Source organism: Sabethes cyaneus, chromosome 1 (assembly GCF_943734655.1).
Source record: "Sabethes cyaneus chromosome 1, idSabCyanKW18_F2, whole genome shotgun sequence".
Classification (NCBI taxonomy): domain Eukaryota; kingdom Metazoa; phylum Arthropoda; class Insecta; order Diptera; family Culicidae; genus Sabethes; species Sabethes cyaneus.
Window position 1 is genome coordinate 106,858,204 of NC_071353.1, and position 72,089 is coordinate 106,930,292.

At 41.5% G+C, this 72,089-nt stretch overlaps 1 protein-coding gene across 1 annotated transcript; it reads right to left on the reverse strand.

Moving 5' to 3' along the window:
- Positions 1-29,171: 29,171 nt before the first annotated feature.
- Positions 29,172-55,806, reverse strand: LOC128740670 (uncharacterized). The gene is made up of 4 exons (XM_053836235.1): positions 54,948-55,806; positions 32,839-32,886; positions 30,355-30,810; positions 29,172-30,279 (listed from the first exon to the last, which is right to left on the reverse strand). The coding sequence occupies exons 1-4, from the start codon at positions 55,320-55,322 to the stop codon at positions 29,854-29,856; spliced, it is 1,305 nt and encodes a 434-aa protein (XP_053692210.1). The 5' UTR covers positions 55,323-55,806; the 3' UTR covers positions 29,172-29,853.
- Between the last annotated feature and the right edge of the window lie 16,283 nt (positions 55,807-72,089).

A 72,089-nucleotide genomic window follows, 5' to 3' on the forward strand; every position in this document is an offset into this window, starting at 1 on the left:
ACCGATGCGATGGTGGTGCTGCAACGAAACCACTTCACTTTGATGCGAATGGAATAAACACTTCGAATGTAGTTCCTTTGCAATGTTTCGCCAACTTGCTTCCATCTTTTTTGTTTTATTTGCGTTTTTTGTTTTTTGTTGCGCCTCGGAGTTTTGCTGGCTTGATGCATTCGATCTCGCTCCCTACCGATGCGCCTTGAGTGGAACCCCCTTTTTTGCATAAAATGACAATATAATTTGTGTTCGAAATTACGCTTTCAATTGAATGAGCCATGAATATTCCTCCAATAGGGACCATTCCTCCAGCCCTCGATTCCTTTCGCGCTGTGCGAGCGCGGCGCCGTAAGGAAGGGACGGATCCTTCAGCAAGGGGCAACAACGTGGCGAACAGCGTGTTCCCAAGTAGCCGAACGATTGGCGATGGAGTTCCTAGGGATGTTGCAATTCAGCTTCTAGAATATTTAAAAGTTTATTCAAATGGGACCAGGAAAGTTGAGCACTTGTCTGTACGAGTTAATTGTTTAGAATTGAATTTAGGAATTTAGGTGAATAGGTGAATTTAGGATACAGAACAACTACGGGAAAAGTGGAAAGATAGGGTTATCGCCCTTCAAGAAGGGCGACAAGTTGGACTGTGAGAACTATCGTGTGATCACCGTTCTCAATGCTGCCCATAAAGTGTTGCCTCTAACCATTTTCCGCCGACTATCGCCAATTTCGAACAGATTTGAGGGATTTTTATCAAGCTGGCTTCGATGACGGACGACCAGCAATGGATTCTCCAAAAAGCTTCAAACCTGCATATGATACCGTCGACCGATAAGAAATCATAGGCGAGAACGGCTTCCTCTGGAAGCGGATTCAATCTACGATGGGTGGTACACACTGCTCAGTGCATCACACAGAGGACTTCGTCAAAATGATAATCTCTCATACCTGCTGTTCAACATAGTTCTGCAAGGTGTTATGAACAGAGCGCATAACAACACGGCCAGTGCTTTCAAGTCCCCGTTCACGAGCATTGTCCACGTTTCGTGCCCGTAGAGGTTTACCGGTCCCGATTTGCAGGTGCCATTCGCCTATATACTTCACGACTGAGATCATTGTTACCAACCAGCCACAATGTCCTTCGTTTTATCAGAGTTGGTAAATGGTTGGATAATGCGTAAAACAGACCCCATTGTGTTCCCTAGCCTCTTATCTAGCAACTCCTACCCCTACCTCCACTTGGTACCAGCCGGAATACGAGCAACCATAGCGGAGATCGGGTAATCAACCCCGGTGGAAACTAAGGTCGTATACTAACAGGGGAGGAGGCACAGTGTTGTCTCGACACTGAAAGATGGCAGCCCCATCCCGAGATTTGGTAGCGTAAGCCCTAGTACGGCTACCTATCTAAACCCAAAAAACTAACAACAAAAGTCAAGAAATATCTTCTCGGAATATTCAGCATGGACCAAGGCGACGAAATAAGGACATGGAATAAAGATTTGGTACCTGGAACTGCAGATCGCTAAACTTCGTTAGTGGCGACAGGGTGCTGCTCGATCAGCTAGAACCCCGAAAGTTTGGTATCGTGGCACTGCAGGAGATCTGTCGCAAAGGCGAGAAGGTGTGGAGGATCCATGGCGGCAAAGCCCAATTTTTCCAGAGTGGTGGAGCGACCAACGAGCTGGGAACGGACTTCGTAGTGTTGGCCAAAATGCAGGATCGCGTAATGGACTGGAAAGCGATCAACGAGAGGATGTGCGTGTTGAGGATAAAAGGCTGTTTCTTCAACTATACCATCATAAACGTGCATTGTCCACACGAAGGTAGAACCGACGACGAGAAGGAAGCGTTCTATGCGCAGCTGGAGACAACGTACGACAGCTGCTCACGACGGGACATCAAGATCGTCATCGGGGATATGAACGCCCAGGTCGGCCGGGAAGCGATGTATAGACCGGTGATCGGGCCCCATAGCCAATGTACACCGACACGAACGATAACGGCCAGCGATGCATCAACTTTGCGGCTTCCCGAGGGTTGGTGATCAAAAGCACCTTCTTTCCTCACAAAGATATCCACAAGGCCACCTGGAGATCACCTGACCAACGAACCTCGAACCAAATCGACCATATTCTCATCGAGGGCCGGCTCGAGGCGAGGCTCGAACATTACCAACGTACGCTCCCTACGGAGTGCGGATATCGACTCGGACCACTACCTAGTAGCAGTACATGTGCGCTCAAAACTATCGACGGTTTATACCTCGTGAAAAAGTCGCCCTCCTCGGCTAAACATTCGGCAATTAGACAACCCGCAAACTGCCGAAAACTACGCGCGCGTACTGGATGAAGCTCTGCCTTCCTCTGTGGAGCTAGATGCTTCGGACCTCGAAAACCGCGGTGCTAGGTGTGAAAACCTCGAGTGTACGAAATGATTGGTTTGACGGGGAATGCTAAGAAGTGATAGAAAGGAAAACAAGAGCTTGGGAAAACTATTTGAGCATATCCACGAGAAAGAATTTGGCCAAGTATCGACGAGCGAGGAATGAGTTGACCACGATCCTGAGGAGGAAATAGCGCCAGAAGGAGGACAGAGATCGTGAGGAGCTAGAACAACTATTCCGGGCTAATGACACCCGCAAGTTTTACGAGAAGATAAACCAAACTCGCATAGCCCACACACCAAAACCTGACATGTGTAGGGACGAGGGAGGGGATCTAATCACAAACGAGCGCGACGAGGTCGACAGGTGGAAGCACCTCAACGGCGATATAGCAGCAGGAGACGCAATGGATGTTAACCTCGGAGTACCTACAAACGATAACAGCGTGCCGGCTCCCAATCTTGAAGAGATCTGGCGAGAAATCGGTCTGCTGAAGAATAATAGAGCCGCCGGAAAGGCCCGACTCCCGGCTGAACTCAAATAAAAATGGCCAAGAACCGCTAGCAACGGCACTTTACTGGCTGATTTCAAGGATTTGGGAAGAAGAGAAACTACCGGAGGAGTGGATGGAAACCGTAGTCTGTCCCATCTACAAAAAAGGCGACCGGCTAGACTGCTGTAACTACCGCGGCATTACGCTGATCAACGCCGCCTACAAGGTGCTCTCCCAGATTTTGTTACGTCGTCTATCCCCAATAGCAAGAGATTTCGTAGGTCAGTATCAGGCGGGCTCAATGGGGGCCCGTGCTACTACGGATCAAATTTTTACTCTCCGACAAATCCTTCAGAAATGTCGAGAGTACAACGTGCCCACGCATCATATTTTCGTGGATTTCAGAGCAGCATACGATACCGTTGAACGCGAACAGCTATGGCAGATAATGCACGAATACGGTTTTCCGGACAAATTGACGCAGCTGATCAAAGCTACTCTGGAACGAGTGATGTGCTACTTGCGCGTTTCGGGGACGCTCTCAAGCCCTTTCGAATCGCGCAGAGGGTTACGGCAAGGGGATGGACTGTCCTGTATGTTATTCAATATCGCTATTGAAGGTGTGATCCGGCGAGCGGGCATTGAAACGAGAGGAACTTCAGCAAGAGTAGCCAACTCCTAGCCTTTGCAGACGACCTCGACATCATTACTAGAAACCGTGGGACGGCGAAGGCAATCTACGCCAGACTAAAAATGGAGGCTAGGAGGATAGGGTTAAAAATTAATGCGTCGAAAACCAAATATATAGTAGGAAGAGGCTCCCGAGAAAGTAACGTTTGCCTCCCACGGACAGTGACTATTGACGGCGATGAACTGGAAGTGGTTGATGAGTTCGTATATTTGGGATCTCTGGTCACTGCCGACAATAATACAAGTAAGAAGCTCCAACGACGCATTCAAGCTGGAAATCGAGCCTACTTTTCCCTCCGCAGGACGTTTCGATCTAGCAGCATACGCCGCCGCACAAAGCTGACGATGTACAAAACGCTAACAAGACCGGTAGTCCTCTACGGACTTGAAACGGTAACTTTGCTTACGGAAGACATACGTGCACTTGCCGTTTTTGAACGAAAGGTGTTACGGACTATTTTTGGCGGAGTGCAAACAGAAAGCGGAGAGTAGCGGAGACGTATAAATCACGAGCTAAAGGCACTACTTGGAGAGATTCCCATCGTACACCTGGCGAAAGTTGGGAGACTGCGGTGGGCCGGCCACGTCGCAAGGATGAAATCCGTTCTCTTCAAGAACCCCACCGGCACCATGAATAGAGGGGTTCGACGTGCACGATGGCTCGACCAGGTTGAAGCCGACTTGCGTGTGTCGAGAGGCGCAACGAATTGGCGACGAGTAGCCCAGAACCGAGTACAATGGAGAGGAATTCTTGATATGGCAAGAGCCACCCCGGCTCCCGGCTGAATAAGTAAGTAAGTAGGTAAGTAAGTTTATCAGAGTTTATGACATGCAACTAGCGTTGCAAAGAGGCCTGGAAGCTCAGGAAGTTCACTTTCACAATATCGACTTCGTATGCAAAAACCTAGGAGCAAGTACAACTTCATAATGATAGCATCGCTACCCTACATGGCTTTCGAATAATTTCTTCCAAAGGGATCATTCAATAATGACGTCCATTGCTAATGGAGGGGAGGGGGTGTCAATTTTGTGACAGGTTGTGACATAGGGGGGAGGGGGTCTAGGAAAATGTGACATCCGTCGAAACGATTTTTATTTTCATCAAAAGGCTGCAAAAATATGTTTCTCAATCATTCATCACTCATCGATTTATTTCGATTTTCAAACTTATCTTACTTCAGAAGATCGCAGCAGGGCCCGACATCGTCGAAACAAATAAATAAAGCTGATTCTCTCCTACCTTCGCTTCACTCAAGAAGCGACTTGCTTCGTTTGTTGAACAGAATCTTTCAAGCAAGCTTTAATTGAAACTGGTAATTGTTCTAGCTGACGAAGCTTAAAAGTCAGGCACAATTTTATGATTTATGTAAATCAATTTCAGTTCATTTTCAATCAAAGTTTCTAGCTTTTTACTAAATATTAGATAGAAAAGTACAAGAACTATACAAGCTATCGTCACGATGTAGCGAAACCTGCTTCGCCAACGCAAATTGAAGCTTGTTTTGAAGCGGAGCCGTGCTACTTCAATTGAAACCAAAGCTTCATTTCTTCATCGATTTGTAACAATTTGCAATTGAATGTTGTTAGAGCCCTTGTTTGCAGTTATTATTTGTTATTAATTGTTAGTTGCTTTATTTTTTTAATCATACACTAACTCTTAAAAGGTTAAGCTATTTTTATACACCACTTTTTACTTTCAACACGCTTTTCATTTTTATTTTGGGTTTGTGTGACGTCCAAAGGGAGGGGGGGGGAGGTTGAATTTTATGACACTATCGGACAGAGGGGGGAGGGGGGTCTAAAAAAGCAGAAATTTGGTGGACGTCATATTTGAATCGTCCCAAAGCAATTTTAAAGAGAAGATTCTACGACGATATCTAACGTCAGAAGCGAGTTTGCTATTCTACTTTGACAATTATTATTCTGATTGGCAGTGTTATTATTTAATTTGCTGCAGCCACGGTGAAAAACGTCAAACAACTACGCTTGAAGCTTCGTTCGTACTGCCAACTCCATCACGGAGCGAAGAAGTTGAACATTGTCAGACACTTCGTGTCCGTTGAATATAACCGATCCGATTTACAACATCCTCTCCCTTTTGGAGGAAGGCGAGTGCGTCGAAAGGAAGTCTAGTTCTGGCTGCCCGACGGTACTGCACTGCCGTCAAGTACAACAGTAGCTGAAAAGAAAAACCAAAAGTAAGGTGACCTCATCGTTCAGGCCGGAAGTTCGGAGCAACCGCCCAAACGGTACAGAAATACCCAGCCAAAAACGACATTTTTATAAGGAAGCGTCAGTCGAAGCCTCCTTCGGCACAAAAACAACACCGTTGACTTCATACCACTGCATCACCAGCTTCACGTAATGGAACAATGCCAGATCCGGCCAACACAAAGCTCGTGGGACCCAGGAAGGGCAGCATACGCTTCTGGCAGCATTCTTCTTTATATATTTGGCTGTTGATGGTGCAAGTCATTACGTACGGTTTGCTGAATTTGTCGCACCCACAGAGGGCCTGCCACGCCAAGTACTTCTTGGTAAATTTGTCGACCTTCTTCTTCCGGAACATCCTAGTGGGACTTGCCGACGAAAAACTGCAGGCCGGTGCGTCTGCTCGGCGTCCACTTTAATGTACGTCTCGCCGTCCATTACGATGCATTTCGGCTGTACCAACCACTCTCGGTTCAGCTTCCTGGCGCGGGATTTGACTACCGTATTCTGTTTATCGGTTCGGTTAGGCACCTTCCATACCTTGAAGACCTGAAACCCGGGCCGTTTCATTGTCTACTGGACTAAGCAGACGGAAAAATTTATCTTCTTGGTTACGTCCCGAATGGAATGGTTCGGATTGTGTATGAAGTAATCCGTCACCTTCCTCGCCTTCACGGTGTCGGTCGTCTTCACCTATCTTCCGCTACCATCTCACCGCTGGGTCATCTAGGTCTCCTTAAACGATTTTACCAGACGGGATTAGGTTGAATGGTAGATTCCCAACTGTTTCGCGATCCACCTGTGGAACTGGCCTAGATTTTCCACGACCGCGCCCATAATTTTTTGTCGAAGCACTTCTTGCTTGGAGGCCATCTCGGTAACCACATGACACATTGTGACGAAATTTTACACATGTAAACATTACACTCTTAATTAGTTTTACCCAAAATTTCATCAATTTGTACCTGTAGGAGATATAGTAGGCATGGCGTAGAGTAGAAGTATATATAAGAGTGTCATTCACTGTAAAATGATTAGTAGTATTCGAGAAGCTCAATAAACGTGTTAATAAGAATTTCCTGGAATGTTTATCGTCTACATACCCATGCAATAAAAACATTAAAAAAGTATTGCACTTTTTTTTCGAGTGCAGTTTTTATCTATAGAAGGTCCTTCTGTGGTTGATTGAAAAGGAAATGTTCAAATCGCAGATCTTGCCTTCGGAACTTGCAGTAAACGAAGAGATATACAGTACGAAGTACCTGCCGGAATTGACGCCTTCATCAAGAAGTAACCAGCAAAGGAGGATGTCATCTTTTGGCCTATTATGCCAATAAAATGTACTTACTTCCTTAGGTGGCTTGCCGTCCTAAGACAAAGCCTGTTGAACAAAATTTCTCCATGTAACTCGGTTGAGGGCTACCGCTCTCCAATTCCTCGGACACCGAGTACTCTCCGCCAGATCTCGCTCCACCTGGTCTAACCATCTTGCTCGCCGCGCTCCTGGTCGTCTTGTTCCTACCGGATTTGAGGCGAACACCATCTTTGCAGGGTAGTTGTCCGGCATTCTTGCAACATGCCCTGCCCATCGCATCCGTCCAGCTTTAGCCACCTTCTGGATACTGGGTTCGCCATAGAGCTGTGCGAGTTCATGGTTCATCCTCCGCCTCCATACTCCGTTCTCCTGTACGCCGCCGAAGATCGTTCTTAGCACTCGTCGTTCGAAAACTCCGAGCACTCGCAGGTCCTCCTCGAGCATTGTCCATGTTTCATGCCCGTAGAGAACAACCGGTCTAATAAGCGTCTTGTACAGGGTGCACTTTGTACGGGGACTTAGTCTGCTCGACCGCAATTGCTTGTGGAGCCCATAGTAAGCACGACTTCCGCTGATAATACGCCTCCGAATCTCACGGCTGGTATCATTGTCCGCCGTTACCAGTGAGCCAAGGTAGACAAATTCATCGACTACCTCAAACTCATCGCCGTCGATCAATATACTACTGCCCAAGCGGTGTCGTTCGGCGTCGGTTCCGCTGGCCAGCATGTACTTTGTTTTAGACATATTTACCTTTAACCCAATCTTTTCTGCTTCGCGCTTTAGTCTGGTGTACTGTTCAGCCACCGCCACAGATGTTCTGCCGATAATATCCATGTCATCGGCAAAGCAGACGAATTGACTAGATTTGTTGAATATCGTGCCCCGCGTGTTGATATCCGCTCGGTTCATAACACCTTGTAGCGCTATGTTGAACAGCAGGCATGAAAGACCATCACCTTGACGAAGCCCTCTGTGTGATTCGAATGAACTTGACAATCCACCCGAAATCCGAACACAGCACTGCGTACCATCCATCGTAGATTTAATCAGTTTGATGAGCTTCCTGGGGAAGCTGTTCTCGTCCATGATTTTCCATAGCTCTTTCCGGTCGATGGTATCATATGCGGCTTTGAAGTCAACGAATAAATGATGCGTGGGAACTCTGTATTCACGGCCCTTTTGGAGGATTTGCCGCAGTGTAAATATTTGATGCGTTGTAGACCGACCTTCGACGAAGCCGGCTTGATAAGTTCCCACAAATCTATTCGCAATTGGTGATAGACGGCGGAAAATGATTTGGGACAGCACTTTATAAGCGGCATTGAGAACGGTGATCGCTCGATAGTTCTCACAGTCCAACTTGTCGTCCTTTTTGTAGATCGGGCAGATAACCCCATCTTTCCACTCCTCCGGTAACTGTTCCGTATCCCAAATTCTAACAATTAGTCGGTGTAGACAAACGGCCAGCTTTTCTGGTCCCATTTTAATAAGCTCCGCTCCGATGCCATCTTTTCCAGCTGACTTGTTGTTCTTTAGCTGCATGATGGCCTCCTTAACTTCGCCTATCGTTGGGGCTGGCACCTCTTCCCCGTTTGCTGCAACGTCGAAATCGCTTTCCCCGCCGCCATGGTTTTCCGCCTGGGCGCCATTCAGGTGTTCGTCGAAGTGCTGCTTCCACCTATCCGTCACCTCACGATCGTCCGTCAGAATACTGCCAGTTTTATCCCGACACATTTCGGCTCGCGGCACAAAGCCTTTGCGGGATCCGTTCAGTTTCTGGTAGAACTTCCGCGTTTCCTGAGAACGATGCAGCCGCTCCAACTCCGCATATTCCTGCTCTTCCAGGTTGCGCTTTTTCTCCCGAAAGATTTGGTTTCGCTGCATCTTCTTCTGTTTGTGTCTTTCCACGTTCTGACGTGTGGCACTGCGCATCTTGGCCGCCCGCGCAGCGTTCTCCTCATCCATCACCCTCCTACATTCATTGTCAAACCAATCGTTCCGCTGATTCCGGGCCACATGCCCGACGGAGCTCTCCGCTACACTGCTGTTTTGATAGTGTTCCAACAGTCCTCGAGAGGGGCTTCGTCCAGCTCGTCCTCTTCCGGCAGTGAATGCGCGTAGTTTGCGGCGACGTCTGGCTGCTTCAGCCGCGCGAGATCTAACCGAGGCTGGCGTCGGTACCGAATGTTGTTCACAACGGAGAGTCTTGGGCGCATCTTAACCATCACTAGGTAGTGGTCCGAGTCAACGTTAGCGCTTCGATAGGATCTGACGTCGATAATGTCTGAGAAGTGCCGACTGTCGATCAAAACGTGGTCGATCTGTGATTCTGTCTGATTTGGTGACCTCCAGGTGTACTTATGGTGGATTCTGTGCTGGAAAAAGGTACTACGTACGGCCATTCTTGGAGGCGGCAAAGTCGATAAGTCTGAGGCCCATTTCAATGGTTCGCTGGTGTGCACTGAACCTTCCAATCACTGGTTTGTATTCCTCCTCCTGGCCGACGAATAAAATGTATAAAATGAGGTATGAGTAATTACAATAAAATTGTAATGGTTTCTTTTTAATTTATCTGTAATATTTGAAAATAATTTTTTCAAGAGCAGTGCTGCGCTATATCTATTGAAAAAAATCAAAAAGACAGGGCCTAGTTTTAGGAAATTGAAATCTCAGGATACTCTAATTACCATTCCAAATCTTTCCAGAATCCACTAACCGCTCGTTCACTCGTTTGCCATTGAATTCTGGTGCCACGAAAAAAACATGGCAAAAGAAAAACCCTTTCGTTCGGAGGGATCATGCTACTTACGTACACACACCGCGGGAGGAAGAACCGTCTCCGCCTCCACCATTACGGGCAATGCGGGGCTCGCTTGTGACGCTATCCGTACACTGCGGGTTTCGCTTGCTATTGCTAGCATTCGAGCTGAATATATATTTGTACAATCGAGAACAATGAGTACACCATATCAAACAGCGCCTTCATTCGAATGGAATCGTTGTTTACTTTGCCTCTACCTCGTTAACCACCGGGCTGCCGCGCCGCGCCCTGCCGGTGGGTTAGCCAAGCCCACCGAGCCGCCGCCGGTCCGGAAATGGCAACGAAGGTACAAATCTACGAAATAATACAACCCATCCGTGTGGAGTCGAACCGGTGACAGCAGCGGAAAACTCATGTTATTTCCATTTTGCTGATTTTCCTGTCCTCCGCCTCATCGCAGTGGCAGCAGCCGATCGGAAAAGGTTAGGTCAAGCTGTTTACACGTAGTTAAGAGCCATTAAAAAGTATCATATTACAGGCAGGCGGTTCTCCTTCGGTAATAATGGCACATATCTGCATATACGTACGTATGTAGAACAATAAAAGCCCCCACTTGAACGCCCCTTCTCCCTTCCACGGGTGCAGTCGCCTGCGAAGATGCACTTTCCATCGTACCATCAGTAGTGCAGATGGATCCTTTTCCATACGGGTGTCTACCGAAGGAGCGTAATGGTCGATTGGCAATAAGACCAGGTAGGCCAGCAGCACCAGCAGTCTAATAGAGGGGGAAAGCGATAACGGTGTTCTCTGTTTGATTTCGAACAAAATGGCATCAGGTGAGCGTAGGGTTTCCCATCAAAGAGGCATCCATGATCGAGAAGTTTTATGCAAATTTCCGAACTTCCCAACTTCCTGTCCCGTCAGCAAGTCATCAAGTCGTCCAATAGGGGAATGAAACCTCGAAATGTTCGCTGCAAATAATAAAGAATCCAAAAAGGGGAAACTTTGCTAGCTACGCTATGCAACTGGGGATCGTCACTCCTTTTTGTTCCCATTTACATTTTTTTTTTTCAAACTTGTGACGAACGATGGGTAACGATGAGCAACCCGCTCGCTCTTCATACCGCCCCGAAACGACAGCTAATTATTTTGTACTTTTGCTCCGCCTCTTTGGCGTTAAACAAAAAAAAAGAACTGCAGAGGAGTCCGCATGTGTACCAAACAACCTACTCACGACGAGAGTCCGTTCGCATCCACGATGGCAAACGGGGAGGTGGCAGTGGTGCTAACGGCGGTGATACAAAGTGAGTGCGAAACTTCGCTTCATTATGCCCTTTGAAGAAAAGTTCTATCGCATTTGTGCGGGAGCCTCTCCACCAACCACCGTCTCCGGGCCAGGCAGTGCATTACTGAATAATGGCCAAGCTGGCTTTATTTCGATCGATCGATTCGTATTGGTTGGGTAATGTTAAAAATGATAAGTCTGCGATTGCATTTGTCTTCTTTTTGTTGTTGAGCATCGTTCTCTGAGTTTTTACAAAAATAACGAAACTACGACTTTTACGAAATGGCATGAAATTACCTATATTATCTAAGTTACAGTCGTCGAATGTTCGAATCCCGGCTGGGAGAGACTGTTAGAGTCAATAGGATCGTAGCAACTGGCCCTGCAATTGTCCCGTACTTTAACAGCTGGCTGCGAAGTCTGTCGTATCAAAACAGAAGGTCAAGTTTCGATAATGGAATGTAGCACCTAGGCTTTGCTTTGCTTATCTAAGTTACTAACGTGATAACAAATTTTACTACAAAGAAAAAATCGTGAGATACCAACTAAAATGTTCGAAAAAGTAATGCAAAATGAAGCATCATCGCGGCCAGCATTCGCATAAAATTATCTACATCATTCAAACATCAATAACTTTTTTATCACTGCATGGAATTTCAACGTAAATAAATCATTGGATAGAAAAACTGTCCAGCAATTTCGCAATAGCTAAACCATCAAAATTAATTAAAATATCAAGTTTTGAAGTTTTTATTTTTCAACCAATCACCATTTTTACTTCCATTGCCCAGGACGACGATATGATACACCTGAGATTTCGTTTACTTCGATCGCAGGAAAACGTCACCAAGTCATCTCGTCCCGATAATTTGTTTCTAATGTGCCTAGACGGCGTTGATGTCCTGCAAGTACACCGCATCGAACATATGCACAACCACACTTTCTGCTGGACTAATTTTATCGATCGGTCACCGAAATCCAATCAAAACTGAAGTCTCGTCCGAAAACCTAGGTAACAGATTGTTATATTATAGTGTATTAGTTGAGCCGGCATACTTCGTAGGGTACGTTTCTGCTTCGTCGTAATTACCTATTCCCGTCCTATCCATCACAAATTATTAAAAATATCAGCGATTTTTATGACACACAATGCAAAATTAGTTATTCCCTAATTCTTTAGTTCGTTGACTATCATACGCGATCAATCAAAGTGAGCTGAGATCTATTTAAATGCTTTGTTCCAATAAAGAATTCCTAGCAGCCAAATTTCCTACGTTTTTTCGTGTGGCGAAGAAGTAAACGTTTCAATTTCCGTCACTCATAAAATGAAAATAACTCGCGCAACGCATTGTCGTTGTTCTGCAGCCGGGAAAACTTGCACGACCTGCAGAAATTTTGCAGAATAACATTTGTCGTCCCATCCTACACAAATACATGCACGCTAGCTTCGTAAACAATATTGTGCTTTTTAGTTCGGACGATGAAAAATGTTGATGAACGGATTTTAAAACGTACGACGAATTTAAGATATAAAGACAGTTGCGTAATTTCAATAAAATGCTTTAATAATCGCTTTTTAGCGAATACAAGGGGCACGGATCGGAAGATAAAGGTGTTTGAGTTAAATCAGCAGCAGAACTTTTAGAGTATTCATTAAATCCACCTAAGAAATGATGAAAATTAGAGTGGCTTTCCTTACTTCGACGGGAATTAGAAATTAACCCTACTGCTACAAATTAGGCTAAATGACGCAAATTATAAAATTCGTATGTACTCAAAGCAAAAGTTAAGTTTTGCACTTTTGTTGAGAAGTTTATACTTTGATGAAATGGTAGGCTGACCACCGGATTTTCGCAGAACGCACAGTTTGTTACTACTGTGCTAAACCGTTAGTTAGAAATGGCAAACTTTTTAAAGTTGGCTAATAACCGTTGGAAACATGACGATTTTTCAATTTCCAGTATCCAACAGTTGTGCTGGTGTTAATTTATTGTTTCTAACATGTAAACAAAATAAATGTTAACTTAAACTTGATGGCTTTAGAAACATATCGTGAAAACTGCCATAAATTTTGACAGGTTTTATTTTCTAATGCAATGTTTACTAGTGATAATCGTAGAAGAATTAAACGAAATTCTCTGCAAAAAAACTGCAAAAGTATGTGTTTTGTGTGTTTAAACCGTCGGCTGAGTACCATGGTTCTACAATGGTTCTTTCTTTTTGTGTAGAAGCATTTCATGGACAAAAATTTTATCTTCAAACTATGCCATATCGTGTCAGTTTGCTGAGAGTAGCTCAAGCATCCCCCTTTCTTGACTAAGGAGGAGCTCAAACTTCTATCAGAACCAGGGATTGAAGATCAGTGATTTTGATAAAATCGGTGAGTTATCGCCACACGCACAGATCATGGTCAGTACAAATCATGACAAACAGTGAATATTTAGCGTTGATCACAAGATTTTGTTCTCTAAACAGTCTCAGCAGTCGATCATAATGTTACATCTTACCTAGCTGCGAGAAAAAAGGTCACACATGTTGTTTGTATTGCGATTCATACGATGCACACAACCAATCGTCTGTAACTGTTATATTTCTCAACGCAATCATGCAATGAACATGGTCTAACATGAGGTTTGTCATAATCTGAACGGATCGCGACAAAGTGTTTGTCGCTTACAAGTCACTGAATCTGATTCTGATCGCTCCTATGATCTTGATCGTTAGAAGCAATTTTTTCTATCCCTGATCAGAACATACTTCTTACCCGAAAAATACACATTTTGTGCTTTAGTTACCTGAATAATTCTCGTGTTTGGTTGAAATCCCAAGTAACACAGTTCGTTTTAAATAAGAATTGACAACAGATGCTGACCTTTCGTTTACCCATACTTAGTTACGACCTGATTAAGACTGAAACAGCGCAAGAAACGAGCTAAAATGTAACATGTTTGTGAAATATTTCAAAGTGACGCCTATGCGTTGCATGGTTTTCGTACTACCAACAGAAAAGCGCTGTTGACAGGAATTTTTTTTTTCTGAGATTTTCCTGAAGTTATGCATTTACAAGCAAAATAATGACAGACATTTTTCGCAAGATAAAATGGCTAAAGTATATTTCAGTAATTCATCAATCACTCAAAGTAACATTGTAGCCTTCAAATAACCCAAACTAAAGCGCGATTTTAACCCTTAAAAACGCTGAAAAAATTCATTTATAAAGAAAACTTCCTTATCTAAAGGCGGTAAACATAATTTATTTTGGGGATGTTTTTCACTATGTTGTTTTAAAACAACATTGCGCATTTAAGAGTTAACGTGAACTGTGCCATTCATTCTATTTCCGAAAAATTTATGCGCTCAAGATTTACTTTTATAAGCAAAAGTTGAGTGGAATCGAAATAAATATCATTTCTTGACCATCTCACAAAACATGCTAATCTCTTTGAAAACCGGTGGGATATTTTATATTAATTATGTTATATGTAAAATAATGATCTATTTCATTATATTATGGCGCAGTCATCGGCCATGTCTATACAAGATTCCGTATAAAAAAATTATACTTGCTCATTTAATGAGCACACCGATAGCCGAAAAATTCGAAACCAACTGATTCACAGTTAGTTTTTATTTGTGAAAGAATTTAAATTGCGCTCAAAAAATACTCGGAAAACTTATAAATTGGAGCATTTAAGCTCAACAAAATATTGCAATGTTGGGAAAATGTATCAAAGTTATTGATCTGCGCTGTACTCGCTTCGCCCGCTGTTCAATGCCGGCAATTCGCCACTACGAAGTTGCTGATATTTGTTTGATTTTTGTGTGAGAAAAATTGGAGGAGATATGCACAGGAAACGACCGCATAGGTGATGTAGGACTACGTAAGTCTCTTTGTAGCGATAGTAGGATGTATCCATGTGTGTAATAATACGATTCTTCATGTATACAACCTACATACGCAACGTTTATCGAAGTAGTAACATTGTATACGTTCAATCCTGATCGACTAACGATGCGCAGTAGAAGGCATAGCAGCCAAAACCATATCGTTCACTGGCGGATGAGTCGATGGATTCTCCGGTTTGTTGGCGTCTCGCTTGGTGAATTTAGATGTCTTCATTGCCTTATCCGGAAAAGTAGCAACAGCTGAAGCTCAACAATTTTCGATTGGAGTATATAGGGCGGCTGGCAAAGGGTGAACATGTGCATTCCATAACCTCTGTTCATTAACTCCTATTCCTATTCCTATTCCTCCACGAGGTGCCGGCTGGGGTACGCAACTTCGGTTGTCGTATGCTAACAGGAAAGGGGGCACGGTGGCTCCCGCCCACATTAAGATGGCAGCCCCATCAGCGGGATAAGGACATTAGGTTAACAGCCTACTGTACCAGAACATACAAAAAGTTACCGAAAATGAAAGAAGAAATCTCTCCGGATTATTGGCAACGACCTTTAGCATGAAAACACGGACACGAATCGGAACATGGAATATACTGACCCTTGCCCAGCAGGGCAAGCTGGCTCAACTTGCAAGGGAAGCTAGCCGCCTGAAGCTTGAAATCCTGGGGCTGAGCGAGGTCCGCTGGCCGGGTACTGGCGAACACAGGACATCATTCGGGCAAGTCTTGCTCTACTCTGGCATACGAGGTGAAAATGCTACTCGAGAAAGAGGAGTTGGATTCCTACTGAGCCCAGGGGCACATGCGGCCCTGATGAAGTGGGAACCAATAAATGAGCGAATAATCGTTGCCAGATTCAGAACACGGGTTAGGAACCTTACGGCAATCCAGTGCCATGTGCCAACAGATGCTGCCGACCTGCAGGAGAAAGAGTTTTTTACAGCCAGCTGAACAGCGTGGTTGAGAAAATCCCGAAGGGGGACATCCAAATTCACATGGGCGACTTCAACGCGAAGATTGGCTCAAACAACGCGGACCTTGAACGCGTCATGGGACGCCATGGCCTAGGAGAGATGAGCGAAAACGGGGAGCTGTTTACAGAATTCTGTGGTAATAATGACATGGTCATTGGTGGATCGCTCTTTCCCCATAGACCAGTACATAAAGTCACGTGGGTTTCCCGCGACGGCCGAACAGAAAACCAAATCGACCACATCTGCATCAGCCGGAAATGGAGAAGGAGCCTTCTTGATGTACGCAACAAACGCAGCGCTGACATTGCATCCGACCATCATCTTGTTATCGCTGAGATACGTCTGGGCGTCGCACGTGTCCAACGACGGGAGGAGAAAGTTGGGTGCCGCTACGACGTTCGCCGATTGGAGAATCCTGAGGTGAAAAGGGCCTTTGTTGAACAACTTGAATCGCGAGCCTCGGAGTTGCCACCTGGTGGAACCGTCGAAGAGCAATGGACCGGCATCAAGAACGCCTTTATCACGACCAGTGATGAAACCCTCGGCAAAGCGCGCAGTGGGCGGAGGGAGTGGATTTCGGATGAAACTTGGAGGAAGATCGACGAGCGGAGAGAGGCGAAAGCCGGCATTGAGCGAGCGCGGACCAGATCGGCTAAGACAGCTGCCCGTCAACGATACGCCGAACTGGAGAGGGCTGTTAAACGTGCTTGTAGGCGGGACAAGAGAGCCTCGACTAACTCCCTAGCCGAACAAGGAGAAACCGCCGCTGCCAATGGTGATATCCGTTTGTTGTACGATATTTCTCGCCGCCTTAGTGGTGCCAGGATGAATACAAAGATGCCACTAAAGGACAGAGCTGGTCAGATATTGACTGACCGTACAGAACAGCTTAAGCGATGGACTGAACATTTTGAACAACTCTTCCGAGGTTCAAATGTCATAGACCAACAAAACCAGCAGCGTACGACGCCTACAGTTCGTCGAATAAATCGCGTGAACTCGGAGGCGCCATCGCTGGATGAAATTGTAGCAGCCATCAAGAGTATGAAATCCAATAGAGCGCCAGGGATAGATCGTATTTCAGCCGAAATGCTCAAAGCTGACCCATCTTTGTCAGCCCAGATGATGCATCAGCTTTTCAGCAATATTTGGGAAACCGCAACTTTTCCGGTGGACTGGATGCAGGGCATATTGGTCAAAGTCCCTAAGAAAGGAGACCTAATTGAATGCGGTAACTGGCTTGGCATCACGTTGCTCTGTATTACTCTCAAAGTACTCTGTAAGGTAGTCCTCAACCGGATCCAGGAGAAGATCGACGCTACTCTCCGGCGGCAGCAAACTGGATTCCGTGATGGCCGATCATGTGTAGACCATATCACAACGCTCCGCATTATATTGGAGCAGATCAACGAGTTCCAGGACTCTCTTCTGCTGGTGTTCGTTGACTTCGAAAAGGCGTTCGACCGACTCAATCACGAAAACATCTGGGGCGCACTTAGGCGTAGAGGAGTTCCAGATAAGCTAGTTCATCTCATCGAGGCTCAGTACGAGGCGTTCTCGTGCAAGGTTTTGCACGACGGCGTCTTGTCCGACCCCATAAGGGTTACTGCTGGCGTGAGACAGGGCTGCATTTTATCACCGCTTCTGTTTCTCATCCTTATGGATGAGATATTAGTTGGAGCAATTGACAGTAGACCAAATCGAGCATTGCCTTGGAATCCTCTAACGATGGAGCAGCTAAATGACCTCGACCTAGCCGACGACATTGTCTTGCTCGCACAACGCCGAAACGATATGCAGAGCAAGTTAGATGACCTCTCCGAGAGCTCCCAAGCAGCAGGTCTCACAGTCAATGTAGCGAAAACTAAGTCTATGGTAGTGAACACTGACAATGCCACCAACTCCACAGTAGCGGGACAACAAGTTGAGCAGGTAGACGCCTTTCAATATCTTGGTAGCCAAACAACGCCCGATGGTGGTACCAAGACTGATATAGTCACACGGATCAGGAAGGCCAGGGGTGCCTTTGCAGGTCTGCGAAACATTTGGCGCTCTAACCAGATCACTCTACGTACGAAAACCCGAATCTTTAATTCAAACGTTAAATCCGTACTGCTGTATGCCTGCGAAACGTGGTGCGTCTCAGCGGAGACAACGCAAAAACTGCAGGTATTCATTAACCGATGCCTGCGATACATCATTCGTGCCTGGTGGCCTGATAATTGGATATCCAATGAGGAACTCCATCGTCGGTGTCATCAACGGCCGATAGCCACAGAAATTCGTGAACGTAGGTGGAAGGACACACCTTGAGGAAAGGAGCGAACGAGGTTTGCAGAGTAGCAGTCGACTGGAATCCACAAGGACAGCGTAGAAGAGGCAGACCCAGAGGCTCATGGCGACGGAGCTTAGCCAACGACATCCGGGCTGTAGACGAGAACCTGTCCTGGCGACAGGTAAAAGCCATGGCGGGTAACCGTCAGCAGTGGAGATCTCTGATTTCATCCCTTTGTTCTGCCGGACCGGCGGACATGGACCCATAAGTAAGTAAGTAAGTATATAGGGCGTAAATACAATCATAAGGAAGCTTAACCCATAGCTCATATCGTATCGTATATATTTTTGTCATCCGTGCTAGGGAAGTACTGACGTGGGAAGGCAAAATAATGAAAATACTTCAATTTCTCAATGACGCGCATTGAAAATCAATTGTTTTCTATATTTTCAATATTTTCCAAATCGATTTTCCGATCAATTGGTTTAAATACCTTGGAAATCTATTGAAACTTGACTGAATTATAAGCTGATGCGTGAAAACGCATTTCCACTTTGATGACGTCATTTCCAACAACCAATCACGAAGCGAGAATTCTGGTAAAACATAGGTTCATTATTTTCAATTTTTCAATAGTTCAACATCAAGAATCCATACTTTTCTTCGTTGGGGCCAATTCTTAGAAGATTTTCCAATCGATTGGTGAATATTGAAAATCGATCGGGAAACCACTAAGCTATTAGCGTTCAAAACCTGACCACTTTACGAGAAAGATTTTTTGGAATGACACCCTATACCAGCTACCTTCCTGAAAGACGTAATCCTACTTCAAAAAGAGAAGGAAGTATTTTTGCTTTTGTTTTCACGCAAGTTTTAACAATTCGGCATGGGGTTTCGTATGAGTGCGAACAGGCTTAAAAATCTCTTTTACTTTCGTAGTCGCTAATACTTAGCTGTAAATCTATACCTATAAAGAAGGATTTCTGTCTGTCTGTCTGTCTGTCTGTCTGTCTGTCTGTCTGTCTGTCTGTCTGTCTGTCTGTCTGTCTGTCCTGTGTTCCTTATAGAATCAAAAACTACTGAACCAATCGGCGTGAAAATTTGCATGTAGAGGTTTTTGGGGCCAGGAAAGGTTTTAGTGATGGTTAGAGACCCCTCCCCCCACTAAGAGGGGGGGCTCCCATACAAATGAAACACAAATTTCTGCATAACTCGAGAACTAATCAAGCAAATAGAACCAAATTTGGCATGTGCGTGTTTTCGGTGACAAGAATTTATTCTAGGGTAATTTGAGACCCCTCCCCTCTTTATAAGGGGAATTATAACTCCTCTCCCCTTTAAGAGGGGGGGTTTCCATACAAATTTCCTCATAACTCGAGAACTAATCAAGCAAATGGAACCAAATTTCGCATGTGTGTGTTTTTGGAGACAAAATTTTTTTCTATGATGAATTGGGACCCCTCCCCACTTTAAGTGGGGGGGGGCTCCTATACAAACGAAATACAAATTTCCTTATAACTCGAGAGCTAATCCAGCAAATGGAACCAAATTTGGCATGTAGGTGTTTTTGGAGGCAAGAATTTTTTCTATGATGAATAAGAACCTCTCCCCACTTTAGGAGGGGGGCTCCTATACAAATGAAATACAAATTTCCTCATAACTCGAGAACTAATCATGCAAATAGAACCAAATTTGGCATGTGGGTGTTTTCGGTGACAAGAATTTATTCTATGGTAAATTGAGACCCCTCCCTCTTTATAAGGGGAATTGTAACTCCTCTCCCCTTTAAGAGGGGGGGCTTCCATATAAATTTCCTCATAACTCGAGAACTAATCAAGCAAATGGAACCAAATTTGGCATGTGGTTTTCGAGGGCAGGAAAATTTTCTACGGTGAATTAGGACCCCTCCCCACTCTAAGAGGGGGGGCTCCTGTACAAATGAAATACAAATTTCCTCCTAACTCGAGAACTAATCAAGCAAATAGAACAACATTTGGCATGTGGGTGTTTTTTTAGGTGACAAGAATTTATTCTATAGTGAATTGAGATCCCTCCCCTCTTTATAAGAGGAATTATAACTCCTCTCTCCTTTAAGAGGGGGGGGGGCTTCCATACAAATTTCCTCATAACTCGAGAACTAATCAAGCAAATGCAACCAAATTTGGCATGTGAAGGTTTTCGAGAGCAAGAAAATTTTCTATGGTGAATTAGGACCCCTCCCCTCTTTAAGAGGAGGGGCTCCTGTACAAATGAAATACAAATTTCCTCATAAATCGAGAACTAATCAAGCGAATTGAACCAAATTTGGCATATGTGTGTTTTTGGAGACAATTTTTTTTTCAATGATGAATTGGGACCCCTCCCCACTTTAGGAGGGGGGGTCCTATACAAACGAAATACAAATTTCCTCATAACTCGAAAACTAATCCAGCAAATGGAACCAAATTTGGCGTGTAGGTGTTTTTGGAGGCAAGAATTTTTTCTGTGATGAATTAGGACCTCTTCCCACATTAGGAGGGGGGGCTCAAATACAAATGAAATACAAATTTCCCCATAACTCGAGAACTAATCAAGCAAATAGAACCAAATTCGGCATGTGGAGGTTTTTGGAGGCAAAAATATTTTCTACGGTGAATTAGGATCCTTCCACACTTCAAGAGGGGGGGCTTCTACACAAATGAAATACAAATTTCCTCATAATTCGAGAACTAATCAAGCAAATGGAACCATATTTGGCATGTGGGTGTTTTTGGAGGCAACCATTTTTCCCATTATGAATTAGGACTTCTTACCTTTTTAGGAGGGGGGGGCTCCCATTCAAACGAAATACAAATTTGCTCATAACTTTAGAACTAATCAAGCAAATGGAACCAAATTTGGCATGTGAGAGTTTTAGATGGCAGAATTTTTTTTCTGTGGTGTATTACGACCCCTTTCCCTTTTAAGAGGGTGGGCTCCCATACAAATGAAATACAAATTTCCTTATAATTTGAGTACTAATCAAGCAAATGGAACCAAATTTAGCATGTAGGAGATTTTTGAGTCTTGAATTTATTTTATGATAGTTAGAGACCTCTCACCCCTGTGGTAGGGGGATATGGACTCTCATACAAATAAAACAGAAATTTTTGCGAAACTCAAAAACTAATCCAACTCGAGAAATTCGAGACTCTTCCATAAAACATTAATCAATAACAAGACCACAAAAACTATCTATAGTAACACTAGATCATTCAGGACGAGCCGGTCGCGAGTGTTGCCGGTGACCCGCCGTCGGAAGCGCCGCCCACTGGGGGGCTTGCAAAACTCGAGATAGTGACAAAGATCATCCGAGATTCATGATTTATGTACAACACAGGTTAATTTGTGGCAATACGAAGTTTGTCGGGTCAGCTAGTGATCGATAAAAGCTTAGCTTTACAATCGAAATACAACTTGTACCTGTCATTCTGGCTGAAAACATCGGCGTTAGAAATAAAACATTTTTATAACATCTTGTTTTCCATGAAACTTATTCATAATTTAAATGCAACTATTTTCTGAATATTTTTCTAAAAAACATGTTGCAAGTGTTACTTGGGATTTGTGTATCATTTGTAAGAGAGCCCCCCTTCCAGAGGGGAAGGTTCCATTTACTTGATTACTTCTTGAATTATGCAAAAATTTGTATTTCTTTTGTATGGGAGCCGCACCTTTCACAGGGGTCTCAAACTACCGTAGATATATTTCTTACCCTTCAAAAACCTACACTTTAATATGGAGTCCAGCGCCTCTATGGTTCAAAGGTACACGGGTACCAGCGAGCCACACGCTTTGGCGGGAGTTGTGGGTTCAAATCCGGTTATAATCTCTGATTATAGCTTGGTTTGACCCGTGCACCTTCCAGCATTGGACAAAAGGTAGGAGTCACAACGACAACTTGTTAAGCGTAGCTACCAATTACCCCCCCCCCCCCCTCCCCCCTTCATTTCCACTCTTTCCCCTACCGTCCCTCCATCAATTGTAGAACCATCGTTTCAAGAAATATTAATATTAATGCCTGGCCGCATTTCAAGGTCAAAGACTAAAAACACGAGTTTATTCAACCTCCACTTGCCAAATTAGGTTTCATTTGTTTGATTAGTTATGCAAGTTATGCAGAAATTAACTAGTATTTTTCAACTGAGATATAAGTATCAAATGATTGGGATTTTGGCCGTTCAGTCATTAAATTATAGTAGACGTTATATTTTCCTTTTTACGCTAACGTTTCGATCCGGATTCGAATCTTCATTAGGGCTTCTACGAACGTCTACTTTTATTAGCTGTTGTTGTCTGAGTTATAATTTGTTTGTTACTTACAAAATGTTGATCGTCTTTGTCTAAATTCCTTTAGCCTACAGTGTTGTCTGGTTTTGGATTTTGGTACAATTTGTTTTACTACATAATGTTTAAGTTAATCAGAATTTATAACGATTTCTAATTGTGTATATAGTACAAAGTGTAGTTAAAAAATGTTAATATTTGCATACCAGCCGCGCCGTAAAGAAATATGTAGATGATCTATTCCTACTAATACCAACGAGAGATACAAAATGCACAGTGGTCCAGTAGCGAAAATTAAGCGGAAAGTTTTTTATGGTTCAAAATAGCTCCCAACAATGTTCAGGAAAGTTGTTTGACTCTAAAAGGTAATTAATGTGAAATCAACGACTAAGTTCCAGTTTGGCTTGTAAATACAAACATGTTGTTATACGTATGAATTTTCTACATACAACGTTCTACAAAAATATGTCTTTTGATAAGAGAAACAAGTTTGTAAAACATTGTGAGGCAATTAACCAATAAAAACCATTAAAATTGAAGTAATTAGCGAAAAAGTGATTTTTGAGAGGTCTTCATATAAAACACCCTGTGAGATAGAAACTATGAAAAATACGCCTACAACGTCTTTGACAAAATTACTTATATAATCTTTAGCTACGACTTTGTCGAACAAATTATCCTTCTATCTCTTTTCTACAAAAAGTTATTATGTGTTATGTATTTATAACCCAAACTAGAACTTAGTTGTTGCTTTCACATTAATTTTCTTTTAGAGTTTAAGAAATTTGCTGAACATTGCAGGGAGCTATTATGAATCGCTTACCCTCAAAAGTAAATTTTCACTTAGTTTTCGTTTCTGGGCCACTGTGCACTGTGCAATGACCTGGATTCAAGTAATGCGGTCGAGCAGGGAAATCAAAGTCTCACTGAGAGATACACGATTTCAACAATTGAAGGATGTCCTCAAGGAAAAGTTCTCTTTCTCCGGCTTTGTTCACTGATGGTTAACGCACTCTTTCCACAAGCCATCACAGCAAGGTAGACATGTCATTGTGGTCGAAGTGCTGTCTAGTCGTATGTAAGGAGCTTTAAATACCACTAGAGTAGGATTTCCAATTTGGCAACAAATGCGTATCGCCTATGTTGCCAAAATCGAAACCGTGCCAAAATCGAGACCCTTTTTTGATATGAAAAAATTGTATTGAATGCGTTAGAAATTGACTAAATATCATTAATCAACAATTGCAACCATTTTATGTTTAAAAGTCCGCCAAGAGCTATCCGTCCGGTGCAAATAAGTTTTCGCCAACCTGCGATAAGACGTAGTCCTACGGCAGTAAAAATATTTTTGTTCCAAACATTCTATAACCGCAAAATTTTTTTCATGAACACACTATGGGCATCATTCTTTCGTCATTTAAAGCATGTATGCGGAAACAGACTGATATTTAAGCATATTTTTAGAAGTGAAATATTTTGTGTTGCCAAAAACGGATACTTTTGTTGCCAAAATCGAGGTATGCCAAAATCGAACCATGCCAAATTCGAAATCCCACTGTATTTCGTGGTGTTTACAAGTGGGGTTTAATATAGAAATATCATCCAGTTGGTACCAAGCAGGGAGCTGTAGACAAGCTAAGCAGTTAGTCCACCCAGACCGTGTAGTGGTTAAAAAATTGGATATTCTAGCGGTATATAAATTTTCACATATTATGGTAACATATGATGTCACTGTATCGTCACATGAAGACTTTTTCAACTTTGACGAATGAAAGTAATCAAAATAGCATATTTTTAATTTAAAAAAATGTTTTGGGATAAGACGATAGCTGAAAAGTAAACCACTTTTCTTCTCAGCTCACCTCAGACAACACAGCGAATAGATAAACTATGGTCATCGGACGATACAGGTTTCATATGGGAGCTGTCAAAAGCTCGGTCAAAATGAAGAGCTCTATCAGAAAGATAGAAGAGAGGGAGAGAACTTTTGACATCATTTCAATCAATCAGCTTGGTTGATATCTGTCAAACAGCAAATCGTTCTATTTTTGATTTTTATTAATTTTTTCATTAAATATTGACTTAGTTGAAATAATAAAAGAACTGTAAGATTCAGAAAACGACGGGCTATCAAATAAGGTGAAAAATCCACTTTTTTGGGAAATTAAAATACCCAATTACCGAGTATCCAATATCGATATTATGCCAAGCAATATTATCTAATATCGATAGTTTTTTATCCGGTATTCGAGGTATCGAGAGCAAAAGCTAGTTCCTCATGCACAAACTCCAAAATCCTGCACTACTGTCAATCACATAAAGTGAACAACATCATAACCAAGTAAATGGAATCCGTGTCCTATTTGTACTTTACTCACGATGAAAAGATGACTAGAGTACGATGAAGTTAATGAAAAGACGACCAAATGCGACAAAATACGACGGATATATAGCATTAATATAGATAGAGGGCTCGACCAGGGGTGACATTGCGATTCTCGTTTCGAGTGATTTTGGTTCGTTTCACCCATTCGTTTAACGTGGTCGAAACGAACCAAAATCACTCGAAACGAGAATCGCAATGTCACCTTAGGTTGAAGCCGACCCGGCTCTCGGCTGCTAAAGTAAGTAAGTAATAACATTAATATAGCACTGCGAAAAGAACAACGACAAATTACCACAAAAAGATGTTTAAAATTTAGTGACAAAACAAGCAAAAAATCACAAAACATTTTTGCATTTTATGGTATTTGAAAACTATAACCCTATAACCAAGAAACAGATTCAATGAAACCTGGCGAAGTTTGCGGCTTAACGACAAAATCTTGATAAGCAAAACAATATTATTCAAAATGGGATCTATCAATATCATAGACCATTTTAAAACTGCAAATTTTAATCTTTACCGCTTAATAAATTTGTGTTAATGAACACATTGAGTGAATTACCAGTCGATAAAAGATTGTAAAGAACAAATGTGTACTACAAAAATGAAAAACCCAATTTATCAAACAAATCACATAAATGAGGATTTAAGTTTTATGTTCTATCAGATTCTAAAGGTTTTTCAAAGGTTACAGTTTCAAAGCATATTATGGTGTAGGCAATCCTGACTTGGGAGTAGCTACTAATATTGTTGTTCGCCTTTCTAAAATTTTGCCGGATTTTAAAAATCATATTTTTATTTTTCGATTATTATTATACGGCATTACCATTGATTTTATATCTCCACTCGAGAGGAACGGGAGGAATATACGACTGGGAACTATTCGGAGTAATAGAATCCCCAAAAGCAAACTGCTTACTCATAAGGACATCAATAGGCAAGATCGTGGTGATTCTGCTGAATTCATTGCCAAATTTGAAAATACAACTGTTTCTGTGTCTGTTTGGAAAGATTCACTTCCCACGGGCACTATAGACAACGATGAACTGGAAGTGGTTGATGAGTTCATATATTTGGGATCACTGGTCACCGCCGACAATATTACGGGTAAGGAGATTCAATTATGCATTCAAGCTGAAAGTCAAGTCTAGTTTTCCTCCGCAAGACGCTTCGATTAACCCCTCTAGGGTCTACTTCATTTTTAGCACTGCACTTTTTATCTTTCAATATTTTTTACCAAATTTGGGAATTTTTCCGGAAATATTTTCTATTTTCATAATATCTATAGATAATAGCCATATGTCATATGGTCCCGGAGTTATTCCGGAGTTCCTTGGGCGACCGTGACGTGGCTTTTTAAGATAAAGTTACCAAATATTTAAAACTTGATTTTTGTAAGCATATCATCGACTGTGGACATATCAGTTACTTTGCCGCCGTTATGAGCCATGGTGCGCGCCATCCGAATCCGAGGGGATATTATAAATCCGGAACCGGTTCCCATAAAGGGACATTTCAGCATCAGTAAATTATGTCGTGTCGCATATCAAAAAACATCAGCACTCGACAAAATAGCGATTGGCGATCATCTCATGTCTCACAGAGGCCGTATGACCGGTTCCGAGCCCGGGGAGGGTTTCTTTTCTGATTCAAGCACGAAACAGACTTCGAAGGAACTTGTCCGGGACCTGGAATCGGCCATATGGTCAAAAATTTCAGTTGAAGCTCATTATAACTAGTTCCATAAATACTAGCACTGTTATAGATGTTCTGAAATCGATGTCCCGAATTAAATCGAATAATTTGATTTTACAACTTTTTTGCGCCCAGGTGCCCAACCCCGCCAATTGGCGGGTTACGAACTTTTATAAATAATCAAACTATTCCTGAACTAAGTAATTAAAGAATATTTTTTCCATTATTCTGGCCACGAAATGAGCATTTTAAAATTTTTTCAAGCAAATCAAAAATTTGGGCACTAGAGGGTTAATACAGAGAAACGATGAAAAAACAACGAAAAGGCAATATTTTTCTTACTTTAACAATAAACAGTATGACGAAAAATGGCAAAAAAGTGATGAAAATACAAAAAAAAACGAGAGAATGGCGACAAAAGACGATGAAAAGATGATAAACACGAAGAAAAGACAACAAAAGTGGTAAGAAGCCGTCGAGAAAGCCACAAAAAATGCCACAAAAAATGCCACAAACAGACGTCAAAAAACGACGAATGACGAGGAAAATGTGATGAAAAGATAACAAAAAGCAACGATGAAAAGGTGAGAAAAAGACAACGCATACGATGAAAAAAGAACAACGAGATGATAACAAAACGGTGAAAAGACAACGAAAAGACGACAGAAAAATTATGAAAAAGTAGCGTGAAGATAATATAAAGACGAGAAAATGCGATGAAACGCCACCAAAGGGATAATGAGGCCAAAACAGCAGAACCAGGCGACGAAAAGACTATAAATGGATGCAAAAAGGGTTATGAAGACTACAAATGACAACAAAAAGACTCCATCAAACCAAAAACGCAGCAAAAAAAACTGTAAATAAGATGAAAAAGAAATAAACAGAATGAAAAACGACTAACAGATGTTAAAAAAACAACAAAAAATAACAGCAATAAAAAACGACAGAACAGAAAAGACGAAAAATTAATGAGGAAATACGGAAAAATAGAGACGAAAGGAGTATGATGAACGATCAAGAACTGATGAGTTTCCCTAAAACACAATCAAAAACAATACCTATAGGGATAGGGTTAAAACCATTCTACAAAAAATACCTATAGGGCAAATACGGTAAATAATGATCACATATTTAGGCGGATTTTATTAACGTAAAAAGAAACTCTAGTGTATTAAAAATTCGAAATAATTTACACTTTTCAGCAAAACTGACAAAAACTTAAGTTGACAACAAAGTTTCAAATAAAGCACAAATGTCGATTAAACTTTAATTTAAATTAAAATGTGATTTAGTTTAGCCACGCGGGCGGTATCCAATGCTTATGCTAAATTCAAATTTGATTTAGTTTAGCGAAATTGTAATCCTCTCTTCGGAGATAAAAACACGAATGGTAAAACTAGGGATTTTTCTTCAGCAAAGTATGGAAACGCTCTTGGGTTATCTAATTAACGGGTGAAATTTAACACGTTTTTGCCCTATTTGGCGCCCCTAAGAGCTAATACCTTTGGCGGGGACCAGTTTGGCCAACCGCACGCTACGGCGTTACATATGGCGACGACCTGTGCAAATAATAAAATAGAAAATCTTTTCGGGAAAATGCTCAAATTTAGTGAAAAAATGTTAATAGACCAAAAAATACGGTTACGGTCGTCGGTTTAATTATTATGATTTTTGATGCTTAGTTTTTCGAAAATGATGACGCCTCGAGGAATACTTATTTTATAAAGTAGAAGGTTTAGGGACAATTTTCAAAACAAAATTTTCTCAGTTTTCGAGCAAAAGTAACTGAATTGAGCTAGCTACCATACTTTTTATGCAAGAACTAATTTAAGACAAACAGAACTGAAAACTAAAAATGTTAATGCATATGCGTAGAAAGATTTTTTTTTTGTCAAATGTGATCCTCTATCACTCTCTGAAATATTTGCACCAAGCTACCTAACCCCTGTTTACCTGTCCAAAACATATTCGTTGTCCTATGCTGAAAAATTTAGTGTTCGTATCAAAATTGTGTAAAACAAGACGAAGACGGATGTAGCGAACGAGGTGACAAGACCCAGGGAGAATAAAATCAGACGAGCAACGGATGCCCGCAAGGCTAGAGACTAGTGAGCAGCGCCAATTTGTATGCAGGTCTTGTCATAAGATCAGATAAGTGTTTTAGTTTGGAAATTACAGTTAACGAAAAAAAAATTTAAATGTTATATAGGAAAATATTCCAAGTTTAAGTTTAACTAAGTTATTTCAGCAATTTTCTTACCCCACCAAAATGCGACTGGACCTAAATGGCTTTTTTCTAATAGCAAAAACCTGCCTAACGTAATCCTACGTCAATCATGCGGTGTGTCTGTAACACGAACCGTCTGGTTTTTTAGGATAGCTGATAAAATTGGCACTTGTAAGAGAACATTACTTACCCATCACCGTGTGAACATTCCTTAATGGAGATTTCTCTACGAAAACGACAATAAAAACGCCACGGCAGATATGTTTAAGATTTTTTCAAGATTCATTACTCTGAAGTATTTTATTTTACATTATTTTCAGTCTTTTTACACAATGTACACGATAATGATTGGTTTTCGATTTGTTGTTTACTGTTATTCCATCTCCCTTTTACCTGTCTCTACATTGTACAATCACTAATATCCAAAGACTGCAGTCGAGCAAACATTTCGCTAGTAACCTTGATAAAACGTTTTTCTCTTATCTTTTCCTCCGATCGCTTCTCAACGGTAGCTCAACGCAATCACTTCTAATTGTAACCATCCCTCTATATTTCTTTCCTATGCTCTCTGAGTATTCATATCTAACCATCTGTCGCATCACTCACAAATCACATCCGCCTACGGTTCTCGCAATCACGCACACACACAAAGGACTAGTATTTTTCTTTTTCGTTTAATTTTATACCACGGCTGCTACTTTATACTGATTCATATGCCATTATTTTGCCAATACAGCACGATAACTAACAAAGTGAAAAGCCTAATTAAAAACTAGAACGCAATAATTTACAAATAGAATTAGAAACGGGTTGGGATGAGAAGAAGAAGCTACTGTTATTTTTTTCTCTCACATTTTTATCTAGAGATAAAATTAAATCTTTAAGTAGGGCTGAAGCGCGAAAAAAAACAGCTATTTACAGAAAAAATTTGCCACTGCGATCGTCGCCGGTATCCTATCAAACGTGCAGAATCTTCGGCAGAACTTCGCTTTCGATCAACAGCTCCCGGTCTTCGATTTGGTCCTGCTTCCGTCGAACCAGAATGACGACGGTTAGAATGATCAAAACAAAGGCTAGTATCCCCACAAAAACGCCAAGAATGAGAATTTCCTTGGAATTTTCCGGCAACCCGACGGAACTGCTATACAGGGGCCAAAGATGTGGGCGGTGGCGATTCTGTTGATCATCGCTATCGTCGCCATCGTCGGAAAAGGACGTCGCTTGAACTACGTCTATCTCTTCGATGACCGAGTTGATTGACAGTGGTCGCAGCGTTGTTGTGGTAGTGGTTGATGTGCTCGTGGTCGTTCCCTGAAGGCTGATGATCTGGGCCTCGCTGGTGTCGATCAACAGCGGAGGTGATCGAATGAGCTGATCGGTTTCCTGGGTACGTGAGAAGAGAGATAGAGAACTGGTTAGTTGGGGAGTGTGATGTGATTTCGGCTGTTGGGAACTTACCTTATTTCGGCACGTTACATGTACGTGGTACTTAGTGTTTGGCCACAATGAAAGCTCGACTTTGGCAGTTTCGGTTAGCAGATTACCGGTGAGGCCTCCCCCGGAGATCTCCCAGGAAACGAGACACTGGTGAAAGGTTTGCTCGCTGCTGGTAACGGGCTGAACCTCTGGAGTTACAGCTTGGCTTAGTGCTTGAATAATTTTGGATACGGACGACCCAGGGTTGGCACCGTCCCGTGCAATTCTCGATAAACGCTCAACATTCTCGCTTGCTGCTAGCGGCGATGGTACAACCGAGTGCGGTTGGCGTTCCAGCAGTTCCTCCGGTGTAGTCCACTCAATGTCTGCCGTCACGACAGACTCGTTCCGGACCATTCGGCTCAGGCTCAGTAGCAATCGCTGAGCTAGCTCGTTCTCCTTACGAATCTGGTGGTTACGGTTGCACACGTCCCAGCACTCTAGAAAAAAGGACTGGTTAGAGAACTTCTGATAAACGGTTGAAATAAGCGAATTAACAAAAGGCGGATGAGATACGAAAAAGGGACCGATTTTCTATGGAATGACCCGTCATAAATAGGGCACTGACAAGTTATGTTCAAAAGAATCTTGCCTTATCTGGCGGTGTTTATTTTTATCGGGCTCCGTCTGTTGTGTGCTTCTTATTCGAGCTCTATAGTCTCATTTATTTTTATGACATAGGGCCAAGGTAGAATGCTCGGTTCGAAATCCTCCCAAATAATCGTTTGTTTCAAACAGAGCGCAACCACCCTCCATTCCACCGCTCTTTTGTTTCCCAGATATGTTTCAGCAGCCAGAAAAAAAGGTAATCACAATCCGCTATTAAGTTCTCTAGTCTAGGCCCTCTGGCTTAGACGATCGAACTGGAGACGTTCCTCTAATAAATTATTAAACCCTCCGTTTTCGTGCTACCCATAGCGGCTGAAAGCGGCGCTGGCGGCAGCGTTCATCGTTCAAGATTTGTTTATTGGCTACCAAAATTAAAATCCAGTTTCGGTCCCGATGTAACAGCGAACCCCGAAAAGATATGTTTTGGCTCCTGCAGTGACTATAAATTACCACCGATCGTTCCATTCGACTATCTGTTTCCAGATAACCTATTTCTCATCCCGAAATCGGTCGGTCCGGCCGACGGCGGACCGGCAGGCAGGGCAACAACCAACAGGTGCACTTTACATTCCTCAACTCTATCGAGAGCTTTCCATTAGCTATCACGATGCGACACGATGGCCGGGGCGGTTATTTACGGCGCTCTAGTGACACTTGCGTGCGTAGGGGTTTTGGAAGTTTGCTGGCCACATTTTATTTTGAGATTGTGTGGACATGCAAACTCGAAATTATTAATAAACCATTCAAAACCCTTTTCACATTCAAACCAAAAAAAAACACAGAAAAAAATATTGTGAAATGTACTGATATCTATTGGTGAGTCTTCTCATTAATATTTCATAAAAAACCTAATGACGATTTCTTGTTATGACCAAAAACAGTTTAAGCCGTGTCTCAAAAAATACCCCTCCGACTATGTAAAAATACTTTACATTATCCAAAACTCGCTCAAAGTGACGTAAATACGCTTATAATTTGCGGTGAAAAATGGCCTCGGGACGCCACACGGGCAACTTTTCAGGAGTCAAACTGAATGGCTATTTCTTTATACACTCGTTAACTACCGTCGAGCAGCAGCCCGGCGGTGTTGCTGCCCGGAAGCTAAACTAACACATTTAATTGCTTCCCTTTTCAGCAGAATCCACGCTTAGGATGTACCAAAGGAAAATTGTAGAAACACACCAATTTCCGGTCTCGGTTTTATACTTCTCCAATCGACCGGGAAACGGTTATGTCTTGGGCGGTGGTCTTTTGCAAGTCGGAGCAATTGAACCTCCGGAGTCGGAGTGCCATGTTTACTTTAACCATCGAACTTATTCCAATCGCTTTCCCCCAGGCTCCAGGCCTAAGCAGGCGACGTTTAGTAAAACGGAAAATGGTCACTTATCACTTTCAATAATCGCCTTCCCAGAGCGTAGACAGCGCTTCCGAAGCCGGTCCCAGCGCGGTCGGGTGGGACTGCCAAACGAAGCGGCCACCGGAAACAATCGTGTGTCCGTCTGTTTCCTGCTCTCGTTCGACCTCGACGGAGGCGACATGGTAGTTTCAATTAAAAGGATCGCTCTCGCCATCAAACGATCGATGTGGTCCAGCCAGTGAAGGAAGCAGGCAGCTTAGTACCATAAAGGGATGATATATTTTTTTTGCTACTTGTTCATTCCAATCGAACGGTACTAATGTGTGTCAAACGGTATAATACAGTGCGGAGCGCCGATGGAGTTTGCCAGGAAGGCCCACAGGAAAATAGAAACTTTGGTGTTAAGACCAGATCGTACAGCAACAAAAATGACAAAACAATAAAATAAAAGGAAACTAAATTTACTGCTAACTAGGTGAGAAAAAAGAGATATGACTTACCATGGCGCATTCTCGCTGCTGGGTACAAAGAATATCCTTGATGGAACGCTAGAAGGGAGAAAAAGAAAAAGGAAACGTTAAATGCATGTTGAAGTTATAATATGTATTAGATTTTTTGAAGTTTATTTGAAAAACAAAACGCGAACAGAGAAGGATCACTATTGCACCCTCGGGGAACTCCGATAATGCACCGCGATTCGCGGGAACCAAGTTTGACTCATACATAGTTACACAGATTGTAACAATTTCAAAACATTTTCTGTTCACTGAGCACATTGATTCCTTCGAAAAAAGCTAAAACAAAACAGCTTACCTTTTTCATTGAACGATGATTGAAAAAAAATTTCTGTTTCGAATGTTTTAAAAGTTCATCAACTGCCAGAGCAGGGAGCGATTAGGTCGTGTTTAAGAGGCTTTTCTCAAAAAAGGTCGATCACATGTTAACCCTGAAACAGTTCTTACATAAGGTGGACTCAATATCTGTTCAAGGATTTCAAGGTGGCGTATGATTCAGTAAAACGAAACGAAATGTGGTAGGAAAAGTTTTAACATTTTTTTCCGACTAAACGGATTAAGTTGGTTTGAACGATGTTGGATGCATGCAAATCAAGCGTTACAACTACCGATGTGACCTCAGCCTCTTTTATGACGTGGGCTAGATTAAAATCAGGAGATGCACACTAACATCACAGAGAACAAATTAACTGGCTAGAAGAAAGTAATCGATTTTTATGTGTAAAATCTGCCGGGCACCCTCCAGAAATAGTTTGCCAAACGCATAAAAAAACATGCGTACCTTTACCAATATTACTTTGTGCTGGAGTTACACAGTAGCGATGGCAGCGACATCAAGTTTTAGTTTGCCACTTACGGCTCGAGGGGTGCTCAATCGTAGGATTACTCGTTGATTACATAAACAACCTTTTACACACTTCTCGTCAATTACCTGGTAGTCTGTTCTCTGTGCTAAAACCTCATCATTCATTATTACTAAGGAAGGTGCAGTGTGAAGGGCATATATGATAAGAAACGGTATTATCATCCCAAGATCTCGAATGGTTCTTGATGTTTCGGCTAATTGCGATTGCGATATCATCGGGGTTGACCGCAGAGCTGTGAAAAAAAGCTTGTCACCCTGCGAATTGAAAGCAGCGAGATTTCTACTCATCATCATCATCAAAAAAACGTGTGATAACTCGTAGTGAATGTTGAAAGCCAAATTGTGTTAGTGCTGAAGTGAAGGTGAATTAGAAACAATGAAAGAAAAGTTGGAGAATTCATATACCTTAACGGGAAACTAGCAGTCATTAACTTTTCGTCGGAAAGCCCAATTTCGGAAGCAGTTTTTGGGCCCAAAAGCGGGATTCTGTTTATAAAAATGTAAATACTGCATTCTTCTTGCCAATATGAACACAGCGAATATATTTTCATGAACAGAATTTTTGTTTCAAACAAAAAAAAAACTGCTTTTGAAATTGGCAGAATCGATGACGACTAATTTCACCTTAATACGCTAGTGACATATGAGAGTAAACGACGACGATTGCAACTGTGAATAGCGCTCTACAAAAGACTAATTCTCCCATTTCACGGATATGAAATATGGACGTTAAAGGAATCGGATCTACTGACTGGACATGTAACCAGAATGTCTTACAAAAGAGCTACCAAAACTGTGCACCCGGTGTATCTACCCTGTCGAGGCTGAGGCACGTTCAGCTGGTGTTCGAAACGGTTGGAAAATGGTTGCCCAAGACCGGCAATACTGTAGAACCATATACCGGTCGGCGTAGGATCGGGTGCGAGACAAGGAATCACAAAATTAAAGAATAGTAAATAAGTACGCCCTGAAACATCTAAAATATTCCGAAAAGTTTTGTGTACGATTATAAAGTGCAGCCACAGACTCACAGACAAGACATTCGTATTAATTCCATCGTCAATTCAAAATCCTCTCATTTTTTTAAAAGCATGTTTTGCAACATGGTCACACCATAGCACACAAGTGTTGCTTCGAGGTTTCCAGTTCCAACCCGTACAAATGTAAAAACCCTACAGTATAAAAGCCTACACATATTAGCCAAAAATCAACGAATTAAGTATTCAAAAGCCTAATAAACTCTGTTTAATTTTGATTTTTGTATTTCTTTTAAGCTTGAAATCTTCCGGAGAAATATTTAGAAGCGCTCTTTATTTCATGTTAGACTATTCGTACTATACGAATTTTACACATTTTGCATAAAACGAAAAACAAAACCTGTATACAATATTATCAAAACATAACAAAACAAAACATTTGACGCTATTTGCACCAATCTTCAATGTTCTCTGCTTCTGCGGAGTAGTTTGCATGTCTAGAGTTTTTTACTGTATTATTCTGTACGGTTTTTACATTTATATGGTTTTAAACTGAAAACTCGAAGTAACACTCGAGCGCCGCGGTGTAGCCATGTTGCGAAACATGCTTTTTTGAAAAATGAATGGTTTTTGAATGGAATTAACACGAATGTCTCGTTTGTTTGTCTGTGGCAGAACCATCGTACGTGTAGGACCAAGTTAACCGTTTTCCCTCTTAAGCTTAATGTGTGATATTTCTGCATTCAGTCTTTTGGCATGTGTCATGTCGGTTCGTCAGTGCTAAAAGATTACTGGTTTTCTGAACAGCAAAGCACAATTGATCCACAGCATTTATGATATAATGAAAATCACAAACGTTGAAAGGATTATTAAGAAGGTGGAAAGCAACGCGTTATATGTTTTTATCCAAAACAAATTCTAAAGAAATTAGGGAAATGCACGCGACGAAAATGGAGTAGATCAACAAGGTGAATCAACATTCGAATTGGATTGAAAACACCAGTACAGTAGCACGGAGTACAGACTGCCAAGTAATTGACGAAAAGTGTGTAAAAGGTTTTTATGTAATCAACGAGTAATCCTACGATGGAGCGCCCCTCGAGCTGTAAGTGGCAAACTAAAACTTGATGTCGCTGCAATCGCTACTGTGTAATTCCAGCACAAAGCAATATTGGTAAAGGTGCATGCATATTTTTTATGCGTTTGGCAAACTATTTGTGGAGGACGCCACCCGCAGATTTTACACACAAAAAATCGATTACTTTTTTCGAGCCTGTGACCATAGTATCAGTATTCCGGAATATTTACCAAGATCCAAAATAAGTATTCAGCACCCTACGTGAGATTCATTGCAGCTGTCAATATTGCGGTTATTTACATAAATTTTCATCATGTTGCGGCGGTAACCCGCATCGTCAATCACCGCAACGAGAACAAGGAAAGGTGGCCAAATATTTTTTGGTTTATATGTGCAATTGTTACTGATGCTTTAGCAACTAAAACTACATAAAAAAAATGTCTTTTAGCATCTTACATTCAAAAATATGTATTATATAAATTCATTGAATATCATAAGTATAAAAATATGTGTAAATATATAGTAACAAAATTTAAGAAGTACGGAATGGGGTTGCAAATATCTAAACAATAGAAATTAATCTATTTGTATGGCAGCTCTGGACAAAAGCACATCCTTCAATATTTGGCGAGGTCAGCGTTGGGCGATAATGTATCGATATAACTGGTACCGATATTCGTGGACGAAATCTCGATAGTTTTTTTTTTCGAAATAGTTAATTGCGGCATGCTTTGTAAATGTTAACACGTTATAAAACAAGTCAAACGGAGTGTTATAAAACAAATGTAAAATGCAGATCGTCACGTGATGCGAGCATTTTTGCTGATTATGCTCTCAGCTGAGTATACGTATCGATATGTGAAAAATATCGATATTCAATTAACGAAAATTCGTCAGCTTCGCTCAATACAGAATTATTTTGACAGCTTGCTATGAACTTTCCGAGAATGAAAAGATTTCTTGCAAAGCACAATATTGTCAATTGCAAGGAAAATTGTACCATCCAAAGTGCGATATCGCTCATAAAAGTGCTATTTTGCATTAAATCGTTTCAGTATCTTCGGCGCACTTTTTCGTTATCTTCCAAGCAATAAGTGCGCCGAAGATACCGAAACGATTTAATGCAAAATAGCACTTTTATGAGCGATATCGCACTTTGGATGGAACAATTTTCTTTGCAATTGACAATACTACCATACAAAATATGCCTGAAGCTGACAATAACCGCGCAAAGAACTGTAATATTGCCCGTTTCTTTGGTAATAGACCGCGCTGCTTACTTTTTTGACAGCTTGAAATCGTCGCAAAAAGAATCTGCTCAGCCGTACTATATGTAAGTTATTAGCACTGACGAACTGACATGAAACATAGAAGAAAATCTTTTAAAAACCATCGTCCTACATATTTTGCTTGCACACTAGCACCCTCTTTTATGAATGTTGGAGAGTAGCTTGCATTTGCAAGGTTTGACGCTGTACGGTTTTTACATTTGTATGGTTTTATAATCTATGCATTAAAAAAATGGACTTTTTTCGGATGGTGATAAAAATAACTAAGACAGCTAATTGAGTTTGATAAATTTCCCATATAAGGTAATTATAATTGAAATTATATAATTACCATGTAATTATATTAGCTTATTTGCAAAAAAAATCTACAGCTCTATCAGTCGAACTCTAACCATGATGGCGAAAACAGTGAAGCTTCTCCATTCAGAGGTGTGCGCGTTCAAAGAACGGTATCCCGCCGTGTCTAAAACGTCGCATCGTGGGGCACTCTGTGGACGCCGGATATGTCCGTTCCGGCATCTATAATATCTTGGCACTATTGGACAGCAATCAAAGCATCGAAAGAAAGCCCGGTTCCGGACGACCGGCGATCCTGAGCGACAAGAAGTTCCAAAGGATGCTGAAAAGAAAAACCGAGGGAAAGTGGCTACATCGCTGCGTGCGCTTGGCCAGGAGGTCGGTGCAACCGGCCAAACAGTGAAAAAGTATCTGACAAACGTGGACATACACGTCAGAAAGCAGCAGTCCCGTCCACTGATCTTGAAGCTGCAGACAATGGCGCAGCGGCAGCGGCTGAATAAGATGGTCAAGAGCGATCGTTGGAGGAGATAGAGCAGTTGAATAACGATGTGGTACCCAAGTCGGTAATCCCGCCCAACGTCCCCTAGCTGCATTCCATCGAGAATTTCTTGGCAAACCTGACGCAAATTGATCGATAAAACGAAGAAAGAACTCAAAAACATGCTTACACGCACGTTTTCGTCCGCAATGGTGAATGTTCCGGTTAACTGCCGGAAGGCCACTCGTAAGGGCGAAGAATTTTTTTGCAAGTAAGCCGGAAAAAATAACCATAACACGCAGATAAAGTTATTGTAACAGTAGGATACAAAATGCAGTAAAAACAAAAAAATTTATCGTCAGAAAAAATAACCAAACCACAGAGAACAGACATCCAAGCGAAAGGTCCCCTGGATAAAGGACTTGGATAAAGGGGAAGGGGATAAAACTTATGTCAAATTAGTTGGGAAACTATAGTGACGGTGTCGGTAAAAGCGCATGAAATTCTGCACTAAACTCACAACAGCTAGCTTCTGGCCCTAGCATAACGCATATAGTACATATATACTAGCGCCAGAGGAGCCAAAGGTTGTCAGTGTGCAAATCATATGAATCATTTAGTTGGGAAACTATAGTGGTGGTGACGCTAGCATATTAAGTGATTTTAATTTGAAATTTGATCCAAGAATTCCCGAAAAATTTGGTCCTGAATGGATGTCTGTTCTCTATGACCAAACCATCAAACTTTATGTTGTCCACCATAACTTTCATGGTTTTCAGAGATTCTACCATAAAAATGACGGCTACCTTAATAATAAAAAATCTAGTTTTTCGCGGACAAAAATTTTCATTTACAGTAAAATTTATCGTCCTTTTATGGTAACTTCTTTAGGCGAAAAAGCAAAATATAATTAAAAAAGGCAGTAAATTTATGATGAAACGTGGCCAATTCTATAACATAAAATAAGAAACAGAAATGTGAAAAAAAATTGGATTTAAGGTACTTTTACAGTAAATTTACCATAAGTTTCAATGTTCACAATAAAAACTGTTGTAGTTGTATTGTTTCCACAATACAAAGTGTGGAATACATTGTTATTGACTTCAGAGCAGCATACGATACAGTCGATCAAGATCAGCTATGGCATATAATGCATGAGCACGGTTTTCCACAACGCGCTGGCAAGAATATCATCTGCGTATATTTTAAATGAAACCTGAAATATGTGTTCCAGGTTGACCACTTATCTCTCAGCTAATTTCGCTAAAGCTCTATTCATACTGCAAGATCTGCTAGACTGGTAGCAGACAACTGAAATATTTACCAGTTTTCCGAAATATTTTAAGTGACAGCGAGTGTTACTGAATTTTTGAGACACGCTGTGGAGTAATCTGCTCTACATAGTTCAGTTTACGGTTCACAGAATAAATAATTCTTGCATATCTGCAAATGTTGCAAACTGCACTCAGAACGATTCGGTATTTGGTGGTAACTTCAAGAAAAAATTAGCCTGTCCCTTGGTGTTCCAGACGAACTGACGTGACTGACCAGAGCTACATTGGATCGAGTGATATGTATCGTGCGCATCTCGGAGACACTCTCGAGTCTCTTCGAAACGCAATGTTTTGGGTTGAGACAAGGCTCTTGAAGGGGTGATCCGATGAGCGAGCATCGAAACGAGAGGCACGACTTTCACCAAAGGTAGCCAACTCCTAGGCCTCGTAGGTGACTTTGCCATCATAGCCAAGAATTTTGCGACTGCGGAATCAATTTACGTTAGACTGAAAGTGGAGTTTAGGGCAATTGGGCTAAAAATAAATGCGTCGAAGACCAAATTCATGAAAGGAAGAGACTCATAAGAGACAAACGCGCATTTGCTACTGAAGATAACCGTTAACGGCGGCGAACTAGAAGTGGTAGACGATTTCGTGGATTTGGATATCGATGATGTCCGCGGCCGACAACACTAGTGAGAAGATTCAGCGGCGCATTCAAGTGGAAAATCAGAAGCATACAGCACCGCCAAAGCTGACGATGTACAAAACCCTTATTAGACCGGTAGTTTTTGTTGGACTTGACTTTGGATGACCGTGACGTTGCTCACGAAGACCAGACGCGCCTTTGCCGTGTTCAAGCGTAAGGTGCTGCGGACAATATTTAGCGGGGTGTAAACCGAAAACAGAAAGTGGTAGAGGCGTGGTAGAGCTATATCTGGCAAAAGTCGGTAGGCCGGGAATGTCGTAAGGATGCCGGATGACAGTGCGAACACGAACACGGTTTCCTTTAATAACCCCACCGCCACCTGTAACAGAGGGGCTCAATGTGCAAAATAGCTCGACCAGGTCGACAGTGATTTGCGACTTTTAGAACGCCTGGAAAATTGGCGACGAGTGGCCCAATATCGAGTTCAATGGAGACGACTGTTCGAAACAGCACGATCCACTTCGGCTTTATGCTGCTAACGACGACGACGATGCGTTGACTTAAAGAAGCAATAAAAAATAATGGTTAACACTTTAAAACGTTAAAAACACAAAACTTTAAAAAACAAATTGATTTTGCAAACAAGTGAACTTACGCCAGTTCAAGACAGTCCAAGCAGAATAAAAAAGCACATTTTCCACTCGCAATTCGATGTGGCAAATTAATCATGTTAATTTATAGTACCTACCAATAGCGTATGCCATTTTGGTATTCATTATCTCATTATTTCAGTACTTTTTCCCACTTGAAATCGCTCCAACTGTAAACATCCTTATCACAGGCAGCTATCTCCATAAGTAGTACAACAGTCGGGCGCTAGCGAAAAAAGCCGCGAAAAAAATAAAGTTGTTTTTTGGGCAATTAGTGTCGAAAAACGGCCCTGAAGCGAAAAAAATAAGGGGGCGTTCCAAGCACGACGACTAGGTACCTACTGCTTGCTGCTACTCAACAGTTTTCCGTCATCGTCGTCGTCAGCAGCCAGCAAGGATACGCACGACTATTTGCAGCGATAGGTTATCGGCGGGCGCTTGTTTGCCAAATCAACACGATGATTACTGTGCGCCCATTTCGTTCCGGCACTACCGATGTATATATGTAGCAATCATCAGCATTTCGACTTTATATTTCGCTTCGAATGAACTGAACCCAAGGGCGCTGCTCCTTCACTTCCTCCGACCCCGTGAGCGATCTCACGGATTCCGACCACGTCCGCACCCCATTTTTACCGTCGATTTTGATGAAATAGAATATCCGTATGATTGACAGTGAAACGCGCCCCCATTTGTACGCCATCGAACGGAATCGAACTTCTAGAGAGTGGAGAATCGTTTTAATAATCTGCTTATATTTATTCCGCACCAACAAGAAATGCTCGACTCCACTAAAACTAACACGACAGCAACCGGCAGAGCACTCAGCAATTCCGGGCACGTTTCCCATGTATTTCTGCTATTGCCCGGATACTGCGCACCAGGTTAATCCGTTCCGTTTACCTGCCGTCATGAAGCGTGTGCGGAAATGGAGAAATGCTCCACGTGCTCGCCTTACGTGAACGTGGTGTACGGCGGCGGTGCGGTGTTATATGCCGATTGATGGCTGATGGAACGCTTCAACCCGGCGCAAACACCACCAACAAACCCTCTATTCGGTTCGAAGGATTGAAGGATCGAAGGAACGGCAAATTCTTTCTGCATCGACTTGGGCGTAATTTTTTTTGGACTGCCAAGGACTGTGTTCGCGGAATATGAATTAGGCTGCTCGAAAGAGCCTGAATGGTGACGGGTTTCCTCTTTGCGAATCAATCAAATCCAGCATCGAAGTTGCGTTTTAATTCGTTTCGGATGCTGACAGCTTTCCGATTCGAGATTCGTCCTTTTCTCGTTCTCGTTGGTGTGTATGGCGAACGTGACGTGAATGTACGAGATGGTACGGTCACACCCTTCTGGAAAGTGTAATTTGCTGGTTCGATTTGGGCTGGTTGATTTTCAGAATTTTCGAAGTTGAAGTTTGCCAAATTAATCAATTGGCCTAAGATTGTCGCAGGGTCTGAAACTGTGCTGCCGTGAAGAGAAAAAGAAGAACGGAAACCTTTGAAAGTCGCCGCATTTTTCGCTTGTATGACAACAATAGCAGCTTAAGTTATAATCTGTTTTCAAGCATCACCGGTTGGCAATCCACTAGACAGTCACCCGGTTGCTGTCACAATCAGTTCATTCTCCCATCGCCATCGGAACCGGTTGCACTGACTGGACGGATTGCTTTGATGTTCGCAGCAGCGTTCACAAAGCGCACCCGGACAAACACTTTTGATCTGTGGAAAATTAATTTACCTTCGTTTCTCATGCCCTACAACAAAGAGCAGAGCAGCAGTCGAAAAGACACCAAAATCGTTTGGCAATGCTTATTATGTGCATACAAATGTGATTGCCAACGTAGTTCCAGCAGTCAGCAATATACTAATTTCACGGTAAATGACAACAGCAAACAGGGCTACTCGCTCGAGCAAGGGAATTCAAAGAAGATTCAATTAGTTTCACCTTTCGATGGCAGAATCACTCGCTTGAGAGTAGGTACATTTTGTCAAACTCGTCTGGCCGGCGTGAGTGACGATGGCAGCTGAGCCAAGTCAATGCACAGTCGGAATAAATCATATTTATTAAAGCCCGTTTAGACGGAGCATGACTCACACGGTTAAAAGCGTAACTCTGCGCTCTGCAGTATCCTCATTTTTGCAACATCATCAGTCTGGCTACTCCCCTATCTGGACTGCCGGCTTGCCGAAGGCATCTGGCTGGATCTGTACGGATCAGTGCCCTTTGGTTGGGGTAATTTATCTCAATGTTTTGCATCCTTATTAGTGCAATGATACATTTGATTGAACGAAATGGAGCTGACTGCGTGCTGGGAATCTGCTGTTCTGCGTCGGGTAGCTTTCCGTGACTAGTGTTTTAGGTGACAAAGCAGAAACAATCCGAAACCACTTTTTCCCGTTTTCTTCGAAAACAGTTTACGACAATGCTTCAAATCCGGACGCGTCACGTACGGATAACCATCTGGCAGCTAACATATTGAAAACATTGCTCCTCACTTGGTATACGTATGTACAGTGCGCCGGAGTGTGATGTGTGCATATGTCTGCACCCAGCCACCCAGCACGTGCTTCCGAGAACCGATCGATACTAACCGGATACGGTTCGAATCTGCCATCGGGTGTGGTACAGCAGTCCGCCACATAAAACCATTTGCATCTGCTGTGAGTGTGAATAATCGTGTGCGGTGATAGTCACCAATTTCTCATGTTTCACACGACTTTCGGAGCAAATTTCTTGGCACCTCTTCTACCATCCGAGCATCCAACCAATTCCAACACCAACGTCAATTTCAATTATTCACCTGTGTAACAAACCCTTTCCTTCAGATTTCCGAGTCGTACGAAACTTTCTCCTGTGAACCGGAGAGGATTACATCCACCGCTGCTGCCACGTCTGCTGCCTGTGACTGTGACAGTTGATCCCGGGCAGCAAACCCACAGAGCAGGAGGAGGTATGTACGCTTTCAATTACTCCAATTAATTAGTGGTAACAGCATACGAATTTGTTCGATTCGATCGGTACAAACGAGGTACGGATACCGCCAATCCCACAGCCCACTTGCCATTTCTCGCCAACAGAGCCTGATACTTTCAATTGTGGTTTCGCTCGGAACCGAAGCGAACCAGATCGGGTTTAGGTAAGAGCGACCGACTGACAAATGGTACGGTTGATTTTCCGCGTGAACTGGCGAATGTGACAAACACACACATGAGCATGAGGTCGCCTATTTCGGGTCCAATAGCTTCTTCCGAAAAGGGCTCACCACAATGAATTACAGACTTTGGTCGGTTTAGGCTCGAATGGGCAGGCCGATTGATCGATTAATACGGAGCCCCCGAAATCGTGAGACTCGATATCGTCCACTGACACGGATGTTAGCAATATGAAATTGTGTTCTTTTGGTCATCGATTGGGAAAATGTTTTCTACTGGTTCTCGCTACTTTCGGATGGCTAGCCTATTTTCAGTCGAAGCCATGTCTAAAAAGTTCACTGTTTTATGAATTACACTATTAGCGAACACTCCTCCATTAAGAAGACTGACAGCTTTGCCAATATTCGGTGGACACTGATGGTAGCTCGCTCTGCCGGCCAATATGATCCCAGCCTTCACCTATGTGAGTGAGTGCTAATATTCATGCTACCATACCAACGTAAATGAACGAACCAACGCAGAAGTTTGCAGAACGCACTAACACTGGTGAAAAATATACCAGCTTTACTAGAAGAAGTGCGTCCAATACCGAAGCTCGACATTCATATGGAAAGATAACAGAGATGCCAGTCTCCGAATTCGAACCTCGGCTAGGCGGTGCTGCTAGATAGAGTCAGTAGGATTGTTGCATTAGCCCCGTAACCGTCCTGTACTCTAATACCGGCTGTGAAGTCTGTCTAAAGAAGGGTCAAGTCTAATAAAGACGTTTAAACCCAAGGCTTTTTTGCCAGTCTTCTTGTTAAAAAGATTTTTACTACTGGGCAAGCCATAACAACCAATCAATTCAACTTCACACCTCTTGCAATTGGCAATTATTTCAGATCTTGTGACATATTAACGACTTGCAATATATTCCAAGATTTAGATTACGGAAACGCTGGACTGATTAGTGGCCAGAATATATAAGACACAACCACTAACGAACTGGCACGACACATAGAATAAAATCCTTTAAAAACCATCGTGATATGATTTTTAAGACCTTTACAGCCTCTCACAGTCGAAATTCGAACAAGCGAGGACTAACTTCACTGTAAGAATTTGTCGCATAACGTCGGATAGATGTTAGCAAAAGATTGGCTTGTGTCGAACGACGTCCGTCCGACACTTCTTACAAGGTTGTTTTTATTTTTTGTGTGTGGATATTATCACTACAACCAGCATTTTGATCTATTGTGATTTTATCCAGGTGTTGTTCCGCACTTCGTTGTTATTGCAGGTTGCAGGTTACAAGGTTTTTACAGTAGTATCGAACCTCAAAGCAAACTGGAAGCGTAGTTTATGATGTATAATAATGCAATAAAAACCCCAAAAATGTTTAAAAATTTTATAAAATCACCCAAATATATGGGAGATGACAACGTAACCGTCTCGTTGCACAAGCCTTGAGCTAATCGCGATGATGATCCAAAATTGATCGGCTTTCTGATTGGCTGAAATTGATATTGAACCGTTTGTTGGATAATATAACAGGGTAACTGTTTCAGTATTGCCAGAAACTCATGAATGAGCATGCGAAGTTCAACAGTTATTTCCGACTCGATTCCTATTGTGTTGTATGTTTATTATCGAATTTTCATTTTCAAAATGAAAGGCGAAACACGATTTTGGTCGCATAATCTGCGGAGTATTCTGAAGCTGATGTTCAGCAAACTGATATGATTCTGGAAATAATGTGATGCAGAATTTTCAGTAAGGATAGCGGCCATTATGAAAAGAAGAATAAGAAGCTAGGTGGCACATTCTATCCTAAATATTCAGTCTCATCTAAATCTGGTGATTTAACCAAGCTTAATAAATGTTAAAACCAATTGTTATAGCCAATTCGTGTCCAGCTTCTTGCAGTTTCGTGTTCATTAAATAGAGACATTTGCATGCTGCATGTTCGAGGCCCCGTGGCTTGAAGTGGAAACCCAAACCTCACGCACACGAATTGTCTGACATCTGGTGTACCCCCTACAGCTTAACATGCAGCTCACTGAAGGCTTTACCACCGACGAACTGACATAACGCATAGAAGAAAATCCTTTAAAACCCATCGTCAAACAAATTTTGCTTGCATACTACCGTGACCGCCCCTAATTCTGCGCAGCTCCTAATTCTGCGCATATTTCTTTATATGAGTATTTTTCAACATTGTGCATAACTATGATCAATGCGTTATTTTTTTATAAATGTCTGTTGAATATTACGCCATTATTCACTAACGGGCCATAATATTCGAGAGCGAAATAATTTAACGTGAAACTGAAAGTATTTTATATGGCAGAAAACATCGTCGTTAGCACCAAAGTTAGCTTTGTTGATTGTCCTTCTAGAAAATTAATAAATTTATGATCGAAATTCTTTGCAATGATCAAATTATCCAGCATAATTAGAAAGAATAATTAGTTTTAGTCATGTTTTAGACAAAAAGAGTGATTGCATGCATTGCTTTCCTTAGAAAAATGCGATGCAATAATGCGCAGATTTAGGCACAGATTTTTTATTCATGTTCGAAATTCTGCGCAGTAATGTATCCTACGAAGAAATCGCGAAAGAATACGCAACCTCGCCCAAATGGCTGAGGTATAGAGGCATGAAAATTCAAGTAGAATCTTTAACTTGCATTGATTGGCATCCTGTGCTGTGTCTCGGGGTCCGAACCTACGAGCGCCAATTCATAAACTATGTGTTCTATTTTTTTGTTAATGTCCAACCTCATGGGGCTGTCAGAGAGTGGGGAAGTGGTTTCTATATGAAAACATAATTTTTAGTATTAGTCTACAGTGTAATAAACCCGAATCAATTCGCCCTTCACGTTATCGAGAATAAAATATTAAAATGAGGCAATCAAAATGATAACAATATTCCTTTGCCACCCGGACAGCACAAGAAGGCCGGATCATGGATTTAATTATGGTAATGGCTAATGCCGGATTTTTTTGTGTGCTTTCAGCGTATAAAGACATAAAAAGCATGGCAATAGTAATTATTTTCACTTTTCGGGTGCCCAGAATTAGAAGCAAATATGCGCAGAATTAGGAACATGGGCAAGAAAGTGCGCAGAATTAGGCACCGTGGATAAGTTTACAAAACGAAAAAAATACTCAATTGTTGGTCGACTTATAATTCCCATATTTTTTGCCAGATGTTATAGACCGTAGGACTACACGTTGCTGCTATCCACGTTGTTAATTTAAATCTAGGATACTTAGAATAGCGGAAGAATCATAAAAATGTCTTAACTGCGCAGAATATGGTACGTTCACGGTAATACCCTCTGTTACGCATGATGCGAAGTAGCTTATATATAGGGTTTTATACCGTAGAGTTTTTACATTTGTACGGTTTTGAACTGAAAACTCGGAACAACACTCGAGAGTCACGATGCGGCCATGTTGCAAAACATACTTTTTTGAAGAATGGTTTTTGAATGGGCGATAGTATTAATACTAGTGTCTCGTCTATTTGCCTGTGGCTTTACGCTTTTTACGTGATAATTAGAAACTGTAGAATGGAAAACGAATTGAATCTCGATTGAGAGGTGCAGAGTCACTATAGAGTCACTAGGATCGTTGCACTAGCCCCGTAATTGTCCTGTACTCTAATAGCTGGATGCGAAGTCTGTCGATAAAGAAGGGTCAAGTTCTCAACATGACACCATCGGTATATGGCTTTGCTTTTTTTAGAATGGAAAAAATAGCAAAAAGGCGATCAAAACATAAGTGAAATACTTAGAAAAGACAACGAAGAGAAGGTGAAAGAACTACATACAAAAATGCGATGAAATGAGGACTAAAAGGTAATGAAGAGTTGGCGAAAATAGGATAAAAAGTTGACGAAAGATGTTGTCGTATACGAGGGAAATATCATGGAAAAACGATGAAAAGGCGACGAAAAGACTCCAAAAAGACGACAAAAGTAACAAATAAACCGCCGAAAAAGGCAATCCTGACGAAACATGACAAAAAACGATAAAAATATGTTTAGAAAAACCCAGGTAACCAATAAGCATTAGTATAAGCAGTAAATCAATCGTTTATTAGCATCCCTGGCGTTTTATACTGCAGGTTGCTGTTTATCAGCTTTTTGATTGCAAAACTGTTGTAAATTGGCATCCACAATTCTATTTAAATTCTTCTTGTCAGTAACTAGCTGCAAATAAGCATTGTCAGCAGTATAAGAGGGCTAGCAGTAATATTTTGCCAAAATGGCATTTGAGTAGCATTTAAAGCAACTTAAATGCTTATTGACTTGCATTTAAATTGCATTGGAAATGCTTATTGGTTACCTGGGAAGTGTCAATATTTGACAGAAAGATCAAAATTCTGCGCAGCAAGTGACGTGACATGGTAAATTTCAATTCGTAAGACTTTCAAGACAAGCCTTTTGCAGTATGTAGCGTAGGGTTACGAAGTTACGCACCCATAGGTACTCTTTAAATATTTTAAATGATGGCACACAGTTTGCTCTGCGTCAAATCTTGGTTCGTGGTTCAAGATGGTCTAACTCGTAATTTTCCAATTATTATTATGATTTGGATAAATTCAGTGCAAGTTCTGTTTTGATATATTGTCCGTCAAGTTTAAATCAAGCTGTAGCCACCACGCATTTTAGTGACTAGTCTTGATATTTCGGTATAGATTTGCGAAACTTTCAGCGCTTTACATAAAAAATATTCAGTAAATGAAACAGAGCTACATGTTAGTTAACGAACAAAATTCGCGTTACTAGTTGAAAAAATTGCCACAAAAAAATGTACCCAACTAAATGCTGTGATACAATAGCCTAAAAGAAATGTTTGAATAATTAGAGCACATAAACGAACTAACTTCTCCTTCTGTCATTTAACAAAGCAAAAAAAAAAGATTTATCGTAAACCCATCGAAGGTGAAAGTTCTAAACTATTCTGTTTACATTCCAAACTCGCTGTTTACATCCCAGTAGTGACAGAAAAACAGCTTTCAGTTGATGTTTTTTAAATCATTGCTCATAAAGATCAAAGCATGCGTTGGATTTGAAGATTTCAATCAAAGATTGTTTTTATTACTAACCCTTACCCCACGTTGTAAGAATTTTACCAATGTGATGCTATTTTATCAGTTCAACGACTGTCATTGCCTCAACACCATACTTTCTCTATTCACTACTGTTCCAATGAAATGCGCCTACATAGAGAATTATGTTACAATCGAACACTACTGCTGTCGCGCACTTCCCCAACACAGATATCAAATTGGCACCGAACGTAAGATATCTTCGACCTGTTGTGACGAGGAGAGTTGTTCATTTTTTCTGACGTAATTCCCAAGCAGAGACATCAAATTGGTCTAGGTTTAATCGTCATAAAGAATATTCGACCTGTTGAGACGCGCTGTCTTACCACAGACATCAAATTGGTCTGCGTTTAAAAGTCATACAAAAAAATCAGAGGGGTTGTGTACAAGACACGACCGCATATGCAGGTGACGCAGGACTACGTAAGTCTCTTTGCAGTGATAGTAGCATGTATCCATGCTTGTAATCATTCGATTCTTCATGTATACATGCTATATGCAACATACATACATGCTACATGCGTTGTATATAACATTTATCAAAGTACTAACATTGCATTCGTTTAATTCTCAAAAGATTCCAGAGTTATTTCTATGTGCATTTGGAAACAATTTAACGCAATCAAAAACACAAACTATTGCTTTCCTGCTACCTTACAGAAGTTAAAAATTGTTTCTATTACCAATGGATCCCCCACGTTGGGAGGATTTTGCCAATTCAATCCCATTTTATCAACGGCACATCTTTTCACTACACTTCCAATAAAACGGCAGACATGCGTATCCATACAGAATCATATTGTAACCGAATACCGAACTGTAGCGCACTTTTCCAACACAGATATCAAATTCGCCTAGGTTTAACCGTCTCGCCGTAACGAATCTGCAATCTGTTGGGTCAATGGACCTTAGTCATTTTCTCTGGCACACTTCCCTAACTCAGACATCAAATTGGACTAGGTTTAATTGCGTTCGTGAGAAATTTATTGGCACGAGAGGGCTTTGTCACTCTTTCTGGCGTACTTCCCAGGCAAGAACATCGAAATGGTCTAGGTTAAGGAGACACCGAAAGTGGCTAACGTTATTGTGTTAGAGCGACTCACACTGTACTGTACATCTCATGTGTTCGTTAAAAACCTAAACGTTTATTTGAATGTTGCATTAGTATTGGTAATATATGTCAAATGGCAGAGCTTGCAAACATAAACACAGTTTATCCGCAGCCAACCGCACCGACCACGAACATCCCGATATATGGTGTATTTTCTTTTTTAAGACATTCCGATTCATCTAAGATTTGCAGCAGCAATCCTATTGATCCTATGCATTCAATAGGATGGCTAATTAATCCGTTTGCATCGAAGGCGAGTTTTTGATTGCTGATCAGCTGTTGTTTGTTTACATTCTCTAAGCTTATCGATGCTGCAAAAGCAGAAAGCTCTTTAAAAGCTCATTGATGTGGCGAAACTTTGAGACCGTGGTGCTGTTTTTTTTTCGGAAAGTGCTAGTGCAACGAAATATGTGCGCAACCAAATATCTATTAACCAATTCCAGATTATACGTTTTTTGAACACCAGTAATTACGTTTTGCTGAGCGTTTGTTGATTTATACCGGGTCGATAAATGGAATGCAAAATTTAGGAAATTCTAACTGCACTAGGAGCACTGTTTACGTGCTCTGCCAATACATATGCATTTTTAAGGCACAAAACAATACATGCATCGAACGGTAGCCATTTATCCAGCCATCTTTGAGCCATTTTCGGTTTCCCCTTAAATCGCGGAGTTAAGAAATCTTGTTGAGACGAGGAAATTTTGTCACTTGTTTTGGGTTACTTCCCAAGCACAGATATCAAATTGGTATAGGTTTAGGTTTAGGTTATAGGATAGGTAAAGGATTTTCTAACCAATCATGAAGCGAGGATTTTCAGTTTGACAATGCTTCATTATTTTCAATTTTTCAATAGTACGTACTTTGAAATCAATAGGTTTTATTATTATTGGTGTGAATGTGTAGAAAATTTTCCGATCGATTGGCATAAAAATATTTAAAATCAACCTAGGAACCCCTAAGCTATTAGCGCTCAAAATCTTTCATTTTTCGTGACGCTCGCATTGTTCGATTTTATGGAGTGACACCCTATCCCAAACCTTGCCGTAAGACGAAGTCCTACGTCAAAAAATGTTCGACATTTCGGGACGAAGAAGTTTTGTCATTTTTTCTGGGGCACTTCTCAAACAGAGACATAAAATTGAGCTAGGTTTAATCATCGTAAAGAATCTTGAAGGGAAAAGGCAATTTCACACAACAAATCAACGCATCAAAAACCAAACATATGGTAGCGAAAGGCTTCAAAGAAAGCAACGTTTGCCTCTTACGGACAGTGGCTATTGACCGCGATGAACTGGAAGTGGTTGATGAGTTCGTTTATTCAGAATCTCTTGTCGCCGGCGACAATAATACGAGTGAGGAGATTCAACGACGCATCCGAACTGGAAGTCGAGCCTACTTTTCCCTCTGCAAGACGCTTCGATCAAAGAGCTTATGCCGCACAAATCTGACGATGCGCAAAATGCTAACTAGACCGGACTACGGACTTGAGACAGTAATATTGCTCACGGAAGACATACGTGCACTTGCCGTATTTGAATGAAAGGTGTTGCGGATTATTTTTGGCGGAGCCAAACGAATAGCGGAAAGTGGCGTAGGCGTATGAACCAAGAGGTGCAGGACCTCCTCGGAGAGATTCTCACCATAAACCTGGCGAAAGTTGGGAGACCGGCCACGTCGCAAGGATGCCAGACGACTGTGCATTGAAATCCCTTCTCTTCCAGAATCCCACTGGCACCAAGAATAGAGGGACCCGACGCGCTAGATGGCTCGACCAGGTTGAAGCCGACTTGCGTGTGTCGAGACGCGCAACGAATTAGCGACGAGTAGCCCAGAACCGAGTACAGTGGAGAGGAATTCTTCATACGACAAGAGCCACCCCGGCTCTCGGCTAGTAAAGTAAGAAGATATTGAACCACTTATTAACAAGGTTACGTACAGGCCGTACTAAAGAGAATGAGACTGCCTTTAATGATAATGTTTCCAGTGTATGACAAACTCAAGAGTTGGATCCTTCCATAATGAAAATCTGGTGTATTTTGCAGTTGAACAGTTCACATCAACAAAAATTGTCTTTAGTACAAAACCACAGCACAGTCTATGCCTAAAGGCTGTTAAACATCGTTTGCGCTGTGAGTTTACGTATTGGATCTTATAATTAATGGAAGTCAACCCCAATCTTCATGGGAAAATCATCTTCTTAGATGAGGTGCATTACTGGTTGAATGGGTATGTAGATAGTACAGAGACTATAGAGACTCCCATTGTGAATAAAGATAACTCCCTGTTTTGACTCAAATATGGAGTGCGTTAGGAAAACAGACAGGATAGTAGACAATTCGATGCATTGACAATTTCTCCTTTCAAGTTTGTGCAATGTGACATCATTGAATTATTTTTTGTGAAGGTATGTCAAATTTAAAGTGTACGCCGAAAAACCAACTTTAATTCAAGACTTTGAACATAATAATCGTTAAACTGTAGTGCCCATAGGAGCCGGAAAGCTGCACAAAGACTTCCGTTTGAACGTACCAGTGCAAAATAAGTCGTGGTGGTCATTTGAGCGATATCTTATTTGAATCCTAAAAGGCATAAAATTTTCTGCCATATAAAATAAGCACGAAAATCAATCAAATTTTCTGTTTACAATTTCAAAATGTACCATCCTTATTGGTAAACCTTTTTTCCCAACTTCTGTTGAATTTTGTGTAATTTAATTATTCATAATTATACCAAAATTATGATTGGCATCCCTGACTCTTACAGCAGCTTGTCGTTGTATTTGTTTCTCTAGTGGAATAGTTAGAAAACCATTGTTATCATGCAGAATAATATTTCATTTAGTCTGTTGTTAGTGGATAATTTTACCGCGTAGCTCTGGAACATGAAAAACTGAAATCAGGTGTTGCCGCCAACGATTAAACAGCTTGGATACAAATATATTTGCACGTCACCAGCTGAGTATATATTTTCATGTTTCTTCTCAAGGGGCACTTGAATACGTGCACAGACAATCACTAGTAACTTCACGCAATCAACACTAATTGAAAATCCAACAGAAATGTTAGTAGTCAATTGTTAGTAATCGTAACCATCAATGAACGATGTACATATTCTAGAATCGATAAGTAAAACAAATCTTCTAGAAAAGCATTGTAATCTAAAATGCTAGAAACTAATGTTACTAGCAGCACAAAAAAACTTCTCAAAACAATCCAAACAAGTGTCATACAACGTATCAGGTATCAGCATCTGTGGCTCGGACAGCACTTTCCTCACAAACATGTGGAAGATTTGTGCCTATAGCGCCATTTGTCATACAGCGTAACGAAACGTGATTTTAAACAGTAGTAAAGTACCATTCAATGCAATAAAAGCGCATTTTCCATCAACAATTGGATTTAGTCAAAATTTTGTTCACCGCACTTATGGGTCTCATTACATGAGGATTTCTGTGTCAAATATAATCCTTTTACTTGATTTTTTACAATAATGCCAACTCCGTTACTTATTAATTGATGATGAATTAAAGATTTTCAATATGGAAGAATGTCGTCCAGAGATTATCACAATCAGTTAGTTAATTCCATCAAGACCTTCACTAATGTCAATATTATTTTGCAACACATGCAACACAAGTCAAAAATTTGCCGTATTTGACGACCACTACACAACAAAATGCAATGATAAACTCAAAACTTTTGCTTTTCGGCATATTTTAGCATTATGGGACACAATCAGCAACCATTTTTGCTGTGTGAATTAGCTCCAGTTTCACCAAATTTTTGTAAAATAGCTGAAAAAGTATGGCCCAATTTTTCAGTTGTATCCAGGGAGTCGCTGAAAGAGGAATCGATTCGAATATTGTGGATGATAATGTCCCGTCTGTTATTTTTCTCTTTGTTTCATCATATCGGTATCTGGAAAAGCAAAGTCGGATTGCATGCCCTGATGCCAAAGAAAAAATGCCATTCTAACGCACCGAGTTTGCGAAGCCTTTGTGCAAGCACGATAAGAATTGGCACACAAGACAATCAGCTTCAAGGATTACCTCAACACCCTAGGTAAAACAGAAAACAAACTGTCTTCAGCATTCACAAAAAAACAGAGACAATCTTTTTATCATTTGATCTACAGCCCATTCCACTTCCAAGTCACTCTTGTATCCTTGGAACACAAAGCTGATTTCAATTTTTTTTTCAGTAAACAATTGTTCCTCCCTGCCGGACCTAAACAACACCACCGACAGCAGCGAGCAAAAACGGCGGCAGCACTTTTTACGGTCTTCAAAAAATATGTTTATCTGTTGCGCCTCTTGTCTACGCGCGCTTCCATCGTCATCATCGACTCCCAACAACAGCAACAATGGCTCCGAAAATCGGGTTTCACGGATTACCATCACAGACACCGAGATCGGTAAGACAAAAAAATAGCAAAATCATGTTTTCCATCTCATCCTTCTGTTCTTTCACCAAGCGCATCTCCCGGCTTCACACCCCTGCGCCCCCCGCACTACTTACTAGTAGCACTTCAATTTCCAATTTCTTCCATCAGGTTCAAGTTCTTCTGGGCAGATCTCCAGCAGAAACGAGAACCGAAAACCATCACAACACGCACTTTGGAATAAATCATCTGTCAAGCAGATTGCGTTTCACTTCACCGTGTTTCCACTACCGCTCGCGCAACCAGCCCTCCGAACCCTTGGCTCTAGCTAAACCGTGAAGATGCATTCTTTGCCGGATCAGGTTCTATCTACCTGACGGCCCATGTTTCATATTTCCCATTTTTCATCGCCCAAATCGTTTCATCTGCCCTCATTTTTTCTTGCTTACTCTTCCACGCCATGCCCCTGCCAACCGTATAGTTCAGTTACTATTCTTTTGGAACAATTCCATTTGGAACATGTCCAAGTTCTGCTATATTGGATACTATACCCTCACTGGACGAGAAAGGTCAAATCTCCAAGTGGTACTTCGAATCCAATGGCACGGCTGGTCTTAACTGCCAGCTTTACCGGATATCTTAGGTTTTTGTCATAGTGCACGTGCTCACCAGGGAACCAGAAATCCACAGAAAAAAAAACAACCACCAGCCTTCTGATAGATGAGGCCAGGGTTCTCCACCGTTGAACCATTTCGAACAAATATTGTTTAATGAGATTATAATTACCTTTTCAAGGCAACCTTCGCGGCAGAGTTTCGTCGTCGCACGAGCTTTCCCATTATTAGTGCTAGCCGTAGCGTTGGCCGTCACCGGTGCCGATCTTAGCATTTTCCTGACAGCATCGGAAGCTGATTCCGCCACCGCTGACTGGGACCCGCCTCGGAAAATTGCGTGGAACCGATGGGGCGGACTGGAATCATCTGAGACTGACGATACTTTACTAGCACTTGATATTTCGGCCGTATTTAGACTGCTCTCCGACGTATTTAGTTGCCGCAACCGATGGACTTCACTAGCCGCAGAAGTACTCAGCAGCAGTACTAGCAAAAGGCAGGACACAGTTTCGAGTGCCCACGGGCAGTAACTGCTCTTGGAGGACATGATGACTATTGTTGGTTTTCGTTTGAGACTTTTTGTTAGGAACTTTTTGCCAATATCACTGACGCCTTTTTTTTTATAGATATATCTTACATACACTTATTTCATGCTATCTGATACAAGCTAAAACCTTTTCAATTCAATATTTTTGGTTTGGAACAGCTTCACTTTATCATATTTTCTCGACACTCTCCTGCGTTTCGCTTGGGCACGACTTCTTCTCATCACACACCGAACACACGCACCCGGTTGTCGCCGTTTGTCGACGTCTTCGCCGTCACGCTTGGAACAGTACTCCTCCTCCTTATTATAATTCAACTTCAACTCATAATTTCTTTCACTTCTTATGTTCCAACATACACGTTACACGACGCGAAGGCTCGAGAATAGTATGTGTGTATGTATACTTCCAGCTATGCTGTGCCGTCGCACTTTCAAAAAATTCAGCACGTTTTAAATTTGCAGTACCGTCCCCGAAGACCGTTCGAATAGAACTGAACTGTCCCTGGTGCGATCAGCTACCAAGTATGTATCGAAAACCCTCTTCATAGCCGCTGCCTACTCCCAGCGCGCTCTCTATCTCTTGCACGCCGTCCTCTCACCGTTTCGTCCCTTGCACGCCAAACACACACGCACACATGCTTCCTCACTCTTGCCTATCGAAACATGTTGAGTTGTACGGATAATTCCATTCCGGCGAACCAGTCACTTTATGCTGTCCATTCTTCAATTCTTCACGCACCCCATGAAACATTTAGCTTTTCATACTTCGCCTCTCGCATTTGACCAACTAAAGATAAAACGAGAGAGGATATAAGAAACTACTCAACAACAGATACAGCGATAACTCGCAGGGCTTTGCACTCTGAACTCGTCCGTACACACGGCACCGCACTACAGCAGTGCACTACAGAGCGTGAGAGAGTGAAGACTATTTTGGGAAAACCTCTCACTCCGGTGCTGACGCCATACTAACGAAAACGTAAATGTTTTCTACAGTTCCCTTTCGCACTTGCTTTACACAGTGCGCTCAGCTAAACTGCTCGAATGCAGCAGCTAAAATATTATAGCAAACTAATCGCTGGTAACTTCTGACGTGATAAACATAAACATGGTGTCGTCACATACATTCTACTTGAGTTTAATTCTTTTATTCTTACGCGGGAGAAACCACTTACGTTGACTGTCGCCGATCGAAGGTAACTTATTTTATTCAATTTTGGATAAGAAAGTTTTTTTTGACATTTTAGTGTGTTCCAAAAAAACGTAAAATCCTCTTACGCATTATGCGGAAGGTTATTGCAAATTTTGGTCTTCAATTAGTAAACTAGAATAGTAATCGTTTATCAGGCGAGTATAGTTTGGAATTTATTCCTTAAAAATATGTATTATTTCATCTACCAACAAATAAAGTTTGATTATCAAACTAACCATCGACCGAGACGTCCCGTACGAGAAAACAACACACAGCAATCGTTCCATCATAGATCACACACACGTGCTTTCTCCAATCTGTGTCAGCAGAGAAAATCAATTATGAATATTGTACCATTCTCCCAGCCATCAATAAACAGAATCCGATATGTTTAATTACCATCATCACCATAACAGTTAGCTGCCATTACTTTCTCCCTCGCCGGAACCGTCCACCATCGATATACCCAATCATGCCCGCAAAAGAGAAGAGAAAGAATTATTGTCTGCTTCCTTTCGTCTTTCGATTTCCCTGTTCTGCCGGGTCGTCCGTCGTCGCCACCGTTGTCCGTCTCGTCTCGTCTCGTCTCGTCTAGCACTCCATTGTCATAAATCTGCTGTGTCGCACATAAATGTTTCTACGATTGAGCCCGATGTTCTGTCCCCATAATCCATAACGAGAGATATGTACAATGCCGCATAAAAGCTCGTAAAAAACTATTCTCCCTCCACCGGTCATATCTTTATCCGTCTTCTTTTAATGAGCCGTACTAAAAACTAAACCCATCGTATCCCAAAAGAACGCTGGTTTTCTTTCGTTACGTTTTGGGCCCCGATCGGAATTCAGCCAAAACCCAATCGAGACGAAATAGTACCGAGCTTACGTACTCATCTTTTCATTTTAACGATCCTGACGGTGCTCGTGTCACAGTAAAGTTTTTTTTTTATTTATATTCGTCAGTCGCTGCCTCGATTGGTCCCCGAGTGCCACCACAAGTAGAAATGACAGATTTTACGCTGTACCATCAATCAAAAAGTTCGTTTAAATGGTTGTTGTGCCGACGGCGAATGGGAAAGATCAGGGAACCGGGTGAAAAACAGCGCGATCTCTCGAAGCTTGGTTTGGTAGGCAAGGAATTTCCGACGGATTAGCGACAAACAAACATGTAAACATAAACAGGAGAGTATTCACTGGTGGTGATTGCTGTTTCGATTTAAACGAACCAAATTGAGCTTGAAATTTCGGCAAACATTGTCTCGCTCTCGTATTCGACACATTCCAGCGTTAGGAGATATTAAATACCAGCAGCCATTTCTTCGTAGCAAATTTGTCCTATTTTACCAATAGTCTAGAAAATATTGTTCCAAATAGGTGTTTTGAGCTGCTAGTAAGTAGAATTTTCAAAATCGAAATGTTCATTTTATTAAGCACCATTGATTACTAGCTCGATACTTTTTGTAACGGGAGACCATGGCGGAAAACGCGTATTCTGAACATGACTCAAATATTTGCAAAACTCTACGCTGTTTGAAGTTTTCGAAGGTTGACATGTTTCAAACAGGGGCTTGCGATGGGTGCCATGTTTTTGTTGCCAACATCCTCAGCACATCTCAACAAGGTTGGCAGCAAATTTACCTGTCAGACGGGCGCTATTTCCTGCAAATAGCGCCCTTCGTTAAGTCGACTGTCAAACACCGTTTCTTAAGATAAGGATAGCACCCCGCTGGTTTCAAAGATTATCAGTGGAAGGAAGCCCAAATCTCAAACTGGGAAGGTACAGTCAACTTTCGCTCGTTGGGCTATTTTTTACTGGGCGATGTTTTAATCGGGTTCCCGCTACTTAACCATAGATGTAATTCATACAAATATAACTTACTGCGTTTTCGACAAGGAATATGATGATTTTAAATTTTTGTTTCAAAAAACTTGCATTTTTTTCAGCTACTAAAACGAATCGCAACCTCGTTACTGCTGAAAATGATCTCTATCTCGCTACTTTGAGCACTGATTACAGTATTTCTAAAAGTCAAGCACTCAATTGTAACCTACCATATTATATCAGAAATGTGCGCGCTTGCGTCATTTGACGCCATGATCTCAAGCCTATAACAGTGATAGTTTGGGACAAGTCAGCTAAATTCAGGACTGCTTAAGAAAGTACCTTGGGGATTAAAATGAATTCGGGCAGATCAAAATTAGTTCTAGTACCTCAATATTTATTGTAAAATATCAGAAGTTTAGCATAAAAATACTGACTTTCAGTGGTAACAGTTCGAAGAACTAAAGCTAATAAGAAGATTGGTATGCTGATACCTCCCACTCAGCCAACCTATCGCTTATAATAAGATAAAATAATCAGCTTAAAATAGTTTCCTTACCCTATTCAGATTTAATGTTTGGGTTACATTTAGCTAGAAGTTGGTACAAAACAAGCAAGAAGTAGGTCCGAGTTGTTTTCCAACCAAAAGCTTAGTAGGAGTTGTGATATTATGGCTTTCTCACTAATCTTGTATCGACTGATTCGCACTTCGCTTACGCGAGAACCTGTCAGGCAACTTCAATCATTTTCTTTGTTTTAGCTACACGCCACCGGCAACTACCCTGTAACATGGTAAAAATACCAGGACGCCATATCATCCCCCTGCGAGAATCAGGCAATGTTTCCATCATAGGTCAAATTATTTTTGTTTGTAATACTGAAATTCGTCAACTCTCTTATTTATTCATATTTCACAAAAATTAGTGAATCGTTTTTCGACGCCTTTCATTAGCAATGCTTCTGACTGAAATCACGAATTTATTGTCGAAAAACAGGCCGAATTCTGACGTTATACTGGGGGTAATGCACGCCAAGAAGAAGTGCTGGTAGTTGCGGACTTTTCCGAAAATTTTTCATACGTGTTCCAGGACAACGTACAGGCGGAACATTACAACAATAACTGCAAGCGACCATTCACCCGATGTGCGGCTTACTATTTAAACCAAGGAAAAGTTGTACCACTGAGCTCCGTCACTATTTCCGATACCCTCGAGCATAACCCAACTACTTTTTTATGCTTTTCAGAAACAGTAGGTATATTAGATTCTTGAAAGATCGCGTTGATCATTTAACAAAAATAATTTATTTCTCCGACGGTGCCGGGCCCTGGTATAAAAATAAGTATAATGTCGTTATCCTGCTCCACCATCAAAATGATTCTGGTATTCCGGCCGAATAACATTCCTATGCCACAGCGCATGAGGATGGTCCTTGTGATGAACTAGGAGAAACGTTAAAAAGATTGACGACACGAGCAAGTTAGCAAGGAACAACGATTCAAACTCCGAAACAGTTGTATGATTGGGCACTCTCCGCCAGATTCAGCACCTACGATACCCATTCCAGGAATTTGAGGAATGCGCTCAGTAATTCCTGATAGTAATACCACTGAGCTCATGAAAACTTATTCGAGCTTTGAAATTACTTCGAGGTTTCGAATAATATTAGGAGTAAAATGCCAGATTGGTCGATATGTAATAACTACAATCTTTTACCGACTGGTAATTCACTTAATGGAACTTTTTCGGCTTCGCAGTCGTAGTAAATAAGCAGAAAAAACGGTGGTTTTCTCTTCTACCAACGTTATTTGATATGTAAAAATGCAAAGAAAATAAAGATAAAGGACTTTTTGACGTAGGACTACGGTTTTGTTTACTATACTTTTTATAGCTAACTTGGTGGTATAACTTTGTGAAAGTGAAAATAGAAGTGTAACATTTAAATGAAAGATTTCAAATGCTAATAGCTACTACACTACTGAACGAAGCATAGCTGTTAATACTTCGTTGGACAGATAAAATGTCCAGCAATTTTATAGTAAGATATTTATAACAGTCTTTTATACGCTTAACGCTTGGTTGGTAAACGGCTGGATAATGCGGAATATAGACCCCATAGTGGTCGTTAGCCTCTTATCCAGCAACTCCCATCCCGACCTCCTAAACTAAGGTCGTATACTAACCGGGAAGGAGGTATAGTGAGTAGTGTTCGACATCGGAACGAAATTTGAAGTCCGGGGTCCGGTCCGGTCCGGTCCGGTAAAAAATCGGAACGAACTTTTTAGGTCCGATTTCGTTCCGGTCCGATTTAGCTCTGTTCCGGTTCCGGTCCGATTCCGGTCCGGAAGTCCGAAATTGTCCGGATGCAAAATTTACCAATTTCAAAAAAGTAGGTAAATGTCAAAGGCAAAGCTTTGAATGTGTGGAACCTGTAATCTGGAACTTCTAAACGCTATCCGGCTCCTTTAAACGGATTATATAAAAAATTGCGGCACCATTAACTGGTGCTTGGTAGCTTACCCGTCATGAAAAATTCCTAAACTAAGCTATTTTCTGTTTGACCTACCCTTTTTTCGAAAATTTAAGCGCATTCCAAAATGGTGCACATTCAGACATAAAAGTAAGTTTTTAATAAAAAAATTGTCTTTCACCGCCTCTAAAAATTCAAAAAATGCAATACCGATTCTACACCGATGGGTCAAAAAGAAGATAATTTTATCCGCTTTATATAAAACTGACCCGACAAACTTCGTATTGCCACAAATTAAACTGTGTTGTAGGGGTACGGGGGGTAAGCCCGGCACCCTAAGGGAAATGATAATTTTGTCAGATCTGAGATCAAATATTGCTAATATTTCTGCATAGAATCCGTGTTTATTCTGTTTTCAGTAAGTTATGAGACTATCGGCTATTTTACAAAATACAGTAATTTTTTGAAACAGCCAAAAAATGGTGTTCATCAAGCAGTGCGGGTGAAACCGGCACCCCATGGGGGTAGGACCGGCACCTAATTTTGTCAATCAATTTACTCGACAACTACTGAACCGATTTGAAAGCGGTCACTACCAAATGAAAAGTGATAATCTTCAATACGTTGTTACTGAATTTGGTTCAAATCGATTAACGAGCCCCGAAGATATGGGCAGAATACGGAATACGAAACCGCGAACACAAATATGAGAATGGAAGCAATTTAAAATTAACTAAACCCATCATGTGCCACCTTGAATCACACCAGAATTTAATGACAAGCACAATGAAAGTCAAGTCATGGATCTAGAAATTTAAGGGGACATAAACGACTAAATTTTTTGAAAAAATCGTAAATTTTTTATTTCAAATTTTGATTCTGCAGTCTTTTTCGCTTATTTTGATACTAATTTTGTAATGATCCGACCACGGGAAGTGGCCGAAAAACGATCGAACAAAACGCCGCTCCTGTAAAACCACGATTTTCAAACTTTATATACCTTTTTCTCAGAAATTACATAACGTATTGGAACAAACTTTTTTTTGTTTTGTTGGTAGAAGCTTGGCAAAGACTTTTATAACTGAATTAGTTACTAGAATTAGTTTACGTTTAAGAATTATGTTTAATGGAAAATGAATGGTTGCGTGGCAAATTTTTTTTTCAATAAAAAATATTCGAGATCAGCCGTTTTGTTAGTTAAGCTGGAGTTGCTCATATAGTGCACTTACACCCCTTTCCTTCCAAGTGAAAACCAACTTTTATTTTGCAGGTTTTTTTCAAGTTTCTAAAAAAGTAACTAAACGGTAAAATTTTGACGTGAGTTTTCTAGCATGCATAAAACCATGCTCAAAGTATCGTTTCCTACCATTATCTCAATTTTGTCACTTACACCCCTTTCCTTCTAGCCCCCTCAATTATGAGCATTTTTCAAAATTATCATATAAAGTGGGCCAAAGGTTCTCAGAATTTCATGAAATTTTGCATGCGAGCATAGTTTATGAACTTTTTAATGAAAATTAATTCAAATTCGCAAATTTTTTTTATTAGAAACATTCAGATCAAATTTTCCAGTTTTCTCGGACATCACTTGTTTCAAAAGTTGATAACTCTTGAACAATTTGTTTTATGAAGTTGCAAAAAAATTCTCAGCCGCATAGCAAAAATACCAGTTAGAGAAAGGTTTTCTCAAAATTTTTCTTGGTGGTGGAAAACTCCTGTAGAAAAACAAAATCGCTGTAGCAAAGTTTTTGACAGTAACAGATAATGAAAATTATGTGGAAAACTTGTTCCAACTAATATTTTTCCTGGATTAGATATTTTTCCTGGAGAAAATTTTATTGCATTTCATAAAAAAAATTGTTCTATAATGCTTGGTTTAAAAGCTTTAAAATTTCGATATAAGCTCATTACAAATATTTTTTAAAGTTTTTGTCCTTCGGATACTGGGCGACTGAAGGGGGAGGGGAGGCGAAAAAAACAAAGAGATTTTTATAATCACGCAAAATAAATTAAGATTTTTAGTCAAAAATTTAGAATTTTGACTTGAAATTTAATCGTGAATCCCGAATCTATTTTTGCTTTTAATTATTTATACGTTATTATTTTCCATGCAAAAACCTTCCAAAATAGATTGAAAATCGAAAGAATTTTTTTTTGCCCATTTTCGAAAATTACATTATTTGTAAGGGTAAGCGAGGCAAGACCGCCCACTTAAGCAAAACCACCTGTGTAAAAAAAAGTTGTAGCTCAATTTCTAATTTATCTGCTTTAAATGAACAATTGATCTGTTACCTACATGTAAAAAATAAAAACATAAATATCTGTAATGATTTTCTATTTTTTATTGCGATTTGAAAACACGTCTAAAAAAAAGAGTATTTTTTCCATGCGGGGTGAAACACGCCCACTAACGGGGTAAAACCGCCATAGCGTATAACTTTACCAATATTCAACCGATTTGAACGAAACTGGTGGCATTGGATTCGTGAATTTATCTAATTTAAACAAATTAAATCAGTTTGACATCAAACAATACATGGTTCCCCGAGATTCGCAATTTCGAAAGAGTGTCCGGCAACCACTCGTATTGGAAGAATATCAGTAATATTGGTACCAACAGTCTTGAAATTGATACCGTGTAGTTTCCTTAGACAATAAGATGTATCGAGTTAGGTATCCTGGAGTCAATCTTTAAGAACTAGAGAGGATCTAAGATAAAATATAACAATATGGGTATTAAAGTTCCTGCAATTGATCCGGTAAGTCATTTTTTGACATTTCAAATTGTTCTGATTGATAAACCAGATACATATTATTTTTGCATTGCTACGAAAATTTGCTATATTTTCATTAAAAAATGTTTATTCCATGATATTTGTTCCAAGAGGGAGGAATTATTGAAAAAAGCTATATCCGAGAAAACAAAGAAATGTCGATAGCGCCCGCAGGGAAAATTGGCGAATTAGATTTTTTCAAACAGTCTACCAGCTACAAGTTAAGCACATTTACATTGTTTTATGTAAATCTGAGATTCTTTGGTCCAAACTATGCAATTATTTTAAAAATATCCTTATCGCACTAGCATTATGAACGACGGTCTTGCACCGTTCGTTGTGGGTGGTTTTACCCCCAAATGACCGCTTTGCACATTTCACTATTTATTTCAACAAAACTGCATTAACCATTACCTAATTTAGGTACTGACGGATGAAGACAGGATCAAAGATGCGATATGGGTTGGATTTACTAAAAGTTTTAATGTTTTGAATAAAATAAACTCTAAGTTCTGTGGGAACAAAGTTATAAAAAACGAAACGATTATAACGAAAAATCTGTTTTTATTTATTTCTCCGATAGTTTATACGATATTGCTGTACAAGGTATTGTAAAATATTGCGTACGCATTCAGTAATATGACTGTCATCAACATTTACCACCAATTTGAGCAAGGCCCTGTAAAACCATGGTGGGCGGCTTTACCCCGGCGGGCGTTGTTACCCCGTTTACCCTTACTTCCACTTCTGTGTCGTGCTAGAAGCGTCAACACTCCGTAAACTCTTTTTTCGATTTCTTAAGGCTGTGAAGCCCACAAATAACAGATTTTATACAAAAAAAATTTTACTCAGGTTTAACTATTTTTTTTTGCCCCCGATTTTTAGAGCAAATTTTGAAGGGCGGGGGGACAAAAACTTTAAAAATAATTTGCAATGGCCTAAGCGATGTTCGAAAAAATTCGTTCGGAAAATTTATAGTGGAGTTTTCTGGGAAATAGGATAATATATTGTTTTCATTAAAAAGTACATTATCTACGCTCGTTAGCAAAATTTCATGAAAATCTGATACTCTCCGCCCAAACCTACACGATAATTTTGAAAAATCCGTTGAAACTATTGTAGTTATATTTCAAATTGGACCATAAGCGTGAAAATCGGTTACCTATGGCATTACCGAGAAGATGAAGTGCCATACTTACATAACTTTTAATATGAATTCTTTGAAATTAAATTTTAAGGGATCGAAAGGTACGAGCCGATGCTGTGAAGCGTTCGATTTCAAGACCCACATATATTTGCTAATTTTCCAAAATTAAATCGATTGACTGGACTTGTTTGGTAGCCTTAAGCAGAAAGTGGATTATTGCTAGCGAAATTATTGCCATTCCTCAATACTGAGGAAGTTAAAAGAAATCACTTTATTAACTTTGACAACAACGTATGACGGTGTTAACAGTAGTGCTGTGAAAGAAGCGTACACGCATCTTAAGGAAGAAGCTGCGAGGATAGGGTTTATCATAACTTCTACCCAAACAAAGTATATGGTGGCTGGTAGAGAGCGTGGTAGTCCTTCGGGTGTAGGAACTGCGGTGGTGATAGCTGGAGATACTTTTGAAGTGGTCAACGAATTTGTTTACCTTGGTACGTTAGTGACATGTGACAACGAGCCGATTGAGCCGTGAAGTAAAAAGGCGGATAGCGGCTGCCAACAGAGTTTTCTACGGATTACGTAGCCAGCTGAGGTCCAGTAACCTACAACTCCGTACAAAACTAGCGCTTTATAAGACGCAAATTCTCCCGGTGGTACTGTACAGCAACAAAGCGTGGACGTTGAAAGAGAGCGATCGACGAGCTCTTGGCGTTTTTGAGCGTAAGATCCTGCGATCAATTCTTGGCGGCGTATTAGACGAGGAAGTGTTGCACAAACGCATGAATCACGAAATATACCATGTATACAAAGATGCGGATATTGTGAAGCGATTAAAACACGGAAGGCTTCAATGAGTGGGCCTCGTAGCAAGGATGCCGGATGAGAAACCAGCGAAAGCAATATTTAGCAGAGAACCCGTTAGAGGCCGACGGTTTCGAGGCAGACCCCATACCCGTTGGATGAGCGTCATTGACGAGGATGCTAGAGCAGCGGGTGTTAGGGGCGACTGGAGAGAGACAGGCCAAGATCCGGCATGGATTCGATAAACGGATTGTCGCCGAAGTAAAGTAAAGCAAAGTAAAACCTAGCTGCTAACTAGGTACCGTTCTGATTCAAACTGCGAACACCTGAGCCATGCTGAAACTTTCTTCAAAGTAAAATGTTCGAAACTTTTGTTAATGCTATCAGAGATGAGGTCCTAGACCTCACTCTGTGAAGCACTTCTATAGCTGAGAAGGTCAAAAACTGGCATGTATCTGACGAACCAAGTTTATCAGACCACAGGCACATCGTTTTTGATATTGAGGCGAAATCTCTCAGGAGAGAACAATACGGAAATCCGAAGAAAACCAACTGGAGTTCATTCAGAGAATATCTGGGAAACCCTCGGAATTCCTGTCATATTAATATACGCACACCAGCTGAGCTGGACACTGCAGCCAATGACCTACAAAGTAGGATTATTGATGCTTATACTGCAAACTGTCCGTTAATCATAGTCTACCATGACGTGCCCTGGGGGAATGAATCGCTCAGCAACCTTCTTCGGGAGGCTAGGCGTTTATTCAACAGGGCTAAGATCACGTCTAATTGGGAGGCCTACAGGGCATCTCTCATAAAATACAACGCAGAGCTTCGCAAAGCCAAAAGAAAGTCCAGAGTCAAGTTTTGCGAAAGCATCCAGACTCTGCCTGTGGCGGCGCGACTCCAAAAAGCGTTAGCCAAAGACCATAATAATGGCCTAGGGCAATTGTAAAAAAAAGATGGTAGTCTCACTGTTACTACTAGGGAAACGTTGGAGATTCTTAGGAACACGCATTTCCCTGGTTCGACAGTGCGATAGTTTCCACTGCGGTCAGTTTTACTGTCAAAAGTGCACCGGACTTTTCCGGACTTTCAACGGAATTCCTGGTCCGGTCCGGTTCCGGAACGCTTCGTTCCGGTTCCGGTCCGATAAAAAATCGGACTCTAAAATCTCGTTCCGATCGGACTTCGGACCGGACATCGGACCGGACTTTCCGGACTTTACCCGGTCCGATGTCGATCACTAATAGTGAGTCTCGGCACTATAAGATGGCAGCCACATCGCGAGACTCGGTAGTGTTGCTCCAGTACGGCTACACACCTAAATTAAACTTAAACTAACAACATTCAAGCATATTCGGAGCGGAATATTCGGCATCGACCTAGGTGACGGAATAAGGACGACGAATGGAGACTCGGGACTTGGAACTGCAGATCGCTAAATTTCGCAGGTTGCGAGCGGGTGCTGATTGAACAGCTGGAACCCCGCAAACTCGGCATCGTAGCTCTGCAGGAAATCTGTCGCAAAGGAGAGAAGGTATGGAAGATCCGTGGCGGAAAGTTTTACCAGAGCGGTGGCGCTACCAACGAACTGGGAACGGGCTTTGTAGTGCTGGGCGGAATGCAGGATCGCGTGATAGATTGGAAGGCGATCAACGAGAGAATGTGTGTATTGAGGATAAAGGGTCGTTTCTTCAATTATAGCATCATTAACGTGCACTGACCGCACGAAGGTAGACCCGACGATGAGAAAGAAGCGTTCTACGCGAGGCTGGAGGCAACGTACGACAGCTGCTCGTCACGGGACATCAAGATCGTCATCGGGGATATGAACGCCCAGGTCGGTAGGGAAGAAATGTATAGACCGGTGGTAGGACCCCATAGCCTGCACACCGACACAAACGATAACGGCCAACGATGTATAAACTTCGCAGCTTCCCGAGGCCTGATGATCCGAAGCACCTTTTTCCCGCGCAAGGATATCCACAAAGCCACCTGGAGATCACCTGACCAACGTACAATGAACCAAATTGACCACGTTCTCATAGAGGGCCGGTTCTTTTCTAACATCACGAACGTACGCTCCCGTCGGGGTGCGGATATCGATTCTGACCATTACCTAGTAGCAGTACATGTGCGCTCAAAGCTGTCCGCCGTATACCGGACACGTCAAAGCCGCCCTCCTCGGCTGAACATCAGGCAGCTAGATAACCCACAAGCTACCGAAAACTACGCGCGAGTACTGAATGAGGCACTGCCTTCTTCCGAGGAGTTAGGTTGTTCAAACCTCGAAGACGGTTGGGGTAGAATACGCTCGGCCATCGGAAAGGCCGCTACCGCGGCACTAGGTATTGAGCCTCGGAGTACACAAAATGGTTGGTTTGATGGGGAATGCCAACAAGCGGTGGCGGAGAAAAAAATACTTGGAAAAAGTATCTAAGTATTGCCACTAGAGAGAACCTGGTCAAATACCGACGAACTAGGAACCAGTTGACCACGATCCTGAGGAGAAAAAAGCGCCAAAAGGAGGACAGAGATCGTGAAGAATTAGAGCAACTATTCCGAGCTAATGACACGCGCAAGTTTTATGAGAAGGTGAACCAAACTCGGAAGGGCTACACACCGAAACCTGACATGTGTAGGGACGAGGGAGGGAATCTAATTACAAACGAGCGCGAGGTGGTCGACAGGTGGAAGCAGTTCTTCGAAGGAGGCGGAACGGAAATTAACCTAGGAGCGCCCATGAAAGGTAATGATGTCCTAGCACCTGATCTCCAAGAAGTCAAACGAGAAATCAGGCTGCTGAAGACCAATAAAGCCGCTGGGAAGGACCGCCTACCGGCAGAGCTTTATAAACATGGCGGAGAAATGCTAGCAAAGGCTCTACACTGGGTTATATCGAGAATTTGGGAGGAGGAAAAACTACCGGCGGAATGGATGGAAGGAGTGGTTTGTCCCATCTACAAAAAGGGTGATCGGCTAGACTGCTGCAACTATCGTGATATTACGCTGGTAAACGCCGCCTACAAGGTACTCTCCCAGATTCTGTTACGCCGGCTGTCACCGATAGCACAAGGTTTCGTAGGGAATTATCAGGCGGGTTTCATGGGGGCTCGCGCAACTACGGACCAAATTTTTACTATCCCACAGATCTTGCAGAAATGTCGGGAATACAACGTACCCACGCATCACATCTTTATTGATTTCAAAGTAGCATACGATACAGTCGATCGAGACAAGCTATGGCAGATAATGCACGAATACGGTTTTCCGGACAAACTGACGCGACTGATCAGAGCTACATTGGATCGAGTGATGTGTTTCGTACGCATCTCTGGGACACTCTCGAGTCCCTTCGAGACGCGACGAGGCTTGAGAGAAGTTGACGGTCTATCCTGCATGCTGTTCAACATCGCTCTTGAGGGGGTGATCCGCCGATCGGGCATCGAAACGAGAGGCACGATTTTTACCAAGAGTAGCCAACTTCTAGGCTTTGCAGATGACTTCGATATCATTGCCAGGAACTTTGCGACGGCGGAGGCAATTTACGCCAGACTGAAAACGGAGTCTAGGAGAATTGGGCTAAAAATAAATGCGTCGAAGATCAAATACATGAAAGGAAGAGGCTCAAAGGAAACAAATGCGCGCCTCCCACGGACGGTAACCGTTGATGGCGACGAACTAGAAGTGGTAGAGGAGTTCGTGTATTTGGGATCGCTGGTGACCGCGGACAACAACACTAGTAAGGAGATCCAGCGGCGCATCCAAGCGGGAAATCGGGCCTACTTTGCCCTTCGCAGAACGCTACGATCAGGAAGCATACGCCGCCGCACGAAGCTAACAATGTACAAAACTATTATTAGACCGGTAGTTCTTTATGGACTTGAAGCCGTGACGCTGCTTACGGAGGACATACGCGCCATCGCCGTGTTTGAGCGGAAAGTGCTGCGGACGATATTTGGCGGAGTACAAAACTGAAAGCGGAGAGTGGCGGAGGCGTATGAATCACGAGCTGCAGGCACTGCTTGGGGAGACTCCCATCGTACATCTAGCGAAAGTTAGCAGGCTACGGTGGACCGGACACGTCGTAAGGATGCCGGACGACAGTGCGACGAAATCAGTCCTCTTCAACAACCCCACCGGCACCAGGAACAGGGGGGCCCAACGTGCATGATGACTCGACCAGGTCGAAAGCGATTTGCGACTTCTGAGACGACTAGGAAATTGGCGTCGAGTGGCCCAAGACCGAGTTGAATGGAGACGAGTGCTTGAAACAGCACGAGCCACCCCGGCTCTATGCTGCTGAAGAAGAAGAAGTTATACACTTAACAGTGAAAATGTATGTTGAGTCTCAAGGTCAAATTTCGCCATACATTGTCATCGTGATTACCTTGTTTGACAGGCAGGGACGACAGTTAAACACACCGTCTATTTAGTGTGGTTTCCTTTTTAAATAAGTAACACCTCCCTCCCCCGGCCCAACAGGGGGCAGATTACTTACGATTTTTAAACCTATACCAATTTGATATCTATGCTTGAGAAGTACGCCAGAGTGCAAAACTACCCCGTTTCTTCAACCGATTTTATCGTTTCAATGTGTAGCGTAGTCCAATTTGATGTGCTGAAAGTAAACAATTTTGTGAGGGTGTAAAACCAGCGCCTTTTCTTCAACCGATTTTATTTTTAAACGTTGAATCTAGTCCAATTTGATGTCCTGCAAGTGAAAAGTTATAGAAAAGTAAGCGGTCATCCTATATACTGCACGAATTTGTTCGGAACTACACTGCAGTCGCTTTTTACGCGAAGGATACGTCCCGCGTAAATCAAAACCGCGTATAAACAAAGGTAAAAACTGCGTAAATTCCGAAAACCGCGTAAAAAACCGCTTAAATTCCGAAAACCGCGTAAAAAAACCGCGTAAAAAACCGCGTAAATTCCGAAAACCGCGTTAAAAACCACTTAAATTCCGAAAACCGCGTAAATTCCGAAAACCGCGTAAATATATTTATATTTGTACATGTGTAACTGTGTGTGTGTGTGTGTGTGTGTGTGTGTGTGTGTGTGTGTGTGTGTGTGTGTGTGTATGTGTGTGTATGTGTGTGTGTGTGTGTGTATGTGTGTGTGTATGTGTATGTGTGTGTATGTGTGTGTGTGTGTGTATGTTCGTGTGTGTGTATGTGTGTGTGTGTGTATGTGTGTGTGTGTGTATGTTCGTGTGTGTGTATGTGTGTGTGTGTATTTCTCGGAAATGCCTGAACCGATTCGTCCGCTATTACTTTTGTTTGAAAGGTGTTACAGGAATACCTCGATATAAGACCATTTATAATTTCTAAAAGTTGTCTTATATCGAACTTGTCTTATATTGAAACATGCTTTTTTCAACAAAATTTTGCATAAGCAGACGCCAATTTTACTCTGTGTTGTATTTTAAACTATTTATTATTGTTTGAGCTAATAGTTTCTTACAATTTTCTGGCGAACCAACCAACGGTTGAAAGCCCCATCAAATAGTAATGTAGTAAACATAAAATTTAAAATTTACTCTGGTGTCGTTACTAACCATGTCAAAGCAATTTATCTTATATAGAGGTAAAAATTATCTTATATCGAGGTTGTTTTATAACGAGTTGTCTTATATCGAGGTATTCCTGTATAGTGGAGTATGTCACCAATGAATTATATCGTGGTTCGACGTTTCGTTTAAAAGTTATAAGCAAAAATATGAAAACTACGTGACACGGTTTTCTCCGAAAGCGTATTACCAATTTTAACGATCTTAGTACCAAACGAAAACTCTTGCTACCACTAAACTATTTATTAACTTTTATTTAAAACAAACGAGCCTCCTTTAATAAACCTGTTTTGACTAGGTACAAATAATCGCCTGTTTCTGAGAGATGGCCCCACCGATTTATGTGCTCCTATTCCCATTTGAAAGGTAATATAGTCTCATAGATCACTATTGATTTTTTTCTTGTTTAGTTGTTTAGAATTTTTGCTTTCCGACATAAAATGAACAATCTGGCAATTCTTTGCTTTTACTGGCAAAGCGCAGTAAACGAATTGATTTGCTCTCTCTGTCTGATGTTCCCTTGTCCGAAAAGCGCAGAAATTTTTTCATTTGCAGTGCTTTGTTGCTTTGGTCCGCCCCCAAATGAGCGTCAGATTTGTTTCATCTTTCTTTTTCTGTCGAAGCACTACGGAATGCATGCTCTCGAGATTTCGGAAATTCCATTGTTCGAATTACCCTTTCTGTTTCGTGTTAGAAGCGTTAACTCGTACACTCATTTTACGAGTTTTCAGGCTGTAGAGCCCACCGACAATTAATTTTATAAAAAAACATTAGGGTATTGTCGTTATGGTCGGGCATCACGATTTTACAGTTTTAGTAACTCATGATATCTATAATACAATCATTGTAAAACTTCTTACTGTGATAGCTAACTTTTCACAATATTGTGAGTTTCAATCGTGTATTCAAAACACCCATACTGAATTCAGTGACTAAATCTTATAAAAAAAATTTCCAGGCGCAATGAACTTTTCTTCAAGAAATGAT

Excerpts from the sequence above, each read along its gene's own strand:
- LOC128740670 (XM_053836235.1), bottom strand. The coding sequence starts at position 55,322 with ATGTCCTCCAAGAGCAGTTACTGCCCGTGGGCACTCGAAACTGTGTCC. Across the intron at positions 32,887-54,947 it reads GCGAAGGTTGCCTTGAAAAG|CGTTCCATCAAGGATATTCT; the intron begins GTAATTATAATC and ends TCTCCCTTCTAG. Across the intron at positions 30,811-32,838 it reads AGCAGCGAGAATGCGCCATG|TGCTGGGACGTGTGCAACCG; the intron begins GTAAGTCATATC and ends TTTTTTCTAGAG.